Source organism: Ctenopharyngodon idella, chromosome 18 (genome assembly GCF_019924925.1).
Source record: "Ctenopharyngodon idella isolate HZGC_01 chromosome 18, HZGC01, whole genome shotgun sequence".
In the NCBI taxonomy this organism is placed as follows: Eukaryota; Metazoa; Chordata; class Actinopteri; order Cypriniformes; family Xenocyprididae; genus Ctenopharyngodon; species Ctenopharyngodon idella.
Window position 1 is genome coordinate 36,087,179 of NC_067237.1, and position 72,089 is coordinate 36,159,267.

The window sequence follows — 72,089 nt, forward strand, 5'->3', positions numbered from 1 at the left end:
TTTTACTATCCCATGAGGTCATGGGAGATGATTTATGAATGGCAGAGTCACATGATAATGACAACATGGCGAATGTACGTCCGGTGTCATGAGAAATCGAGCCCCCCCCAGGAATCGGGTCTCCTTTAGGACCCAGGTGGTAATGCCTGATCAGTTTTTATTGTGATGTTTTGACTAATTATAACCTATTTCAATATTGTATGATGTTTATTACATTAAGTGCACAAACAACATGCTTGAAATATAAAATGAATGCCTACTGCATAATAAAACAAACTGGGAACAGATATTTAAAGCAAAAAACATATCTAATATTATAAGCTAAGCTAGCAGGCTAATCGGGTAGATGTATGCTATGCTAATACATAAGCTAGCTAAAAAACAGTAAGAACAAGAAATGCTTGATTTCACAATCTATCGCTTCAGTTAAATGCTACAATACTAGTATATGAACCATGTAATTTAAAAGACATTAAGTAAGCAATAAGGTACGAGAGTGACTTATTCACGATACAGCACTAGCCTCGAGTACCGTATTGCTTTTATAAAATGGTTACCACACAATACAAATATTAAAGCCAAAAATATGTATCAATGCAACTTTCATGAAGTAAAGTAAAATCACGAAAAGCCTTCCTTCCGCCAGAAAAATAGTCCCTGACCGTGAACAGCAACAGAAGTTACATTATTATGCCATTAGATGGCGGCAAAGACTGTCTTTATGAGTGAGTCAGTCTGTAGCAAAGACTTTTAGATTGAAAAGACTGAATTGTTGTGAACAAAACGCAACTGACAAATGCTTTGACTAGTGCTGTCAGTCATGGGAAAAACCCCTTAACTGTTAAAAGGACAAGATATCGCAGCGGACATTTAAACAGATTTTTTATTATGAACATAGGACTGACCTGAAGGAAAATGCTAAATCTGAATGCAGGTAATAAATTCGCTCATTATCGGTCTCTTTCTCACAATACTCTTCTACATAATGCAGTAAGCTTCAAAGAACAATATCAATTGGGAACAAACAAGAGTGGTTGCTAAGGGTGTTGTGATACACAGAACCGTTGGGTGAAGCGGTCATAGCCATGTTTTATCATGAATAAAACACAGTTATTGACCAATCAGAATCAAGGACAGAACTAACCATTTTATAATGGCCATTATAACACATTTTAATGATATAAATCATAATGTCATTTTGCAGGAATTATAATCAGCCGCTAAAAATACTACCATTAAAAGTCAGTTGAACCAATGGGATCACTCGGTGTCCTAAAGGAGACCTGATTCCTGGGGGAGGACTCGATTTCACACCACATCGGATTACATTCATACTATATAGAACATAATTTTTTAGTGGCTGTGAAGTAATTACTTATTCAAATAAGTACCTACTCAAGAGAGTATGCGATTTCAGACGCAGCCTTGGAAATGGAAAGTTGAGCACATTGCATTGTGGGATACAGTATCCATTGCAGTGTGCATTTACATTATGGATTGGCAAATTCTTATATCCAGAGTGACTTAGATTGCATTCAATGTTGCATTCATGCTAGTGTTAATACTATTTACTGCTCAAATAGTGCTAGATTTATGACAATATTCTATCTGAATCATAGCCAAAGTCACAGAAATTGTGCAAAGTGATTTATTTTGGAAAAAAAGATTCCCACTTGTGGTGAAAACAGAAACTTTCATGAAGTATAAACTGGTGCTTCAAACAAGTTTGTGTAAAACAAAGATGGTAATGTCTCTGATTTATCATTTTTTTTATAATGATAAATTAACACAATACTGCCTATTTATGGTTATACAATAATGGTTTAATTGTCTGTTAAAAATACACCGCATTATAGTTTCAAAATGTTTTTAAAATCTAATTAAAAATGTTTTTTGAGTTTTTTGAGGCAACCCTCAGTTTTCAGCCTTGTTTTTTGGGCCGTGTGCTTTCAGAAGGGTGCTGTGGTTTTGGGGTGCAGCAGGGGATTCTGGGAAAAGGTGAAGCTTCTCTTCATGGTTCATTCAAGCGAAGTTCTTCTTGAGGAAGTTGATGAGGCCGTTCGTGGACGAATCGTGAGAACTGACTTCAGCAGAATCCTGAAGCTCAGGTTCGATCTTCTTTGCCAGCTGTTTCCCGAGCTCCACGCTGAGTTTAGAGAGAAGACAGACAGTCATTATATGTAAAATATATAAAAAGTCTGGAATAGGGTTATTATAGTTAACTAAATCTAAAACCATAAGAAAACATTTTTGTTACTTGAAACAAAATAAACAGCTAAAAAACAAACTTATTTTAATTTATCATTGTCACGTTCAGTTGTTGTTTTAGTTTCGTTGTTTTTCGTTTGTTTCTCATTATTTCCTGTGTTTTCATTGGTTGTCATGGTTACTCATTGTTTCATTGATTCTCACACCTGTTCCTTGTTTAGATCATTATTCTCTGTATAAATTGCCCTCAGTTTAGTTTGTCTTTGTCTGGTGTTGAATGTGTTGACACTGTGGCACTTTTGGTTTTATAAAATAGTTACGCCTCGTCTTCTTCCTCATCCTGGCCGTGACAATTATACATCTGGGTGCTAAGAAAACGTTTTTCATTTTCATTTAGTTTAACTTGATGTACTACACAATAGTGATAGGAGAAACTAAGCTTTCTGAAACTCTGAGTCAATTGAATCAATTGCTTCGCAAAATGATTCACTGTTTCAAAGCGCTTGAAACGGCACACGCTGGTGACCCCCTGCTGGTCAGAACAGTGTAAATGCAATGAAAACCCAAACATGCATAAAAACACCTTTTACAAACCAATTTCAAATGTTTTCTTAAAAAAGGTTAATCTATTAAATGGATTCTACAAATCATCAAACACCATTAAAAATGATGTGTCTGTATAATATGTGCTCTTTTATTAATTTGTTGGGCTTGTTTTGTGTGTTTAATGGAGGATGTGGCTAATCAGGCCAATAAGAGATGATTAACTATACTCATTTTATTATACAAATGTGTTATTACAAATGTCTACAACTTCATAAAACTGATCAAGTAAAAACCATATAGACACTGGTTTATGGGTTCACTGAGATGATCGCCCCCTAATGGTGAGTCATTGAAATGTCATAACTTTTCAAAACAGTATGATGAAAGGAAGCCTCATTTACTGAAATCACATGACTTTGGCAGTTGATCCACGCTCCAAACCACTGATTCGAAACAAAAGATTCACGAAGCCTCACAAAGCGTGTTTAGAAAACACCCATCACTACTAAACAAACTAAAACTGAAAAAAATAATAATAATAATAAAAAAAATAAATAAATAAATAATAAAAACTATATAGGCATACTAAAACTAAAAGACAACTAAAAATTACTAGAATTTTGACAAATGAAAATGAAAACAGAAATTACAAAAAAAAAAAAATCTAAATATTAAAACAAACTATAATAGTATTTCAATTATACCAAAATAACACTGGCCTGCTTTAGCTACTTAACACATCAAAACTACATTCATTTCATCAGATTCATGCATTTGTTGACTCACCCCCACTGATCAAAACTGTTAATTTCCCACATGACGCCCTGAATGAAGATCTTGTGTTCATACATGGCTGTTAAGAGAGGTCAGAGGTCAGGAACCTGCACATCAGATGATATCTAATACTGTACAGCATCACTAAAACATTTAAAATAGCTTTCAACCCACCAATCAGCACGCCCAGAGTATACGGAGACAACTTTTTGAAGATGATGGAATTCGTTGGCTTGTTTCCTTGGAATACCTGGACAGAAACGAATGGATGATGTTACCAGGAAAGAGCTTTGACTGCAGTACTGTGATTTGCACATTTAATAACTGTTAAGTGAACAGTGAAAGTAACAATAGAAATTTTAAACGGATAAAAAATGAGTGTTTTTAATTATAATTTTGCATAAAAAAAATCTATGATAATCCACATACTGTGCACATTATACATGCTGCAGAAATATTAATAGTATGGTAGTGATTATGGGGTGTAGTGTGATTGTGTCCTGTAGGGGTCAGTATAAGCCAGTGGTTGACTTTATATTCTCACTTTGTGTGGTAGAATTTTCTCAAGTTTCTCTCCGCTCAGTCCTCCAGCTTCTAGCTCTTTCTTCGCCTCTTCTGTCGTCTTTCCCTTCATCAGGGCCTCCGTCTGTGCCAGGAAGTTCGCCACCAGGATCTACAAGTAACATTTATTTTTATAGCGTTTGCTTCAAAGCAGCTTCACATTCCAGTGATAAAACAGTCTTAATAATAGTGACAATTCTTGTTTTTTCAATGGAATTATTGCAGTTTTATTTTTTTTATTATTTATGTGGTTTGTAATCTTGAATCAAAATATCTTCCTTCCTTCCTCAAAATAACCCTTCCTCTGCGGGGCAACTTGTCACTCAAATGATATCCACCAATAACAAACCACAACCATCCAATCAATTCCACACGAACAAAATCAAGCCCCGCCCTACATTTGTTCTTGTTCCAGAAACCATTTCACTTGGTTATTCATTACAATAGGGAAGAAAAGACGAATGTAACTTCCATTTCATGCCGACTTTAATGTTATTAATTATGAAACAAATTCAATTTCAGCTATAAAGCAGCTCTACAGAAGACAATAGTCATTATTCAGCTTAAGTTCATTCAATGTTGATTCAGTTCAATAATAGAGTCAGAGTTAAGAAAAACATCATGCTAAAATCATAATTATGACATAAAAAGTCGAAATTATTACACACTAAGTCATTTATGAGATTAAATTAAACTATTATGTTATAAAATTATTACATAATGACATAAAAAGTAAAAGTCATAATTACGACAAAATTTTGACTTTTATCTCATAATTATAACTTTTTATGTCATAATATTTTTAATGTCATAATTATGACAAATTATTGACTTTTTAATCTCATAATTATGAATTAGCATGTCATAAATTATGACTTAGTATATCAAAACTAGACCTAATTATGACTTAGTCTTAGTACATTATAATTTTTTAATGTCATATTTATGACTTAAACTCCTAATTTCAATTTTTAATCTCATTATTATGACTTAGTATGTCAAAACTAGACCTAATTATGACTTAGTCTTAGTATATCATAATTATGACTTAGTACATCATAATTTTTTAATGTCATATTTATGATTTAAACTCTTAATTTCAACTTTTTAATCTCATTATTATGACTTAGTATGTCAAAACACACTAATTATGACTTCAACTTTTTAAAGCCATGATTTCGAATTTTTGTCATAATTTCGACTTTTTAATCTCATAATTATGACTTAGTATGTCAAAACTTGCAAAAGTCTTGCACTTTTAAAGTCATGATTTCAACTTAGTATGGCATAATTTTGACTTTTTATGTCATAATTATGATTTTTGAAGTCATAATTTCAACTTTTCACCTTATAAATATATATAATATATAAACTTTTTATGTCATAATTATGATTTACCAAAGCCTGATTTGTTTTTATGACATGGCTGTAATGAGCTTGGCAACCCTGCAACTCTGTACCTTGTGGTGAAGGCTGTTTCTGATTGGATGTTGAGTCTGGGCAGGAATGAGGAAGTCAGCAGGAACCATACGAGTTCCTGTTGAGGAGACAGAAGGGTCAGACAGATGCTTCTCATACCAAAACACACATATTCTGTATGGCAGCAGGTGAACCTTGGTGAATAAGCTGGTAGAAAGCGTGCTGTCCGTTAGTTCCCGGTTCACCCCATACGATCGGCCCGGTGTGATAGTTCACCTGGCTACCCTTAGTAGTGATGTACTTTCCATTAGACTCCATGTCACCCTGTAAAAATCACAGCATTAGATTCTCATACCATTTATATTTTTGAGTTTTACTGTCATTAGGAGTGTGTAGCTCTACACCTGTTGGAAGTACGCAGCGAAGCGGTGCATGTACTGATCGTACGGCAGCAGGCAGTGCGTCTCCGCCTGGAAGAAATTGATGTACCAGATGCCCAACAGAGCAAGCAGCATGGGTGCGTTCTGATCCACAGGGGCCGTACGGAAATGAGTGTCCTGCCAGAGAGTTTATGCGAGCTTTTAAAAGATATAAGGATGCTTTAAATTGATCAAAAGTGACAGTAAAGATTTTTATAACGTTACACAAGATTTCTATTTTCAACTTTCTAATCATGAAAGAATCCTAAAAAAGTATGAAAAAAATATGAAGCTGTTTTCAACATTGATAATAATCAGAAAGCATCAAATCAGCATATTAGAATGATTTCTGAAGGATCATGTGACACTGAAGACTGGAGTAATGATGCTGAAAATTCAGCTTTGCATCACAGTAATAAATTACTTTTTAATATATATTCACTTAGAAAACCACTATTTTAAATTGTAAAAATATTTTACATTTTTACTGCTTTTTATGATCAAATAAATACAGTCTTGGTGAGACTTCCTTCAAAAATATAACAAAATCTTATCGGCTCCAAACTTTTGAATGGCAGTGTATCTGCTGGTCATTATACAAAAAATTTTTATATTTTAATGAAGGTCAAATACTGATAATGTCCTTCTTCAGTAATAAAACCCACCATCCAATGAGCTCCAGCCAACAGCTTCTCAAAGTTCTCGTATCCTAAAACAGAAGAGGTCAGACAGACGCTTGAGAATCTCTCACACTCATTGGCTGTCTTCATGAGAGTCACATGATAACTCACCGATATGCAGTGCGATAGACAGTCCAATTGCAGACCATAAGGAATATCGTCCACCGACCCACTGGAAATCAAAAAAATGAATCAAATGTTTCACTGCATGTGTGATTTTTGTACTATTAGATGTTCATTTAAGTTTTGTAAACATACAAAAGCATGAATTCAACTCCACATCAAGCTTTTCTTTACTTGAGCAAACATACAGTATGCTGAAGAGCTTATAGTGTCCATAATAAACAGGATAGTAAGGAACCTTGCCCTTTAAATATCAACAATGTGAGTAAAAGTAGCCTGTCGGCCTTTACAGTGAACCAGCCTTTGTGTGACCTCTGCTCGGATAAGGTCAGGATCACGAATAACCCTGAGGCGTGCGGCCGCGAGTCAGTCGAGAGACTCTGGTTACCAGCAGCTGCTGCTGCGAGCGTCCAGACACCTACTTCACAGGTCAAACCACTACGGCAAAAATAGCTCAGGCCCTCGACAGACAGACACTCACGTCCCAAAACTCAAACATGTTCTCCGGGTCGATGCCGAAGTCCTTCACTTTAGGCTGAAACACAGAATGGAATAAAGTTGGCCTGAGAAATTCAAAAAATCTGATGTAATATTTTCAAATGTCTGCTTTTAATTGATTTAATAGTACAATGAACTGTGTTATGGAAAATGTAATTCCTGATGATATGAGCCCTTTACATGTAAACTAGAATGAACTTACTCCATTGGTGGAGAGTGCCACGAAATGCTTGGCAACTGCAGATTTCTGTGAGAATGATAAAAACAACAACAAACACATAAATGCATGACACAGGCGTCTCATACGCGTCACTGTAAGAGATGTGACTCACGTCTTTGGCGGCCTGCAGGAACCATTCCTTCGCTGACTCAGCGTTTGTGATAGTTTCCTGAGTCGTGAATGTCTGAGGAAGACAAGCGGACAACAAACTATTCAACAACATTATCAGTGGCGTCGTTTTTTCACAAAAACTTCATTATGATACATATTATCAAATTGATGTTATTAGCAAAACAACCTTTAAAGAGGACCTACAGTATTGTTGCTGTTTGAGCATTAAAAAGCTCTACAAAGTTCCAGTTCTTCTCTATATCAGTGTTTCTGAACTCTCTGAAACACCTCCATTGGAGTCTTGAGTTTTCTTCACAATATTCCTCATTATAATAATTCATGCACAGAATAAAGGGGCGGGGCCTTGTTGAATTAGTTAGTAGTGTGTTGAAACTGGCAGTAATGGTAAGGGGCGGGACATTTCCCAAACACACTGCTCCAGCCGACCAATCAGAGCACATTGTGCTTTTCAGAAGGAGGGGCTTCATAGAGACAGGAACTAAACAGAGCGTTACTGACAGACTGGGAAGAGAGGAGCTGCAACAATTGAGAATATGAGGAAAATAATGAACATTCAAGCAGAAAAACCTGTTCTAGTAGAACACAAAAACAACATCAAGACTTTGTATAAGGGCATAATGGGTCCTCTTTAAAAAGTCACAGTTTGTATAGAGATATTTTATGATGTTTATTTTCTCTACTTGCTTGTGTATCTCTGCAAGTGCTGTATAATATGTTCAGTTTCTGAATACCTTCGATGCGACGATGAAGAGTGTGGTCTCAGCGTTGAGTTCAGCCAGAGTCTTAGCGATGTGCGTTCCATCGATGTTCGACACAAACCAGACCCGAGGTCCGCCTTTAGAGTAGGGCTTCAGAGCCTCTGTCACCATTAATGGACCCTGAAACACACACAAAAACAGTGCAAAAGTGCTAGAGAGTCCATGGAAAAGTTTAGAGAAATACAGTGTAAAAAAAATAAAATAAATTATTAAATATGTTTATAAAATATATAAAAATATTAAATATATAAAATAAAAATATTATTAAAATAAATTGATTAAAACAAATAGATAAAAAAATTATTAAAATTAATAAGTAATAAATTAGTATATATATATATATATATATATATATATAAAACAGTGTAACAAACTATATACTTAATAATATTTATAGTATATTTATAGTATTCATTTTTCACATATAAAAAACTATTGATGCCTGTTAAATTTTAGGATGGGGGTTCTTGGCATCTAAAAGACTGAAAACCCTTGATCTAGAGCATCAAAGCAGGAAGAAAAGAATAAAATCATGTAAAATATGGTTTTGATTTCACAAACCAGATCAGATCCACCGATGCCGACATTGACCACATCAGTGATGGATTTCCCGGTGTAACCCTTCCACTCGCCACTGCGGACTTTCTGTGGTGGGAAGAAAAACCTGTGAGTTCATCCTGGTGTCATGATTTCAAAGTTTAGTTTTCATGGACTTTTACTTCCCTATACTATATAGTATGTGTAAAACAGTATGCCAAAAGAGTAGTATGTCTGAACATATTGTATTCAAAAAACACTAGGCGAAAAGTCCCCGGATGACTTACTACTTTTGGCAAGACTCTGAAGTGTGCATACGATGGACACTTTACTATCCCATGAGGCCACGGGAGAGGATCTATGAATGGAAGTGAAGCGACACAACTGACGCTGATAGGTCACATGATAATGACAACATGGCTGATGTAGTATGTCCGTGTTTCATTCATACTACACACACACATACTATATAGAACATACTTTTTTAAACGGTCGTGAAGTAAATTCAAATTCAAATGTAGTCCGAATTAAAAGAAAGTCCCACACACTATCAATGTTTTCAAAAGTATCAAAATTTCTCTATTTATCGCAACATTTCGGTCCCATGACCTTCATCAGGCATATCCAGACAAACTCAAAGCTCAAAAATATATAAAATCAACTCATGACCAATCAATCACCGCAAAAAAACATCAATTATCAATCACAATCAGTGACTTAATGCATCATTACATCCTCATCATCATCAAACAAATGGGCCACTATGAAAAATTAACATATAACCCTGAAAAAAACAAAAACATATAACATTGAAAATAAGGAAAAAATATCAAATTTTTCTTATAATTTGTTTCCTTCCTTTTTTCAATATTATATTTCTTATGATTTTGACTACATTTGAATTTGAATACTTCACGACTGTTTAAAAAAGTATGTTCTATATACTATGAATGTGTGTAGTATGAATGAAATACAGACGTACTACATCCGACATGTTGTCATTGTCATGTGACCTACGGCGTCAGTTGCATTGCTCCATCAAATCCTGTCACGTGGCCTCATGGGATAGTAAAGCGCCCATCGTATACACACTTTAGAATCTCGCCAACAAGCTTCTTCCCGGGTTAGTGACATCACAAAACCCCAAAATGTACATAAACCCCGCCCCCAAGATCACACAACAAAGGGGGTGAGGCCATGTTGGGCTGCTTTAGAGAAGAGCAAGAGTTGTTGTAGTAGAGTGTTGTTGACATGCCGTCATTTTACGCCGGACTGCTTCAAAAACAAACGCTGGATTTGCACAAAAGATTAACATGACGGCACATGCTAGTCGATGAGTTGAATCAACTCCACAGCAACTACATAAATTTATCCACTAACCATTCAGAAACGTCCAGTTTCATTCTAAAAGTTGTAACTTCTTCCTGAGTCTCTCCATCAGACTCCGGTTTGAACAATGTAAGGCTGAAAACTTTCGTCATTTTGGCTGCGTGAGATTCTCCAGTTTTGTTGTTGTTGAGCGACCGAAGCGCGAGCTGTTAAAGCTCCGCCCTCTTCTGGAAAGGGGGCCGGGAGCAGCAGCTCATTTGCATTTAAAGGGACACACACTAAAACGGCGTGTTTTTGCTCACACCCAAATAGGGGCAAATTTGACAAGCTATAATAAATGATCTGTGGGGTATTTTGAGCTGAAACTTCACAGACACATTCTGGGGACACCAGAGACTTATATTACATCTTGTAAAATGGGCATTATAGGACCCCTTTAAATCTGCTACGCTCGCCTTGTCTTCTTCCTCAGCCCAAACATGAAACCTTGTCCCTGCCAAAACACTTTTTACAGTCTCCATATCCACAGATAGACACTCACATGACAGAAGCCCTTCATCTTCTCCAGAACCTTGTTAACCTCTGGCATCACGTCTTTCCCATCCACGTTTATGGGTGTGTTTGAGCGGTTCCTCAGGGCCACGTGGAGAACAGCACGACCCTGTAGACGACACAATCATCATACAATGCTTACATTTATGATTTATGCGTTTGCCAGACACTAATCCAATGCAACTTACATTGCATTAAAAATATACAGTTCAGTCAAACTCTGTTGTTGCTAGTGCAGTGCTCTACAAGTGCATCTTACATTTAAAAATGTCAGATAAATAAAGAAGAATTTATAGCGTATATACTAAGTTTCCTTCAATAAACATGTGTATGTCCAAACAGAGCTAAATTAATGCAACAAACGGGGTGTGTATTTGGGCATGTGTTGATTTAAACCTAGACACACAAACATATTAAATACCTCAGTGAAATTAATCTTTTCCCCTGAAAACATCTTGTCTCTGGAGGCTTCCACACCACGAGACTTTGCCTAGGATAAACCGAATCATATTTACAAAGTACCATGGTACATCACATGTGAGGATAACCCTGTTTAATTCTGATCAAAACTTTACCAGCTCCACGAGCATCTTCATAACCTCTTCATTTATAAGGTTCTTGGAGTAATCCAGCAAAATGTCTCCTTCATCTGTTTTTAAAGTTAAGCTGTTAAAAGAATACAAACATCTGGCTTCTTCAGATGAACTCAGATAAAATGAAGCTAAACTAATGTGAGACCAGATAATTGTTTACTATCAATATATACATATAGAAAACACACACAGTTCATAAATAAACACTTACAAGCACAATCAAAGTATAGCATTAGCATATTTTATGCCATTTTAAAAGTTGTGAATTTGAATGTGGGCGGGGTTTAATAAAGATTGACAGGGCAGCTTTGCATTTCTGACCCCGCCCACTAAATTTACTGCATGATCTGTGAAGGTCAATTACTATTTATTTAATGAAATAAAATGACTTTAAACTAATAACCCGCTTCATGCAGAATAGTTAAATAAATAAATGAAGTACCTGAACTTTTGAAACCGGTTTTTATCAGCCTCGAACATCTGCCTCATTTTGAGATTCGCGGCGTTCGATTTGTACCATTTCTCCAGATTCTGGAAGTTTGGGTCGCTTGTCAGTCCCATAGTCACGTTTATCGGACCGAACCTGTGTGTGTTTGTGTAAGAACCTCCGGCTGAACTGAACCCAAATGTCACAGATCCGCCTTATGAAGGGCGAAGAAAGCAGCTGACATGCAGCTCAACACACCCCCTCACACACACACACATACACACACGCACACACACACACACTCGACCCCACTGTACATACCAGTGCACTGAGGTGGTGTCCAAAAACCTGAGACCACACTGCAAATCTGAGATTTATGTACCATTTTTATCATAAAGTTATGGATCTCACTGTAAGCATATCTTATATAGAGTATTATGTACATAATATATTGTGTTTATTTTTAAAAAATGTCCTAAAAGCACACGCACACTGTATATGTAAATTTTAGTTTACATTTGTCACTGGAAACAGTCGGCAAATAGCAACATGCTCCCCTGAGTGATTGTGGCGCCATCTGTCTATCTATCATGTGAAAGACAGTGAATACTGTGCTTGTTTGAACACTAGAGGACACAGGAGTCCATCACATCAATCACACTCTGTGGCTGCGTTCATTAAATTAAAATAAAATAAAATAAAATAAAATAAAATAAAATATATATATATATAAAATAAAATGTAAAAATAAAATGTAAAAAAATAAAATATAACAAAATATAAAATAAAAAATAAAATAAAATGTAAAAATAAAATAAAATATAAAATATAATATAAAATAAAGTAAAAAATAAAATAATAATATAAAAAAAAATAACAAAATATAAAAATCAAATAAAATATAACAAATTAAAAAATAAAATAAAATATAACAAAATAAAATAAAATAAAAAATAAAATAAATCTAAAAATAAAATAAAATCTAAAAATCAAACAAAATAAATATCAAATAAAATATAAAATAAAATAAAAATAAAATATAAAATAAAATATAAAAAAAATCAAATCAAAAATCAAATCAAATAAAAAAAAATAAAAATGATCACCACTGTCATGAAATAAATACAAGTAAACATGAATGACAGATAACCTGACAATGCATTCTTTATTTAACTAAAATTCTACTTTAATTCATATTAATTTCATTTTTAAAGTGCACGCGCTCTATGGTATGATCGGTCGCGCACATCGCCTGGCGTGCTCGCTCGTGCTTGTGCTTTGTGGACGCGCGCTCGGAAGCCGCGCTCCGTCATTTCCTCTCTCCACAGACAGGAGGGTGGGGACAAACAGCTGGTAAGTGATGCCGTGATCCGACCGCCGATCGGGCTGTTTTTCACACCAATAAACGCCTTTCCCGGAGCCACTACAGGTAGGACTTGTGACCGTTAATTTCAGCCGCCCCGGAGCGGCCGCGAGCGCTTGTGTTTTGACGTGTTTGAGGTGTTTTTCAATCCGTGTCAGCGAGAGGTGCTAACGGCTAACTGAGATTAGCTCCATAAATTCTGATGATTTTTTGTGAAATCGTTTGAAACGTCAATTCGGTGCTGTTAAAAGAGTGAAACGGCAGCAGGACAACACTAAAGTGATATTTCAGCGATATCAGGCGTGTATGCGGGTCGTTAAGGGGTTTTGGTTCATCTGTATCAGCGTTTAAAACCATCAAATCTGCTGCAGTCGGATTGTCTGATCCTAATTACTCCAATTAACGACGTGATTAACTGCCCCCGGTGTCTCTAAATTACATTGGGGCTGGAGACCCTTCAACGCCCTGAAAAGGCACTGATACGCTTCACTGCAGCCTTTTAACACCCTAATGACAGCCGACGGGTGACATACACACCCAAACCCCATTGGCGATGGCTTAGTGATTTTCGGGGTGTTTAAGTGTCAGACACTGTTGGATTTGGGTTGCACTGGACCATCCTGAAGATCAGATCAATGCATGATCCTGTCATCAGTAATCAGACATCATAATCAGGCCATCTCCAGCTCTAGTGGTAGTTTAACTCTGGGTAAGCAGTGTTAGTTTTGGTTGGACTATGTTTTGTTTTTTTCTGGAATGAGTATTCAAGGCATCACGGTCTGGTTTGTTGAAATTAATTTAAAGTGTCAGTCAGAGGATCCGTCCGAGTGTCAGGAGGATCCAGATTCCTGTAGTGGTTCAGCTCAGAATATTTCAGGATATTTATACTCAACTGCACACCAGTGTAACCCTGTAAGTAGATTAAATTACACTTTGCAGTGTGAAGTTAAATGTATTTGTCGCCTCATAAGTGAAAATATTTCTGCTTTATTTTCATTGGATTTTATTTAGTTGATTTTAATGTTTCAGAACCCAAATTTTACATTGCGTGCAAGTAGGGACCCAACACAGGATCAATTGTTGACATTTATAATTATTTATGCTATTTATTAAGCCAGTGATGCACTGTGGTCTGTGCAAACTATATTTATCTTCTTTTTTGCATGTGAACTTGCTCATGTTGGCTTTGGTGATTTCATGAAGAATCCGTGGAACCTCCGAAGGTTCTTTATAGTGGAACAAAGTTCTTTAACCCTCTGAGCCCTTTCATTTTTGGGTCACACTTAGTACTTTCGCAATCAAAAGTGACCAAAGCCAAGGGCTGCGCAATTAATCGAATTTCTAATCGTGATTACAATTACGGATGCCACAATTACGTAATTGTTCAAAGGTGCTATTACACACAAAAAATGTCTACTTGCATCATTCTGCGTGCTTAAGATGTTTTTTTCTTTCTACAGGTTATCCTAAGGGTTTTTTCATTTTAGTTTTAGTATAACATTATAATACCAAGCATATTTTTGTGATCGTCGTAATTAATAATCGCAATTACAATTTCAAGAGAATAATCGGCAATTATGACTTTTGTCATAATCGTGCAGCCCTACCTTGAAATGTCATTTTTTTTCCCTCCAGGAAAATCAATGTGATACATTTTTGTTCAATAATATTTTTTGGTTATTATTCATAATTTTGAGGGGATTTTATGATACTGTGCAATATTTATGGTCTTTATGAGCTATTTCTTTCCATTAAAATCAATATAATTTGTTTTTTCGAAAAATTTAAAATTATTTTTCAATAAATGCAATATTTCAGATTAAAATAGAGTGAAGGCCTTTAACATTTCCGAATCATATCCATGATTTTTTTTTTTTTTTTTTTTTTTGTGTGTGTTCACATAGCTAATGCGACAAAAGTCATCCCATTCCGATGAAGCAAAAATTTAAAAAAAAATTTGAAAATGTAAAATTTTCTTTTAGTCCGTTTTGACCCAAGAGGGTTAAAAAATGTTCTTTACACTAAGAAAAAAATATTTTTTTTAAGAACTGTTGACCGAAAGTTTCTTTCAGGTACTAAAAATGGGTCTTCTATGACACTGCAGCGAAAACCTTTATTTTTAAGTGTAGTCTGGTTTCTTTTACCATGTGTAGTGTTGTTTATGGTTTTTGAGGATGAGGGCATGTCACACAATCTGTCAATGTTGACTTTCTAATTTGACTAGCTTCTACCAAGTGACAGACGAGTTTTTGTCTCAAAATACTGAGTTTGATTAGATGTACGTTTGACATCAATAAATAAAAATATGGAAAGTATTTCTCCTCCTTGTTACTTGATTAACATTTATATAGGAAAAGTCGCATTATTTGTATTTATCATGTTTTTTCCTGTTCTCTGTGACCAGTGAGAATAGACATGTGACCCACTAATGGAAACCACTGACGTACACTATTCACAGACTAAAAAAACAGCATTTTTACACTGTGATTGTGATCCTAATGGTTAGTTTCCACATTCCTCACCCTGGATTCCACAGAAGCCTGTGATTAGTTTGTTAGATGTCTGTGAGTAGGTCAATTACGCTCTATTCTGTGTGAACCTCATTGTGTTTTGCAACCAGGGTTTTCGTTAAGCCCTCTTTTGAAAAGCGCTGCGAGCAGACGGCCAGCCCCTCTGAGCTATTGTAGCCCGACTCTGGCAGTGGCTTCTCTGAGTTCATGTGGAATGTATTTCCTGTTTGGGTCCCTTCAGTTTGGGAATGAAAGAAAAAGCATGACTCGCTGCTTAATGGATGCTGCAGCAGCAGTACTAGTTATTTAAAGAAGTGTTTTCTCATGATCGCCCAGAACTTTTCTTTTTTTTCCCGACCGGTTGACAATGCAGGAATACTTTTATAGTCTGGGAGATTTTGCACTATGCATAACATGGATTTGACCTATTTATGTGTGTCCGATAAATACTTTAAAGGGAACCTATAATGCCCCTTTCACAAGATGTAATATAAGTCTCTGGTGTCTTTGAAGTTTCAGCTCAAAATACCCCACAGACCATTTATTATAGCTTGTCAAATTTGCCCCTATTTGGGTGTGAGCAAAAACACTCCGCTTTTGTGTGTGTCCCTTTAAATGCAGAAGAGGGCGGGGCTTTAACAGCTCACGCTTCGGTCGCTCAACAACAACAAAGCTGGAGAATCTCACGCAGCCAAAATGAGGATTGTCAGTAACGGTGTTCAGCCTTACATTGTTCAAACCGGAGTCGACACTGATGGAGAGACTCAGGAAGAAGTTACAACTTTAAGAATGAAACTGGATGTATCTGAATGGTTAGTGGATAAATTTATGTAGTTGCTGTGGAGTTGATTCAGCTCATCAACTAGCGTGTGTCATCATGTTAATCTTTTGTGCAAATCCAGCGTTGAATTGACCCTCGTTTGTGAAGCAGCCCGGTGTAAAATGACGGCATGTCAACAACACTCTACTACAACAACTCTTCCTCTTCTCTAAAGAAGCCCAACATGGCCTCGCCCCCTTTGTTGCGTGTTCTCGAGGACGGGGTTTATGTAAATTTTAGGGTTAGTGATGTCACCAACCCAGGAAGAAGATCGTTATAGTCCTTACCAGCTGTTTGTTGTAGTCCTTAAACAGTGAATTCTTTAAAAGAAAATATCTCCCTTTGCATTAAACTTTGAGCGTCGTAACTTTGCAGATGTTGTTTATGCTCAAATAGCAACATTACACAATAACTAAAGTTAAAAAAGTGAAATCATAATCAACCACCCCTTTAAAGGTGCAGCAAGCGATTTCTGATTTTTGAAATCACCAAAACAAATATGCCCCTATGCAAAAGGATCGCATAATCTTGATAGCTCCACTCCCAAATTCACAAACATTCTATGTAACACAGACACCTCCCCCTGATGAGTGGACACGCCTCTTACTGCTGATTGGCTGAAGTGTTTTGTCGCTCGGTCTGATCCACTTTCAACAGTGTTTCTCAGAAATCGCTTACTGCACCTTTAACCAAGTTTAGTGTTTTGTTCTTCCCTCTTATTTAAAATATTTTGATGGTTTAATCAAATTTTAGTGTCATTACAAGCAAATATCCCCTCCGGACATCACTTTTGGTCACCACTTAGAATCAAACCTGTGAGAATGATGCTTCAAGCATATGAATTGTTTTGCATTTGTTCCCAGATGCTTTGAAATGCATTTCTTGGTATTTCTGTATATATGTTACGCATCATGCACAAGATGTATGGTGCATAATTGCGTCTTGTGAAACACAATCACGTCTGTTTCTTTATTTGACCAGCGTTTGGAATATGAGCAGTGGTGTTGGCTAATACTGTTGCTATGGCAATAATGCTCAGGTCAGCTGTGAGCCAGTGGCCAAACATGCTGTTTTCATGAAGTTTCAGTTCTCTTAAACTGAAGCCTGGCTCTTTGAGCAACTCTTGCTGTGAATGTAAAATTGGTTTTTCTTAGACTTCTAGTTCAGTTGAGAGGGACGTTTCAAGGTTGCATGCATTTAGGTTTGGATACATCGAGAGCCAGAGGTCTGTGTGTGTGCGCTGCTGGCCGGGCCGGCGGGCTGAAAGATATCCCACTAACAAAGCATTCCAGTGTTGTTTCGGAATATGCTGCATTCTCTTGCTGACTGCTATTGCAGTTTAGAATGTCACAATGGAATCTTTTCATGGGGGAAGGGCGTGTGTGTGTTTCTAACAAAGTCAGATTAGCAGTTCTCACTCTTTATGGATTATTTTTAAGTACTAACTTTTGTCTGAAGCCGAACTTAAGTAGCCTAATCTTTTTAGGTGACGTTTATCTAAAAGTTTGCACTTTTTTTTTTTTAAAGTAGCGTTAAAGAAGTATTGAGCTTTCAACTTTTCAAGTTTTTGTTGTTTTGGGTGCTTTTCTTTTTTAGTGGCTTCAGCACTTTGAATTCTCAGTCTTTACTGAATGAATCACCTTAAGTCACTGTAAAACAATGCATTTGCTAAGGCTGGGTATTAACACACATTTCAAGAATCGGTTTGATTCAATTCATGAGCTCTTGATTAGATTCTATTGTTTGTTTTAATTTGTTTGGGGGGGTGGGGGTGTCATGAAAAAAAAGTTTATGATAGATTTATTCAAACATAAAATAAATGAGACCACTAACAGGTTAAGTAAAAATATAATGAATATATAATAATGAATCAGAATCAAATTTATTGTCAAGCATGCTTACACACGGATTTTGTCTTCTGTGACAGAGCTCCAGTGCACAGAGAGAATGACAATAATAAGATGATAAATACAGATAATAAAAATAAGTACACAATAGACAAAATAGACACATGTATCTGTTATAATACACAGATTTCAAGAATTGATTTGATTTGATTCACAAGCTTTTGATTAAGCCCAAAGTATACTTCGGCCATCCGCGTGATGTAATTTTCATCATCAGGAGGGTCTGCAGATGTCTGCATGCCCTGTCCACGTGCAGCCCAATTTTTGAGACCGTGCTGATGGTCTGCGTACAACAGTGCATGCGCGAGTGACTTGAGCGCTTGAAAACAATCCACTAGATACTTCGGCGCGTGCGCACTAAAATCATTGAACTAAAACTATAAACTATACAGGGAACCCTGTTAGTTGGTACATTACTACAATATTAAAGGTTAAAATAAAAAATAACACACCAAATTATATTACTATTTATTTAGAGCTGCACATTTTTTGGATAAATTTAGAATCGTGAACTTTTATTTATTTATTTATTTATTTATTTATTTTTCTTCTTCAAACTGAGATGATTCTCCCACTATTTTGAACCGACAACTAAAGGTGATGATACACGGGGCAAATTTGAGCAATTTTGCCGAGCGATGTTGCTTGGGCACTTTCTCCATTGAGAATGGGCAACAAATTTCTATCTGGATACTTTAGATCGAAATTTGTTTCCCATTCTCAATTGGAAAGTGCTCAAGCATCATTGCTTGGCGACATTGCCCAGCAACATTGCTCAAAAAGTTGCCCTGTATATCATCACCTTAAGGGTACATTTACATGACAACGATGTACTAAAAACGGAAAAGTTGATAAACTCCAAACACGCATGCGTGAAGACTAAACACATAATACGCATGTGCATGCCATCAGCGTTTTCACAGATTCATGTTTTTTGTAATTTACACAGAGATGGTATTGTTTTTTAAAAATTTGCACTTTGAAACCCATTTTCAAGAGTTTGCGTTGTTAGGCCCTCCAAAACGCTGTTAATGTGTAAATGAATGGCCAAAACACAAAGTTTTTCGTTTTTAGTTAAAAAAGGTGTTACGTAAACAGCCCCTTCCAGGCTGGTTCAGGTACAAGTCAATGCAAAGACTTTTTCTTTGTTCAATTTGCACACTGAACATGGGTTGAAGCTCTTAGTTTTGAACTCTCAAAGTGCACCAGATTAATGAATTTATTTTTAAAATGTACAAAATTTTCTTAAGGGGGGGCATGACCTTGGACCCCCATAGACAGACTAAGGTCCGTCTGCCGCAGTCTCACAAAATCCTATGGGAAACACTTTGTATGATGGTGTTCTCAAAATAATCTCTTATTATTAAAATACCTACAATGTGTGCTTGTAAAAAATAGTTTTCTTCAGACGTTTTACGACCGCAGTACACTTGCATGTGTGCACATGATCAGGATTTTACCACCTCCACCTCATTTTGAGCCAGGAAAAACCCTGTATCCGAACTACAAACTTTTATCCTAGTACTCCTGTGATTAATATGAATATTTGTAACACAGAAATAACGATACAGCAGCACCAACACAGATCTGAATGTTCCACTCTAATTTTGTCAAAGGTTTAATAGACACAGGAAAATCGTTGTCATTTAGGAATAATATCGCATAGGTGTTTGAATCGAGATCGCAATCTTTTTAGGATTAATCGTGCAGCTCTATATTTATTTTTCGATATAATAATCAACACTCAAAGTTGTGTACAAACGTGCATGTATTTGTGCATATATTTAACAAAACGCTCCTTTTCTGAGGTAAATGTGACGTTATGTGACATTTTACTGGCATTACGTGACATTTTACTGACGTCTTTCCACGGTTGAAACACTGATTGAGTGATTACATGAGATATGATTAATTTCTGTATCTGTCAACATTCCTTCTGATGTTCATTCATGTTTATTATGTGATATAATTAGTAGTAAGAGGAAGAGATGATTGGTTCACATGCCTTTTGAACTGAGGCCCTACAGCGATCTGTCACGCCACATTAAAGAGCAACAAAACCACATTCATTGTTTGAAATTTGTGATAAAATTGACAGGCTTTGAAATCTGAGACTTAACAACAAAGCTTATTATATTATCATTTTACCATCCAAAAAAATGTAGGGTGAGACTTTTTCATCTATTGGGATTTGATTGAATCATAAAAAGTGGGTGTTACTTTGTGTTATGTACCAGAATGGTGTCAGGTGGATGGAGAAGAGAAGGGATCTGTTACAGCAACTAAAAAATAGTTGTTTCAAAGGTGGAGCAAGTTTTGATTCCAATTTATAAACCCAAAATTATTCTCTTCTGAATAATGTGGACTGATAAATCATTCAAAATGAGACCATAAACATGTATTAAAAATTAGAGTCCATTTTGATTGCATGTTGACTTAAGTATTAAAATAGAATATTGCAGGTTATTGCAATAGAAAATAACCCACTAATATTCCAATCAACACAGTTATTTAAACTTAGTTGTACAGTTTTGGCACATGTATTACCTCAGATTTGTAGGGATTTTTTCCCCCCCTCAAATAAAAAAAATCAGCCGTCCGTCAGCTCCCCAATGATGTCATCTGAAAAACAGGTGTTGCAGGAAGGACTCTCAGTTTCAGCGAGTTTCACAGAGGGTTCAGTTTCACCCTCCGCAAACATGTCCTCGCGGGAAGCAGGGCTTTCCTCGATGTGCGCCGTGGGCTGTGCTGTTTTTTTTCATTAGCCAAAGCCAAAGATTTTGAGGAACAAAGAGCACATTCTAAACTCAAAACAAATGACTTCTCTCACTGTTACGAGTTTATCCACGGCAGAATCGGAGCCATCAGGACTGCTTTTAGTAAGCAATGAGGTCATTCAGCATGAATGCAAGACTCTTTTGTTTTAATCTTTGTGTTCGCAGAGGTCACGTTGTTCCAAGTTTGCCAAAGGGCGCGAGAGGAAAGTCTTCCCTCAAACGTTTTTGTTTAAATGTTACATTGTTGTTTAGTGATGGATCTGGGATTTCTTTTGGGTCTCCATTTAATGTAAAAGTGTAGGAGGAACTGCATTTGGCCTCTATCAATTAGTTGTCATTTGAGTCATAATGGTGTTTCAGATATTGTTTGGGACGCCTGCAGGTAGCCATGTCATTCTCAAACATTCAAACGCATCTTATTGTGATCATGAACTTTGAATTTGCGCCAGCACAAACAAGATTTGAAAGCTGCGACATGAGAGTGAGCAAATTAATTTTTATTTTTGGATCACTTTAAACGTTGTGTGCATTCCTGTACAAATTGTCCCAAATCGTTGTGATCGTACAGATTTAGATGCTTGGTTTGGCCTGATATCTGGAAGTGTGATGGAGTTGGGGAAGTTTTTGTTTGGTTTCTGAGGTAACCAGCCTAAACTCGTTTGCTTGTCTACTTTCTCCCGTGTCTAATTTCCTGAGGGGAAGAAAACTCAAGCAGTCTTGTCTTCATTAATATTTCTGACTTCTGCTAAAATTGTGAGAATTTTCCATTTTAAAGTGTAGTATCTTCCTAACTCAGTATATACCAGAATGTACTATGGTATTATGTTTTTGGATGTTACCAATGGTTTCAAGTCATGTACTTCCATGGTACACCAAGGTACTTGAAAGTATATCATGTAAATGCCTTGGTATGTGAATCTTAATCATTCCGTGCCATAGTATCGCCATCTGATAGCATCACTGTACCATGGTACCACCATAAAACTCTGCATTGTTTCATGTTGTTTAATAGCTCTGTCCTAATCGGTCAGAAGTCCTACTGTTAATGGCTCATGGGAATAATTTAGTTTAGGAATAGGTTTAGTTTATGAGCTTGCGTTTTCAGAATCAGCTGTTATCTGTAAAATTAATGAGTTTTGTCCATCCATAGCAAAAACAATACAAGTGTTCAGTGAGAGAATTTCATATTTGTAGTAATTTGTATTTTGGCCAGTGATGTTATTGAGGTGCTTCAGTGTCCCAGTATAACTGGGAGAATTATATTACTGGAATAATTATTAATAGTTCAAACGCTTGACCTAATGATCTGTTTCATTCCATTGTTGCATAAAGACTACATGTTATTTTGAATATTGCTGTAATATTAAAGTACTTTTTTAAATGTTCTTGAATGTTTCCACTTGGCAAATAATGGTGTTTCCTACTACTTTTATATTGGTATATGTGAAATATGTTAAAGGGGACCTATAATGCCCCCTTTCACAAGATGTAATATAAGTCTCTGGTGTCTCCAGAATGTGTCTGTGAAGTTTCAGCTCAAAATACCCCACAGATCATTTATTATAGCTTGTCAAATTTGTCCTTATTTGGGTGTGAGCAAAAACACGCTGTTTTTGTGTGACCCTTTAAATGCAAATGAGCTGCTGCTCCCGGCCCCCTTTCCAGAAGAGGGCGGAGCTTTAACAGCTCGCGCTTCGGTTGCTCAACAACAACAAAGCTGGAGAATCTCACGCAGCCAAAATTAGGATTGTCAGTAACGGTGTTCAGCCTTACATTGTTCAAACCGGAGTCGACACTGATGGACAGACTCAGGAAGAAGTTACAACTTTTAGAATGAAACTGGACGTTTCTGAATGGTTAGTGGATAAATTTATGTAGTTGCTGTGGAGTTGATTCAACTCATCGACTAGCATGTGCCGTCATGTTAATCTTTTGTGCAAAACATGTATGGACGCCCACTATACATAGTGTACCTGTTTACTAAACAGAGCCATACACACCAGGCTAATGTTTATGATTGCTATCAAATGCTGTGGTCTAATATTTTTTCCAAAATATTGCTCGGACAGAAACGCTCCTTTTTTTTTTTTTTAGCAATCGAGCTTGCCGGGGTCAGCTTGTAGGCTATCCAAGCTAACAAGACTCTAAATACTGTTCAGTGCTCGTCTGTGAAGCCAACGACAGAACAGTTAACATGCTTTACTCGAACTTTTGCCATGGTGTTAGAACTGGTACAAAATGGTGTGCCGTGGGTGAAAACATGCAGATTAAGGAGCGGTAATATTATAATAAGATTCCCTTCCTACGTCACTAGGGGAGCGAAATCTGAGCGGCTGAGAAAGGCTTACCAAAACAAAGTTACTGGATTGTCCTTTTTCACATTTTCTGGGTTGGTAGATGCACCGGGGACCTGATCATAACACTTAAACAAGGTGCCTAAACTTACTTATTTCAGTTAGTTGCTAAAGCAACATTACTAATTTTAAGTTTTTATACAGTATTTTATTTCAACTTTATTTAAATGAACAAAAGTGGTTTTTAATAGTTTTCTTAAATGATAACAACACTAGTTCAAACAGAGAGTTGTGCATTAATATGGCCTGAGCTCAAAGTCGTGGGTTATTTTTATGGTGTCCGGTCCAGTTCTGTTGGGTATCAAGGAATGTAAAATGTTTCACTTTTGGAAAAGAACAGGAAAAAGCCAGTTGAACTGGAGAGCAGGGAAATGTTTTAATTTATAATCAAGCTTGCTCTTTAACACGCCTGTCGTCTTTACAGTTTTTCATCTGAATGCTGCATTTAGAAACCATCACAGCCGCAGAAACCATTTCTATCACAAAAATCACAGAGTCCTCAGACACCCAGTAGAGTTTTTATCCACGTCAGGCCTGCTACTGAGCCAAGTAGCAGAGATGGCCATCATTCCCACAATGCACCACGAGCGTGTGAAACCCGACCCGTGCTCTCTTTTGGCGTACGGCTGAAATGGAGTCATGAGTTGGAGCAGGGGTCTGAATTCAGGGGGTCATGCGCTGTTACCAGGCCTGAGACGCATGTAAAACAGGAATTCTGGAGAGATACTGTACGTGACTGATATGGAACGGAGCCTTTTGTTTGTCAGGGAAACTTTGTGAGGATCTATAAAGGTATTGTTAGTTCTGGTATTGTTGCTGTACTGCTGTCAGATCCAGTTTCATGTTGGGATTCTTGTGTTTTCTTTTGCTTCTCTTGTTTTTGTTTAACTGGGTTGTGTAAAAGCGTACGGTACTGATATATGTTGACGATTATAGGCGTTATGCGCTGACATAAGCACATATGACAGCTGCACGCAGCACGTGTCGATATGGGGGTCTCGGCTGTGTGTAACACTTGTGTTGTGTTCGCCTGTTGTCTGTCTTCTGAATGGGATACTCCAGAAATAATCCCACAGACGCTCTGGAGTCAGTGAACCGCTTAAAGGTGCATAAATAGATCCATAGAATGATATGTTATATACTGATCCTTGAGAAGAAATGACAAGGCAGCTTTCTGGAGCAGAGTGACATGATAAATGCAATAAAGCCACTTTACAGTGATTTTACCACCGTTAGGAGGTGTTCTTAGGCACAACATGAAGTGTGGGAAAATCACTGTAATGCATTGGGTTATGCTTCAATAAAATGGTGAAAATAGTTGTTTGACAAGATCGTAAATTATATATTTTATATTTCTTTAGCCTAATAGGCTGACATAAGAAACGTAATGATCAAAGATAGAGGAATGTGCATTGCATTTTATTTTTGTTTTATTTTAGCATGGTAAAACCCTCTCCAGAATTTGAATCTCTGAATTAATTCCCTTCAAACTATGAATAAATCAACATAATTATTTAGGGCTTCTTAAGATAGACTAGTTGAGTTTTTTTTAATATGGCAAATCAATTTTTTGTCAGCCAAACCCATTGGACCAAAGATTTTAAGTTAATATTTTAATAATTAATTAATTTAATAATAATTATAATGACATAAAGGGACAACAAATAAAATATATAATCTGTTTTAGATTTTTATGATTTAATAAATTTAATAGGTTTTCATCAACTCACAAACCCTCTGCCGTTCCCTCAGGCAGGGCCCTATGAAATACGTTTTATTTTTTTTCAAATTCTGTTTTATCCATTTTAATTTTTCTGGACTCTGTTTTAATAGTTAAAATAAATGTTATTAATCAGAAAGCATATCTAAATAATTGAAGTCATGAAACTTATACAATTCAACAGCAATTTAGTTTAACAAAAATGACATTTTTAGGTCTTTATGAAATACTTTTTTTTTTTTTTTTTTTACCAAATTCTGTTTTAATTTTTCTAGATTCCATTTTAATGATTTAATCAAAAACATGTCTATTTAATTGAATTAATAAAAAGGCAATGTATTAATTTGTTTACAATAATAGGGCCCTATAAAATTCTTTGTGTATTTTTAATTTTTCTGGTAATCAAATAAAGGCATAAAATATTCATTTATATTTAATCAAAAATTGAATGAAATTTAAATAAACCCCTTCAAACTGTGGAAAAATTGTGATTAATACTTTAAAAATAAAATTTTAATAATTGTAGTAGTAGTAGTAGTAGTAGTAGTATGTTAAGACATACACCTACATTATACTGTACAATAGTAATATTTTTCTGTCACAAGTTAAACTTAACTTTTATTTTGGCGGGTTGCCATGAAGAGCTTGACGTTTCTGTGTATAAACGATATATGACAATAGTTTTTCTCAAATTATTAAACGGTAAAATGCTCATAGTCATGAAGTGACTCTCAGATCAGCTCTGAAGATGAAGTTTGTGTGTTTGTCGTCATATCGTCAGATGGCGGATGCTGGAAAAAAACACCACGAGTGTCATGAATGAAGCACATGCTTCACAATGTGTAGTAAACGTTTTTGCACGTGTGCCATTCATTCACACAGAGACATGCAGGATTAAGGATTCATATTCAAATGGTCTTCTTGCAGTTTAATATTCACAGACACTAGTCCATATCGTGATTTGACACACCTAATTTTAATTTATTCATCCAAAAGTTGACAAATTATGACATTCTGCGTTATACAGTAAATTCAGTTTTTATGAGTGGATTTCACGATTCTGTCCGTTTTTTTTCTGCGTCGTGGAAATCATAGGGCCCTACTCACGTACCCCAGATAAAACCCTCTCTATGGATTTATAGATTAATACTGTTAAACAAGAGAAATCTAGTAGGCAGTTGTTGAACATCTAGTTTATCATAACTCATCCCCAGTATTGGATGTTTTACAGCAGCTTCAAGCTGGGCTTGTCTAATCAGATTTCCTCAAGAACTATAGCTTTTGAAGTGTGACCGTTTCTGGAGATTTTGTTAAACATGTTTGCTCGGATCAGACAACAGACCAGAACCTGTCTGGAAAACATTTGTGGAATTTAGCTGAACGTGTGCTGCCGGTTTGTCACTTTTGTTGAGTTTCCCAAACTAGCTGGATTTTACTGCAGGTATGATTGTCTGAAGGGCTCATCTGCATTATAAATGACGTCCTGATCTTCCTTTGACGTTCAACAAGACGAAAGCCATCCTCTCTGTGTCTTTGGACTGATAATGATCCACCTTTCTGTGTGGAGGGGAACATTCCTGCGCTTCATTAGTAACAGATGTGAAGGACGATTTCAAAGTGTGTCCTGTGAGCGGAAAGCAGCGCTGTGCTGTGATGGGGTGGACAGTTGTGTTTTGGTGTTTTATTATTCGTGTGTGGGGTCAGTTGTTTTGCCCGACAGGAACTGCACAGCGGCTGGTGGATCATGGACAACAGCTGCCCGCGGCTCGATCAACAGTTCTTCCGTTCCTGCACAGCCCTGAAATGCAACACAGCAGCCGTTTGGTTTAATATAGCGGGAACCTGTAGTCAGAAAATATCTATTTACCTGGTGTATAATATATACACTTCCATTCAAACGTTTGGGGTTGGTAAGATTTTAAAATGTTTGTAAATGAAGTCTCTTCTGCTCACTAAGGCTGCATTTATTTGATTAAAAATACTGTAAAAACAGTGAAATATTATTACAATTTCAAATAACTTTTTTCTATGTGAAAATAGTGTAAAATGTAATTTACTCCCATCTTCAGTGTCACATGATCCTTCAGAAATCATTCTAATATGCTGATTTGCTGCTCAAGAAACATTTATGATTATTATCAGTTGAAAACAGTTGTGCTGCTTCAGATTTGTTTGGGAACTGTGACGTAAATTTATTTTTCAGGATTCTTTGATGAATAGAAGGTTCAAAAGAACAGCATTTTTTAAAAAATGGATATCCTAATTTGTTACATTATAAATGTCTTTACTGTCACTTTTGATCAATTTACTGCATCCTTGCCCAAAAAAAAAAAAAAAGAAGGTATTATTTTCCTAAAAATATAAATCTTACTGATCCCAAACTTTTGAACTGTAGTGTATTGGTTTATCTAAATCAGCTTGCAGTGAGACTTTAATTTATAATATACATTTAAATAACATAAAATCATAAAAATGCTATAGCCTTTAGAATTCAATGAACAATCCCTTTAACTGCTGTGTATCAGTGTACATCTCTGGATAAATGTGTTTGGCAATTGACTTGTTGCGTTTGTGTACCTTATTCTGTTAGTTTAGGATCGTTGTGGTATGGAAGCTTGTTTCCGCCGTAAAATAAATAAGGTAATTGCGACTTTTTATCTCACAATTCTTTTTATTTTTTTCTCAGAATTGCATGATATAAAGTCAGAATTGTGAGATATAAACTCGCAGGGGAAAAAAGACTGCCATTTTTTTTTTTTTTTTTTTTTTCTCTCTCAGAATTCATAAAAACTCGCAATTGTGAGAAATAATATAAAGTTGCAATTCTGACTTTATATCATGCAATTCTGATTTTATAACTCAATTCTGACTTTATATCACGCAATTCTGATTTTATATCACGCAATTCTGATTTTATATCACGCAATTCTGATTTTATATCACGCAATTCTGACTTTATATCACTCAATTCTTACTTTATAACATGCAATTCTGACTGTATAATTCTGAAGAAAAGTCAGAATTGTGAGATAAAGTCACAATTAACTTTATTTTATTTTTTTTATTTAGTGGCGGAAACAAGCTTCCATATTGTGTACTGAAACAAGCCTGCATCCATACCATCTGGTTGATTGTTTGTCGAAGGCTCGTCTGTGTACTGCGGTCTGATACTAGTATTTCACTTTTGTAACACAATAAGAAGCTGCACTGACAGAGGAAGCTCTGAACTTTATTTAGCACAAGACCTTCAGCACAGATGATCCATCATCACAAGACTTCCTTTTCATCTTTTCTCTGGGCTGTGGCACTTCCCATCCGTCTCCCATTCGGCTAGTGTCTGAAGGGTGTTTTGTATGAGGTGCCATGCATGCCACCCTGTTTCCACTGTTGTGTGTTATTGAGCAGGTAAAGCAGCGAACTCTCTGACCCGGTTGGCACTGAAAACACACTTTAATCCACAGGGTTTACAGACAGGAACTGCACTTGCCTATTCCTTGTCATACGCTCAAAGGCTGGGCTTTCACAGGAGACAGACGTCTGCTCTTCTCTTTCTGAAAGACACCAGATGCTCGCACGCGGCGACTGTCTCTGTTGTCTAAAGGTGACACGAATGTTTGTGCTGCGATTGGCCCTGTTGTGCAAGTGAGCAAGTGTTTTCCTAGATAGCTGCTTGTTGTTTGCCAAAGGAAGTGAGATTTTGAGGTCACTGGAACACGGCAGATAAACAGAAGGGACTTCTGGATTGTTTTATGCTGGTTTAACGGCACAAGAAGTTACTTTAGTACAATGACAGTGGAAAAAAAAGACACTTTTTCATCTGCTGAAGTGTGAACTAGAGCAAAATCTATTCCTTAAAAAATAAAATCTAATCATAATAATAATAATAATAATAATAATAATAATAATAATAATTCAATGTTTTAATAGTTTTTATTTTTTTTAAGGAATCTCACACAATCAAGATATTTTTTTTCATCTATATTTTAATATATACAGTATACAGTATTATATCGTGCAGCACCTAATTAGAAAAAATAAAAAAATGCTGTTCTGATATTATTTTCATGCGATTACATTTTAAAAGATTGATTAAATTGTCAGATTTATGAATTAATTTCATTAATATACAGATTTTTTTTGATGATATATTTGAATTAAATAAAACAAATAAACAAAACACAATATAGAAAAGGTAAAACAGAAAACTGAATTTGGGTGGAAAAATGTAGGTAGGTAAATGTAATCGCATCCAAAAGTTTGTGTTTACATAATGTGTGTGTACTGCATATTTATGTATATATAAATACACACACATGCATCTATATATTTAACAAAAATATATTATTTATATATAAAGTATTTATATTTATATATTATATAAATTTCATATATATATATATATATATATATATATATATATATATATATATTTATATATATATATATATAATATGTGTGTGTATGTATACATGTAAATATTTATTAAATATATACATGTGTGTATTTTTATATATATGTGCAAAATATTGTTTTTCTTCTAGTCCATGGGTTGTCTTTTATAATGTTGCACGTTTCACGCAGGACACGTTTTTGTGTTCAATAAAACACCCTCCGGCACCTGTGTCTGGCACCTGAAACATGACAACTTTAGCTGTTAAAATGAGTGAAATTGTGCAGCAGCATTTTTTTTGTTCAGCTCATGCAAATCTGACGGGACTCTTTGCATAATGACAGACTGAAACACGTCTCTCATGGGTTTTTCCTGATGGTTTTGAATTGCAGATATTGTGACGGGCTACGGGCCCTGTCCTGTTCTTCAGACAGTAGGATGCTGTGCTTTTTCTGAACCTGTTGTGTTCTGTCAGGTTTGAATAATGAGGGTCAGACATTGCTTTTTCATGACAAGGCCTATTGTGATTTGTTGTTTCAGTGTGTTGTTATAGAAGTGTTTACTCATGCATTACTTACTGTTGTTAATAGTTGGTTACGGCAATTTAAAGGAACCTGTAATACTAAATAAATAAACTTTAAGCACCTAAACATGCTCCATTTGACAAGAATGATTCTTCCAATCACGTGTCTTGTTGATGAGGTGTGCTGCATCATTATTTAAATATTATTTATAGAGTTTATTAATATTTTTAGCTTTTATTTTTATATTTTTATTTGGTTTAGTATTTTTTTATTCTTTTGTCATCTTTATTGTCTCTATTTAGCTTTTTCAGTTTTAATTATTTTAGTACTTCAACAACATACACTTTTTTAGTTTTATTGGTTTTTCATCTAAATATATATTTTTTTTAAATTTCTGCTTTATTTCAATAACCGAATGATTTCAGACACTGGTTCTGTGCTGTTACTTTACTAAGTGATCAGACACACACTTTTCACCTGGTGAACTTAGTGAAAATAATTGATTCGTTTGCACACAAATGCAACAACATAATAATTTAGGCTGCATGCAGTTGATTTAATGACCACTAGAGAAACTGTACTGCAATCAGTGTGCTGTTTGAAAACAAACTTCTGATCAAATCAGCATGAAATGTTTGGAAACAAATGTCAAAACACATCCTCCTTGTGATATCTCACTGACATTCTCTTTGTCTCTTTCGCAGGAAATGACCGAGAGGCCTTACAGATAATTTGTGCTTTTGTTGCTGCAGTCCGCATTTGCCGAGAGACCCCTATCTGGAAGCACATTTGTTTCCGTTGTGAGTATTAACTACCTCAGGCTCTGGAAACTGATCAAGAGGGAGCCCGGCGATCTCTCCCGGCAGCTGCGTCTGTTCTACCAGCCCTCTGCTTGAACCCTGACCCGCTGTACGGCCCTCCGAAACCCTCTGACTGACTGGATCCGTCAGAGCGGTGCAGGCCACATCACCCTGTAGCTCACGCCAATCCTCCGTGCTTGCTGTTGAACGGTGTCACTGTTTTTCCTCTTCTGAAAATTCATTGTTTTTTGCTGACAGATTTTTAAGATTTTTCTATTTTTATTAGAGGCCTACGGAAAGAGTTCGGAAAGAAGGGTTTTTCACTTCCATTTGAAGGATTGATTATGCACTTTGGATTTTCGGCCAGGATTGAAGCTGTGCTTGGTGTGTAAGTGATGTGTAGATAATTTTTTTCCCTCCTGAGGCACCTGTGAACCAGTTCTAAGGGAAAATACCTGAAGCTAATTGGAGTTGGTGTGCCGTTTTACTGGGATATAAACGCAAACGTTTTTGATGCGAGCAGAGTTGCAGCTGGGCTGCAAGATTTCCTCAAACCTTGCTTTGCACCGCTGTCCATCTCTCCGGAGCGGAATACTGTCATGACTTCCCCTCTGATGGGATCTTTAAGCTATCTATTTACTTGATTCCAAGAAGACCCAAATTAGGCATCAAGTACTTGTGCACATTGAAAAGTCAAGAGTTGTCCACTTCGTGAGGACCGACACTCCCTGGGCGCATTGAACACTTATGTATTGTTGCAGTGCGCAAGAAAGTAAAATGGACTACAAGCTGCGCTTTTTGCTTGGCGGGTCCAAGCACAAAGTGCAGCAGCACCAGCAGTACCAGTTGCCCGAGCTCAGCCGGACCCTCAGTGCCCCGTTGGGCTCTTCTTGCTCCACCCCTTCTCCCATGGCGACCATTGGCTCCTCCCCTTCCGGCTGTCACGCTCCGCCCCCGGGCACCACCACAGCGATTGCGGACATCCAACAGGGCATCTCCAAATACCTGGACGCGTTGAACGCGTTCTGCCGTGCGAGCGCGTTCCTGACAGAGCTCTTTGGCAGCGTGTTCCGGGACTCCCGTTACTCCAAAGCGGCTATGCAACTGAAGGACGTGCAGGAACATGTCATGGAAACGACCAGCCGGCTCACCACAGCAATAAAGCCCGAGATCGGCAAAATGCTGATGGAGCTCAGCGCAGGCGCGGCTAACTTCAAAGACCAGAACGACTTCAGCCTGCAGGACGTTGAGGTAGGCCGCCCGAAAACAACCTACCCAGATTACATGTTGTTGATATTTCTGCTGTGGTATTGAGAATTTGTGAGATTTCACTGCTATCTGTTTTGATATCACAGCAACCTTATTTCCAGCAAAATATACTTGATATATATCGCTATTGGGTCATACTTGATAATAGTGGTCATTAACTACTATGTACTTGCATCAAAAATAAGTAAAATGTACTTTTTGTGTTCATATTGTATTGCAAAACACTTGTGCTGCTATTCAGGTGGGATACGCGTAAGGTTAGGGACAGGTTTGCTGGTATGGGTAGGTTTAAGGGTGGGTAAAGGGGTAAGGGAAGGCTCAACAGTGTAATTATAGATATAATTACAGAAATTAAAGGATTAGTTCACTTTAAAATGAAAATTACCCCATGATTTACTCACCCTCAAGCCATCCTAGGTGTATATAACTTTCTTCTTTCAGATGAACACAATCTGAGATATATCAATAATCACTGTGATGCTCCTAACTTGTTTGAAACTCAAAAAAAGTGCATCCATCCATCATAAACATACTCCACACGGTTAGTAAAGGCTTTCTGAAGCGAAGCGATGCATTTGTGTAAGAAAAATATCCATATTTAACAAGTTATAAAATAATTAGCTTCCGCCAGACTGTCTTTCGTATTTAACTTAGGAAGAAAGTGTAAAACTCTCGCAGTTCAAAACGCTAACACTAAGTCCTACGCCTTCCGTGTTCAACTTACGGAAAAAGTGTGACTGACGTCGCGTCCAACAATCGGTATCAGCCGATAAAAGCTATTATCACTATCGACCATTGGCCTATTGTATAAAAACAGCCGATGATCAGAGCCGATTATATCCTGTCAATCAAAAAGGGTGCAGAAATATGTTTTCAGACTGCAACTCATACTGTGTGCGAAGAAAATCTCTTTAGTTAATGCAACAATAACGCATTGACAGTTAAAAAATAGCAACGTTAAAGCAGGCTCTTTTGACCTTATGAATCACCCGTAGTTTAAGCCAAGGTTGCCATGTCTGCAATCCTTTTTTTTTTTTTTTTTTTTTTTTTTTTTTTTTTTTTTGCTAAATCAAACATTATTTGTAGCGCCTACCCTCCAATAATCACAAAGAGCTTTGTTCTTTGTTAAAAAAAAAAAAATAAAAATTTTTTTTGTCTGATTAAAAAAAAAAAAAAACAAAGTTTCAGTTTTCAAATTCTGTCCATTTTTATCATGACATTCAAACAAATGCCGTTTTGGCTCTCTTAAATGTGACGTGTCAGATCGCTGTAGCGCCTCAGCTCAAGCGGCAGTGCGGAGTGCAAGTCTTTTCTTTCACATTAATATAAGTTATATCTCGAAAAACATGCATGAACATCAGAAGGTATGTTGAAAGATACAGTACTACTTACTGTAATGTATCATGTCTCATGTGATCACTTAATCTGTGTTTCAACCACGGAAAGACGTCAGTAAATCAGCTTGTGAACAGTATGTCACATAACGTCACAAATTTTTTAAAAATTAGACTATTGATATCTGCATCGGCCGATATCATTCTAAATAATCGTCTGTCGGTACCGGCAGAGAAATTTAGTATTGGTGCCTCTCTAATATATATGTATAAAATATATATTATGTGTGTGTATATATAGCAGGAATGACGGCTGTAATCGTATGTGTGTCTCGACAGTTACAAATAAAGCCACAATAAGCTCGCAGAGTGAACTCGTCAATCATCTTGATGGATGACGCAGAGGAAACTCAAACCAATAAGAGGACAGCTTTACTCACATGTGACTTGACGCTTCAAAATGTTCCCTTGTGAAAGCAAACCAAAACGAGAAGAAAATGCAACTTTGTAACAAATAAAATCCCTGTTTCGGAACAAAAAAAACAAAACAATCTACAGGTATGAAAACAGATCAGATTAGAGCCTGTGGATTTTGGAAAGCTCTCGCCCCTCTTTGTGCAACACTCATCAGACAGCCCCAGTCTGTGGGCGAGACTAGCAACTAAGGGGTTAAGTGTCTCGCTCAAAGCACAATTTTCGAAGGACAGGAATTCTTATAAATCCAGCCCTACCTGAGATCAAACCTGTGACATTTGTGCTAATAATCTTGATGTTTACTATCAGCCTGTTGTTGTTCCAGACACTGATTATTTTTCAAAGGCGAGGAGAGGCCTCCAGATCTTTTATAGAGGAATTCCTCTGTTCCGAGATATTTTCGGAAACCAGATGCGCGCTCTCTCTCTCTCTCTCTCTCGCTCGCGCTCTCTCTCTCTCTCTCTGTCTCTCTGTCTCTCTCTGTCTCTCTCTCTCTGAACATACTTTTTAGTTTGTGTGGTTGGCCGTGTGAGTTGAGCTGTGCTGGTCAGTCTCCATGTCTCTGCTCGAGAGACACATATGAGCTGAAATGATGCCTTTATGAGCGAGGGTTTGCGCCCTGGTGGATGTGGTCATGGTTCGAGCAGGAAGGCTTCACACCGCAGGCCTTTAAAACGGGCACGCTGTGGCAGGGACCCGGGCCAGACCTGCAGCTATAGATCCCAACTTTACAAAGTGCCAACGGAACCACGTGCCAAACACAAAAGTTTTCTAAGTATGAAACGGAATATTCTGGCAATTCCAAATTCTTTCCCCCTGAACGTGTTTGCTGTGGAATGTTTTCAAATATTGAAAGTGTTTTATTATGTTTGCAGAAGCAAAAATGTCCTGAATACTCAAACAGAAACTTGTACAGCTCGTCCGAAACAACCACTCCGGAAAGTTCCGGCTCTGTTTTCAAGCGTTTAACTTTTTTTTTTTTTTTTTTTTTTTTGTCTTGTCTTGTGAAAGAGGGCTTCTGGTATGCAGTGCCGTCTTTTTTTTAACATGAAGAACATATAAAACTCACCAGTTTTGCTGCTTTAAAAACAGACCTGGTGTGTTTTATCAGACCATTTCAGCTGCCAGAAGTGCATGAAAGTGTCACTGTTTATTACTGAACTTGTGAACAAAACCAGAGGAAATATTTCTCAAGTGCACACATATTAGCAGTGCACACGCGCTCTCTCTCTGTAAACACAGGGCAGACTTTACCGGCGGCAGCTAGTTGTCTATTCAGCGTCTTGTATTTGCTAATGAGCGTTTTTGTTTGCAAGTGGCCCTTCCTGCCTCGCGGGAATCTGCCTGTTGTGTGTGCGAAGGGGCGAGTTCATTCTCCTGTTTACATTAGGCTGGCAGGGCGACAGCAGGGTATTCCCGTCCCCGGGGTGTTACCTGACACCATGATTGTCTCAATGAAGCGCCGCTACTGAAATACACCCGCTGCATCGCTGGGCCAATCAGCAGCGCTCTTTTTGGGTCTCAGCATGCCCTCAATAAGAATACTGACCCTAGATCGGATTTCCAAACTGTGATGTGATTTGTTTGATTGTGAACAGTTGAACACTGATTCTGAGATGTTTTATTTGGATGACACCATGTTTACAGTTCTCTTTGCTTTCACAGTGTTCTTGGTCTTGAAAATGCACTCTTTTCAGTCGCTTTAGTTTCTATTTTTTATTTGCACATTTCAATATTGTTGTCTTTTTTATTATTATTATTATTATTAATAATAATGCTAGTAAACATTGTATTATTTACAATAATTAATAATATATTATTAGTGACAGTGGTAGTAACAATGATAATACAATTAATGCAAGTAAATATTATTATATATTAATATTTATAATCTATAATAATTATAATCATCATCATCATCATCATTTATTATTAATAGTACTATAATAATAATATTATTATTATTAATAATAATAATAATAATAAAAATAATAATAATAAATTATTAATAATAATAATAATAATAATAATATTATTAATTATCAGCGGTAGTAGCAATAACAATAAAATTAATGCAAGTAAATATTATATATTAATAGTTATAATAACAATAATAATAATAATAATAATATTAATTAGTAGTAGTAGTAATAATAATAATTTATTAATAATAATAATAATGTTAGTAAAGATTGTATTATTTACATTAATTGTTAATAATAATAATAAATTATTATTAGTGGTAGTAGCAAATAATAATAAAATGAATGCAAGTAAATATTATATTTATAATAATCGTTAATAATAGCAATAATAATTTATTATTAGTAGTAGTACTAGTAGTAGCTGTTATATTAATAATAATTTGAATAGTGTTATTGTTATCATTATTAAAGATGAATTACAATATACAGTAATTTTTTTTTTTTTTTTTTTTACAACATTTCAAGGTTGTTTTAAAAGCTTTTTATTTACTTTTAAAAAAGCATTTAAAGTCCTTCATTTATGTTTATGTATATATAGATTATTTGTACATGTATGCATATAAATAAAGTAAAAGTAGCAAATGGGATGAATATTAATCCATGCCATTTCATGACAATCACTGTGTTTTGTTTTCTGTCACTGTGCGTGAGAATCAAGAAACAACTTTGAATGCTTTTTCTCTGATTGCAATTATATTTGTTACTTTTTTTTCTTTCTTTTTTTTCTTTTCTTTTCTGGATCTTAATTTAGTTTCTGGATTTTGTTGAACTTTGTTCCAAGTTTCACTTGTCCAGCTCTTTCCTGCAACAAGAGAACAAGAGTTAATGTTGAGCCCTGAAACCATTAAACTGGTTTTGAATAAAGAAGTCTAAGTAGTAACTTCACAGTTAGTTTATTTATGTCCCTATTAGTCCAAATCTGTCTTTAGCTAACATTTAAGACAGGTTTCTATATATGCTGTCGGCTCTCAGGTGTTCCTGCGTGAGGGGTGAAAAACTGAAACTGGCGCCACCTTGTTTTTCATGTCTCCTGTTGCACAAGACGACATATTTCTGTCTTTACAACTTGGCCTGTAGATATTTTCAGGAGATACCTGTAAAAGAAACCCTTCTGCTATGGGTGGGGGTGACAGGCCTGTCTCCTGCCTTCTTTATGAACAGAAGCAATTCATGCATTACAATTCTGTCTCATTCTGTGAATCTTACTCATAATTCTGTTTATCGAAAACACACGCAGGGCAAACAGGACAAAGAACAGACTCGTGGTCTGAGCGGATAATGATCCAATGTCTATATTTCATTATTTTTACGAGCTTGTCTCCACGTTCTCATGCTGATGAGTAAGACGTGAGTCAGGAAAGACTCCCTATTTAGGAAGCGATACGACAGTAACCCTGTAAATCTGCTCAGAATGCTTCTGTGTCTGGGAATGTTCCGAACAGGCTCGTTACAATCGGGATCGACCGCCGTTTCCTGGAACTTCAAGCGTGGTCTGGTGCATTGAGTTGACCTTGATGGTTTTGGTTCTGCATATTAATAAAACATCAGCACCAGATGTACATGTCTGTTTATAGCCTGAATGATGTTTTTGAAGTCTGTTGTGAAGACTGCTTTTAAAGAACATTTCACATAAAGAAAGGTTAAAGCATCTAATTTTCATTTTTCTGTGCAATATTTTCCACATATTTCTTTTGTGTTTACATAAAATCATCACCTGGAGTGACCTCTTTTGGTGAAAGCTGACTTTTTTTTTTTTTTTTTTTTTTATCTTCAGAGTAATATGCATTGAGGAATCATTCACAATAAGTGAACAATTTTGTTTTTCATATTGTGGTTAAAGGTGTGATGTAACTCTCTTTTTCAGGTGCTGGGCCGCTGCTTCCTGACGGTGATGCAGGTGCATTTTCAGTTCCTGTCACAGGCATTGCAGAAAGTCCAGCCGGTGGCGCAGTCCTGCCTGGCGGAGGCGCTGGCGCAGGTTCAGGAGAGACGTGGAAATGCCCACACACAGAACACAAGTCCCGGACCCCTGACGGAGCTGGAGGAAGCCATCCGCTCATGGAAAGGAGCGTCAGAGGTAAACTGCTCCACCAATCAATTCTCGACCAACCAGCCTGGAGTGAACAATCCCTGATGAAGTTATTTTAAAATGACATTTTATATTTGCTATATATTCTTATGTTTTTTTTTTTTTTTTTTTTTTTGTGAGATTCACCCATTTATTGTCCTAATATTATTTTCCAATGTCCAGTTTGTCAAGCTATTCAGTACAACCTGCATGCTACCTCAAATACATACCTAAAGTACTTTAAAAAATAAATAAAAAAACAAACACAGATATATTTCAGTCAACAAGCCCTGAAAAAATTATTTTAAAATGTTTTAATTATATTCATTTTATTTAATTATATTTATATTTATTTATTTTGTAATATATTTAATATTTAATTATATATTTTTTTATATTATATTATATTTTATAAAATATAATATAAAATATTAATTTATATTAAAATATAAATATCATTTTTTGAGATTTACCCATTTGTTGTCTTAATATTATTTTTTTTAACGTCCAGTCTGCCATCCTTTTCAGACTGTATACTACCTCAAAAATGATGCATTTGAGCAACAAACTCTAGCAAAATTAATTTAATGTTTTAATGCACAGTATGCTTTAATACAAAATTCACATAACATTTTATATTAATTATATTTTATAATATATTTAGGAATATTTTATTTTAATTTAGATAACATATTATATTTATATTTACAAAGATAATAGCACTTTTAGCAAAAAAAATATACATGTATATGTGACCCTGGACCACAAAACCAGTCATAAGGGTCAATTTTTTAAAACTGATATTTATCTGAATAAAAAGCGGAATAAATAAGCTTTCCATTGATGTATGGTTTGTTAGGATAGGACAATATTTGTCTGAGATACAACTGTTTGAAAATCTGGAATCTGAGGGTGCAAAAAAATCAAAATTTTGAGAAAATCACCTTTTAAAGTTGTCCAAATTAAATCCTTAGCAATGCATATCCACTCACTAAACTTTTGACATATTTACTGTAGGAAATTTACAAAATATCTTCATGGAACATGATCTTTACTTAATATCCTAATGATTTTTGGCATAAAAGAAAAATCAATAATTTGGACCCATACAATGTATTGTTGGCTATTGCTACAAATATACCCATGTGACTTACGACTGGTTTTGTGGTCCAGAGTCATATATTTATATACTTTCTTTTGTGTAGACAATTTGTGTAAACAATCTGCAAACCTACCTCAAATACCTACCTAAACTACTTAGAATGAATGAATGTTTGCAGTGTGGCAGGAAACACTGTTTTTGTATGTTTAAATAGGTGAGTGTGTGTGTGTTTCAGGTGACTGCGTGTCTCAGGGAGAGAGGGAGAGACGGCTGTCTGTCTGGCATTCAGGTACAGCAGCTCTTCTGCTCTCAGAACACCTCCATACCTGAACACCAGCTCAAAGAGCTCAACGCCAAGATCGACAACGCTCTACAGGTGAACACACACACACTGATAACACTCACAACACTTTGCCATGTTAACAGTAGTTTCTACTAGAACATTATAGTTATTACAGTTACTGTTAATGCTGTAAAATCACAATAAATTAAAGTGGATCTCCTTCAAACACTGCAAGATCCTTCTCAGTATCTATTTGTCATTGTAAGTTTTATTTTTGTGATAACAGTGGTGGGTGATATCATGTTATCGCAGTTTAAACGTGATAATTGTTTGCTATTATCTACTATTTACATTTATGCATTTGGCAGAATGCAAAGCGACATTGCGTTTAAGTTATACATTTTTATCAGTTCATGCGTTCCCTGGGAATCGAAGCAATGACCTTGGCGTTACTAGAGCCATGCTTTACTGTTTGAGCTATTTAATGTGTATGACATGCTATAACTACTATTTTAAACAATAGTTATATCAGAGCTCATATTAACTGAGCACATTCAATATTTTTCCTTTAAGAATGTAATGGTCACTTTGTAAGTGAAGTGCAAAAAATCATGATGGTGCCAAACTTAAAATAAATAGTGAACAGTAACAGGATTGAATATAGAAATAGAGATGAGTTAATTTTGTATTCTGTTAATGAGGCTTATTTTGAGCCTCAGACTGACCCACTGACATTGTTCATGTGTGTTGCAGGCGTATAAAGCAGCGTTAGACTCTTTGGGTCACAGTGAATATGCGCTGAAGGCCGGATTTCATCTTAATCCCAAATCAGTGGAAGCAGCTTTGCAGGTATGTTTGCCGTGTGTGGAATTACAGCTTATTGCAGATTATAGCCTCTTTCAGGATGTTCATGTGTTCAGCAGTTGCACACAGACAGACACGTGAATGTATGTGTGAAGCGTGCTACACATATTCAAAGTCCCTTTCAAGGCCATATTTGCAACACCTCCAGACAACTATTTCGGGCATCCAAGAACAAGTCCTGTCTACTTGAATGGGGGTATCCTGAAATCTCAAACTGCTTGTCAAGCTCACAATCAAATCAGCAACTTCCTCAGAAGTTCTCAAGCTGTTACTTGTAAACATGACTGCGGTTTCGTCTTCAACAGCACGTGCATTTGTGTGATGTCATTTATTTGGTTTTATTGTGTGCGCATACGAACAGTGTTTGATTATTATGTGTGTATGTGTGCAGGGCTGCTGCAGTGATGCCGAAGCCCAGCAGGCCGGACGGTTTCACACCACGTCTCAGCCCATCCAGTGTGAATTACCCACAATCCCTGTCCAGATCGGCTCTCATCTCCTCCGAGGAGTTTCCTTCAACGAAAGCGCATCAGATAACCTCAAGCTTAAAACGGTATTTTGTCCTCTCTCACAACACGATATTATGAGTGATGACTAGAGATAAGATCCAGCTGGATATGTAGTCCATGATAACAAGTACAAGAATAAGAAATGATAAAATTAGTTGGAACATGCACGTCTCAGATGGTTTTAAACACTGGTATGTTTATCTCACAAAACCTGTGATATTTCACATCCAAAACAAAAAGGCATTAAGAAAATTAGGCTTTTTAAAAACCATTTAGTTGTTTTTTTTTTTTTATTATTATTTTTGTGACAGTTTTCACTGTAAATGTGATGCACAGTTTGGGGTCAGTAAGGTTATTTAATACTTTTATTCAGCAATGATGCCTTAAATGGATTAAAAGTGACAGTAAAGAGATCTATAATGATGCAAAATATTTCTATTTCAAGTAAATGCTGTTCTTTTCAACTTTTTAACTGTTTTCAACGTTGATAATAATCAGCATTTTAGTATAATTTCTTAAGGATCATGTGACACTGAAGACTGGAGTAATGATGCTGAAAATTCAGCTTTGATCACAGGAATAAATTACATTTTACATTATATTCACATAGAAACAGTTATATTAAATAGTAATAATATTTCACAATTTTTACTGTATTTTGGTCAAATAAATGCAGCCTTGGTGAGCAGAAGAGACTTCAAACTTTCAAACAGTAGTGTCTTATATTTAAATTGTTGTATTTTTATGCATTACAGTAAGGAAAATCATCTAATTTCATCGATTGTAATCTCTTCCCAGCATGCCGTGCTGCAGCTGATCAAAGATGCGGTGGATCAGAACGGCATGGCCGTGCGGGACGACTCCCCCGTCACAGAGGTGCTGAACCAGGTGTGTCCCTCCAGCTGGAGAGGAGCCTGTAAGACTGCCGTACAGCTGCTGTTTGGACAGGCTGGACTGGTGAGTTTCACATCTTTGACTAACGCCATAAAGTCTGGTCCACAATGCAGCTTATTCCGGAAAGAAACAGGACAGGAAACACCACCATTCACTTTTTAAATGTGGTGTTTTTATTTATGCATTTAGCAGATGATTTTTTCCAAAGTGACTTACATTGGATTAATGCATTGTAAACGTTCTTTCAAGTTATCAATGATGTTTAGAAGTGGGTACATATAAAATCAATGATGCCTCTGTAGTAGAATGGACTCGTATGTCATCATATGATACTTGCTTTACTACTGCCTCAGAGAAAACTATGAATTATCAAATTTATTAGATTTGATTTCATAAACCTCACAAATGTTAGCAGTAATTAATCCTTCCTGAGAAGTGTTTGTAGCAGCCTGGAAACTTTTTGTTGGTTTCTATAATTTCATTATTTTTATAAAAAAAATAAGAACTTTCTATCAACTGATATATTAACCAGCATAGTTTTATTGGTTCATTGTCAGCAACATTCACACGGAAGAAGGAAAGAAAGAAAGTCTAAACTCAAGGTTTTGGAAAAGGCCACCGGCTACAGGAAAATGATTTATGAAAAATCATAAAGCCATTTCCATGATGCTGTTTCTGTCCTTGCTCTGTGTGTGGTCAGAGTGGCTGTGACCTTTGGGCGTGTCTGTGTGTTTTCTGTGTAGAGTCCCCATCATTTGAGTCACATTGAGGATACACCTGCGCTATTAATAACAATAGCCCACTTCCTGTTTGATAGGAAACGCCCTCCCTGTTTCAAATGGCTTCACAGAACTCTTTTCAAGAACTGTGGGAAATATTTCATTCGTGTTTTTGGGTGGAAACGCCCTCTCTAACAGTGATAAAGTCGGTTCACTGGGGCCCTCGAGTGTTGTTAGTTTGACAGAAATGATTGATGATCACAGGATGAGTGACATTTATATACTGGCAGAGCTTCATGACACTGTGTACAGTTATTAAACCTGATGATGATGATGTGTTTGTGCAGGTTGTGGTTGACACGGCACAGATTGAGAATAAGGAAGCTTACGCCCCTCAAATCTGTCTTGAAGGATCTAAAGTTGTGATCCAGGTTCCCTCCACATGGTGAGTAACTATACAGTAAAATTTATGGTAATTATAGCAATAGTTTATTAAATCTCAGTATCGCAGACAGCAGTTGGTAGATCCACATCCTCTGCTAGAGTTCAAGCTGCTTTACGTACCATTTATTCAAAGTCTAATGTTGTTGAATGAATATGTATGAATAAAATCATTATGCTCTTAACTCTTTCCCCGCCATCCATGTTTTCACTGTTATACGGTAGGGGGGCACTATTACGCATCTTCTGAAAGAGTACAGAACCTCCAGGTCAAAACACGGACAAAAAAGGAGCAGAAATAAGTGATTAAAAGCATTGCTTATGCACATGATTTTCTCAGCTTATTGTTCAAAATGCTGCTTTTTTATTAAATTTACCCACATTCAAGTTTTGATAAAAATAGAATGCATGAAGCTAGAATAAAACAATTTCTTTTGATATATTGTATGTTCAGATACTCATACAACAAAATATTCTGGGGGCCATGAAGTTTTTGTGAAAATGATCAAAAGTGGTGGCTGGCAACTTTTAAAAAAAAAAAAAAAAAAAAATGCTGGTGGGGAAAAAATTAAGACATTTAACCCCTGTTAATTTGGGCCAGTTTGAGTCAATTTAGCTAAAAGCATCTTCTTATCTATCAAATATCAAACTGGAGGTCATTAATTGCTATATTTTGTTATTTTTGCAGAAAAAAATATTGTTACTTTTTTTTTTTTTTTTTTTTTTTTTTTTGGTGTTAAGATTTTAATTTAATTTCTCTACTCTAAGTTTAGCCTTTGCTGATGATAAGATATAAAATAAAATAAATAATAAAATAAAAATAAAATATAATAAACTTCTAAATCTAATCTTCTTATCTCCTAACTCTACTTTTTTTGTCTTGCAGGTGTCTGAAGGAGGATCCAGCCACTATGTCTCTGCTGCAGCGCAGTCTGGATCCAGAGAAGACCCTCGGCCTGGTGGACGTGCTCTACACGGCTGTGTTTGACCTCCACCGCTGGAAGGAGCGCAAGTCAGTGGACACCACATTAGTGCTGCAATCATGTGTTCACCTCAGTTCACTCAGTGCTGAATTAGAACAGGAATTTGACATTTTTTTGTTAGATCTAGATGAGGAGTTAATTGGTATTATTCGGGGATCCAGATTCATTGTATCGATTGAGGATCGATGTATTATCCCAGCCCTAATAAATACATACACAAACTTTATGCATGTGTGCTAAAATAACTGAAAATAAAAATCAAAAAATATATAGACATTTAAAAAAAAAAAAACTAATAAAAATGACAAAAACAACAGAATACATAAAACTAAAATGAAAAAGGAAAATATAAAAATCAAAATATTAATCTCAATGATGCTAAAATAACACTGATTAGAGCTAAGTTGTAATTGTCTGCTTGTGTGTGTGCAGGGAACAAACTTTGCCCACCATTCAGATCCAGCTGCAACGGGACACGACTGATTATGGCGGCCCCATCGATCTTCCTCCTGGGAACAGCACCAAATCCTCTAGCGGCCTCCCGAAAACCATCTCCAAGCTCACCTCACGCTTCACCAAGAAAACCTCGTCCAACTCCAGTGCAGGGGGCAGTTACTCCATCCCCAGCACCCCGTCTCGCAGCAGCGGCAACTCAGACGACAAAACCGGACGCCTGCACAGCATCCTGCAGATGAGCAGCATGCCGTGCACACCCGACCCCAGCCACGCGCAGATCGCCAACGGTGCGTCCTCGGACGAGCAAGGCATGAACCTGCCCACCGACCAGGAGATGCAAGACGTCATCGACTTCCTGTCGGGGTTTAACATGGGAAAATCCCAGCAGGCATCTCCGCTGGTGAAGAGAAGGAACTCGGTCGCGTCCACAAACGCGGCCGACTTGAAACCGCCGGCTCCGCCAACCTCGCAGTCTCAAGTGTCTCATGCTGTGCAGACGTTGGCGCAAACCTTGCAGCAACCGACACAACAACAACAGCAGCAACTTCCTTCAACACCAAAACAGCAGCAAACACAGCCGCAGACGCAGCCGACCTCACAGGCCCTGCCGTTCTACCAGCATCTCTTGCAGCCGATCGGTCAGCCGCCACAGCAGCAGCAGGCGGCCCCAGTTTCGCCCCAGCTTTCTTCCCAGCAGCCTCCGCAGCCGAGAGCTCCCAGCAAGTGGCCCCAGGGTCCTTTGGGGGGCCTGTCACCGATCGGGCCCTTGACGCAGTGGCCTGCCCCGGGTCTGCCGGACCTCAGCTCTGACCTCTACAGTCTGGGGCTGGTCAGCACGTACATGGACAGCGTCATGTCTGAGATGCTCGGCCACAAGCCCCCGCAGGGACCACGCAACAACACCTGGCCCAACCGAGACCAAAGTGAGCAGAGTCTGTTTGGGGTGTTGGGAGACTCCATGCCCTTTGACCCTGCAGGTGAGCAGAGACCGGTCAGCTCAGATGTGTTCATCTCAGGTTTTGTAGTGGTAGAGGATCATTGGTTGAGAAAAACTGATCCCTTTTACTAAAGAGTATGAATGCATTTGTATATATAGTGAGTAATTAATCAATTAATTAATAATCATTACTCCAGTCTTCAGTGTCACATGATCCTTCAAAAATCATTCTAATATGCTGACTTATTATCAATATTTTTTTATAACCTGTGATACTTTTTCAGGATTCTTTGATGAATAAAAAGTAAAAAAAAAACAAAAAAAAAACCCCAGCATTTATTTAAAATAGAAATCTTTTGTAACAAACTCTACCATTCTAAAGTTTGGGGTCAGTCATTTTTTGTGAAAGCAATTAATACTTTTATTCAGCAAATATGTGTTAAATTGATAAAAAGTCATAGTAAAGATTTCTATTTTGAATAAATGCTGTTCTTTTTAACTTTTTATTGATCAAAGAATCCTGAAAAAAGTATCACAGGTTATGAAAAACAGCAGCACAACTGTTTCCAACATAGATTAACTTAAATATGATATTAACTGAGTATAAAATCATCATATTAGAATGATTTCTGAAGGATCATGTGACACTGAAGACTGGAGTAATGATGCTAAAAATTCAGCTTTGATCACAGGAATAAATTCTATTTTTAAAGTATAATAAAATAGAAAACCATTATTTTAAATTGTAATATTTCACAATATTACTTCTGTGTGTGTGTATATGTGTGTGTGTATATATATATATATATATATATATATATATATATATATATATATATATATATATATATATATAATTATTATTGTACTCTTACTACTTTTTTTTTTTTATTGCAGTCTTTTACTTTATAATTAATTGCTCTGAAAGAATGCATCAGATTGACAGTTCAATTTTAATGTAATGAATTTAGAATTTATTTGAATGTAATAATTGTCACATTTAATTATTTAATAATTGTTATTTTCTCATTAGAACAAAGTAAAATATGCCATGGTTTTTATACTGTGCGACCGCGAGTATGTTGTGGATAATGTGGTGCACCATGTCTCTTTAATGTGTGTGTGTGTGTGTGTGTGTGTGTGTGTGTGTGTGTGTGTGCGTTGGACTCTATTGTGTGTTTCTGCTGTGCTGGACAGTTTAAACAAAGAGCAGAACAAAACGCCTCACATCTCTGTCTCTCCATCAGTGGGCTCGGATCCAGAGTTTGCGCGTTATGTTGCCGGGGTCAATCAGGCCATGCAGCAGAAACGACAGTCGCAACATGTTCGTCGCCCCAGCAATACCCGCAGTAATTGGCCCCACCCTGACGAGCAGCACAGGGGCTGGCCACACCCAGAATACTACAGTGAGGGGTGAGTGACGCGCTGACCAATCACATTTCTGCTTGCCATGAATTATTTCATTTGTTCTATAGTGTAAATATTGACCTTAACAGTTTTGAATGCTGATAGAGAGTTTTTGTTTGAGCAGGGAGGCGGTAAACAGCGGCTGGTCAGCCAATCAGGGGGATTCAGCCAGCTCGAGTGACGAGACCTCCTCGGCCAATGGGGACAGTCTGTTCTCCATGTTCTCTGGGCCTGACCTGGTGGCGGCTGTTAAACAAAGACGGTAACAAACATTTGATTTGTTCATCAAAAACTTCTGAAACTATTCATTTGCGACAGTGTTTTAGATGAGTGTCGCTCATTTTGAGTGTGTTTTTTAGGAAACACAGCTGTGGTGAACAGGAAGTGTGCACTCTGCCCTCTCCTCCACTGCACCACACCAGTGACGACAGTAACCAGGTAAAAATGAAATGTTTATTCCATGATGATATGAGATGGAATTTCACAGTAGGTGCTTTCTCATGTGCAGCTGTTGCTGTAAATAGTTTTTGTTTATAGAATGTTTAAATAATTAAAGTTTGGATTAAGAAAGTTGTGATGGAGTTAATCCAGTTATAAACAACTTTGTGTGCGTAGTGGTTTCTGCTCCAAAATTAGTGCATTTTTTTTCTTCAGTTGGTTGTAATATACTATATTTTTGACTTAGCCAGTTAAACATGATTTCTGACAAATGATGTCACGCCAAATTCAGTGTGGCGTATCATGCAGGATGCCAGGAAATGACATCACAGAGAAGACTCTTACAATATCCGATAATTTGATTCTGATTACTTATGAGGCTGTTGAATGCTTGAATCGGATTGGTTGACAAACGTTCTAAGGTGTGCAGTTATTTTCAGGGAAACGCACGGCTAAAGTTGTTCCATTACTGCATTACATGTCCATATCACTTCGCCAAATGATTTCAGTTATTTCCTCACAGACAACAACAGTAAAAGAACCAAAACCCACAATGACACCAACCAGGCAAATAAATATAGTAAACAATAGGATTAAAAAGACAAATTATTTCAATGTTTTTTGCCACAAAATTACGTTTTATTATGTACAGACAGCACATATTCTTTCTCTCACTCTCTCCCACTCAAACGCGCACACATACAGTACAGACACACACTCTCACAGAAACGTGTTGTCAGCGCTGCTAGGACGACTTTATCAGTAAAATAGTTGAGCAACTTAAAAGATACATGACATGTCTCACTAGCGAGGTAATAACGGCACTGTTCTTGAAGCAGATAAACTTACAGTTTTGCTATTAATAGAGACGCTGCTGCCGAACACGAGAGACGCACAGACTTGGGTAATTCACACGCTTAATCTCTGTCTCTCTCTCTCTCTCTGTCTCTAATAACTGCATTATTATCAGCATTAGTCTGTTATTAATGGCTCAAGCCTCCGTCACTATCTCTAAAATGACGTTTTTGAATTGGCAACGGAGGTTTGGGATGAGATGCATAAGAAATTAGTCCTACACACAAGTGTTTTAAGGACAAAAACCTGACAAATGTCTTGAAATATAACATCTGAATGTCTTGAGGTGTGGTAACCATAATATAAGCGGAATAATTCACTCCAGACAATTGAATTATTAGAAAATAATGCACACCTGAGGTGTAAATCTGCTTCTCTGCCTTTAGTGTGCATTATTTTCTAATAATTCAACAAATCGGAGTCAATTATTCCTTACATAGTTACTTCAGATGTTGTCAAATGATAAAACCCCAAGAAAACTTCATATTTGTAAATATACTTGGAAAAAATTAGCTGTCGGTACCGTAATAAAAACAACTTTTTGTCAAAATAAACTTAATTTTGAAATGTTTTTTAATTTTCTTAATTTGACAATGTCTGTGGAAAGGAGGAGCAGATAAACTTTGTAGGAAAGAAAAAGTGCTTCACATCTTGGTTTTAAAAAGCCTATATTTTATGCTAGCTTATACAGTAATGGTATAATATGTAAGAAAATACAAAAATCAGATTAAAGGCCCGTTCACACCAAGAACGATAACTATAAAGATAACAATAAAGATATAGTTCTAAAAATCGTTCTAAATATAAAAGAATAGCACTGTCCACACCACAGCTATAACGATAACGATATAGAGAAACAATATCGCTGGGATCAGTTTCAGAACGAATTTTTTTTTTATCAGTTGTTGAACACTGACAGCCAATCAGAATCCATTTTAGTTCAAGGGCTCGCGCATTTAAAATGGCAGGCGACATTGTGGAGAAGGTAATCACTGAGGTCCAGAAAAAGCCACCACTGTTTGACAAGTAAACCCCCCTTTTCAGAGATACTTTAAAGAAAATGGATATATAGAAAACATTCGGTCATAGCCTCGGAATAAATGGTGAGAAGTATTAACCATGAGATCATTATGCCAGGCTAGCAAACAGTGTGACATAAAATTACCTCAGATATCCAGCGCTAGTTTCAACAACATTGTCTTGCTTCTTTTGAAGCTGCATTGAAAAAGACTAGGCGTTGTTTTTATTCCTCTATATTGACTTTGTCAGCTTAATTCACTGTTAGATTAGATCGATTACACTAGCTATTCACTCCAAACATAGCAAGCTGAGGACACCTGCTGGTTAAAGCCACGTAAATGCAACAAGAACAGCAAAAACATGTACAAATTTTTTTTTTTTTTTTACTAGTCACTTGATATATTTTTTTTTTTTTTTTTTTTTTTAATGTTGTAAAATATTTTTAACTATTCAGACCACCATGAATACAGCAATTACATTTCTGAGAAACTTTGAAACTAAAAACATAGTTTTTAGAAACTTTAAAATGCAGATGCAAACTTTTTAAATACTTTAAACAGTGTTCATGAATGTTTGTCATTGGCCCTTCTGTTACTGTTTTTCCTGCACACTGCCATTGTTTTGTTCTATATATGTTGTGTTCTTTGTGTTACAGGACAGCAAAACTAAAACATGGCCTCCTAAAGCCCCCTGGCAGCACTCCTCACACACCAACACCATGCCCAATCCCAGCTCTTCCCTCTACCAGATGACCATCCCCTCCAGCCAATGGGGCGACTCCATGCAAATGTTGCAGTCTCCAGTGTGGTCGACGGCCAATGACTGCCCTCCATCCTCCGGGATCTCCTCCGGCTTCCCGTTCACACAACAACAACAACAACAACAACAGCAACAGCAACAGCAGCAGCAGGTTTCCCAGCACAAGATCCTGAGCAAAGGCTTCAAAACCTTCCCGCTCAAACCCGAGCATCGACCCTCATACCTACACCAGTACTGAGCTGGACCCGTGCTGGGAGAGGTCGCCCTTCCCTCCGCTCAGATGTGAACCCATAAAAGGTCATGTCGGGCAGCGGAAGGATGCTATTTTATAATCAGAACACGGCCGTCATCCGGAGCTTCGTAGAACCTAGCTGGGATTGTTCATCTTGTGGTGAAGTGTGCCGTAAACCCACGTGAACCTGGTCTAGACTCCAACCTTGTGAACTAGAAGTGTTTTTATAGGGAAATTTGCATTTAACATAGTGGTTAATAACATTTTTGTACACAGATGCGTGTTAAACATCCCCAAACAGAAACGTAACTGCCTTCCACGCTGTCCAAACGATGCATGATTCATGTTAACAAACAAACAGCAGCTAGTCGGACCATTTCACTGGCGGCCGCATCCGCACGACTGAAGACGGAGCGCGCTTCGGTCTCGCGGTGGCGGCTTTCGGCTTTGAGTTTACACGCCGCGTCTCCCGATATGCATGGCCACCGTGCTCACTCACAGCGCACTATTGCAGCCGCATAACGAAGATTCGGGGGTCCTGGTTCGCTAACCGGACGTCCCATATAACGATACTGTGTTTAAATAGCTGTAACTGCCAAATGTCATGTGGGACGACCCAGACTGCAGCTCTCAGCTACTGTTCCATAGCTTGTAAATGACTCGGAAAAAAGACACAAAAAAGAACTATAAATAATTTACTTTTTATGAAGAGGCTTTGAGCAGGCTCGGCAGAAATATAATAATCATAGCAGAGGTGTAATTTGAAAGAAATACACTACTTTTTCAACGTCTGACAGATTAAAAAATAAAAAATAAAAAAGATGTTAGCAGTAAGTAACTTTGTGCCATGTTGTTTTGAATAGCACTTGCAGATATTTTTCTCTAACCAAAGTATTGTTTAGAGGGGGGAAATGGTGCTTGAAATTAAAAAAAAAAAAGATATGCCGTTTGGGAGTCGTAGTAGTAGTTATATCTAGAAAGAGAGAGAGAGAAAAAATCCTTTTATGAAAAACACACAACCCCTTCATTGCGTTTGTTTTCCCATTGGCTTTCTTCAGAACGACACTAACACTTCCCATAAATATAACATTTTATTCCTTTCAAATACAATATATTTCTTGTACAAATATTGACAGTATTAATCTTATTTTTGTATTTTCTTACACATTATACCATTACTCTATAAGTTAGCATAATATAGGCTTAATAAAAATAAGTAAAACGTTATTTTCCCAAGATGTGAAGCACATTTTTTTCTTTCCTACAGAGTTTAACTGTACCTTCTTTCTACAGAGGTTACCAAATACGCCATTATAAACACTAATAAATGGTTATGGTCGGATTGGGGTGGATTTTGTTTTTTTGGTTATTTTTGAGCCCAGATTCCGTTGGTTTCTGAGGTTTCGGGCTGCATCTTAAAAGCCCAGAATGTTCATTTCGTGACGTTTGCCGATGCCAATGTTGCCTGTATTTATGATATGACCATGTTTTCTGAAAACTAACATACTTACCATGTTTACAGAGAATCGTTTGCTGTATATAAATATATCTTTTTATAGTTCTGTGCTTTGCACAATCAAAAATGTAGGTTCGTTGCTTCGTCCGTGTTTTTCCTCCCAAACTGTTTCGGCTTTTTTTTCTTTTAAAAGATAAAACATCTTCAATGACCTTGGACTGTAATGCTCAACATTTCTCAGCTGTGTCAAAATGGTTTACTAGTGGCTTCAAAAAAATTAAAAGGAGTTTAAAAAAAGAAAAAAAAAGAGAAAGAAATGATGTTGCCCTGACAGAAGACGTGAGGGGCGACTGCTTGGCTTATGTTGCTTATTGTTCACTAGAGCTGGCAACTGATTATTTCCAAGTGTACCAGCAATGCAAAAAATAAATATATAACATAACATCTGCTTTCATTTCGTCTGTGACTCATTTTGCATATAAATTTTGTGTTTGTTAATCCATGTTCTCAATGATTCTCATTGCAGTTAAAAGTCAGGAGAAGGCCAGTACAACAATACCACCATGATGTTTAATTACTTTAACCCTAATTGGATGTTTGTGGTCAACATGACCCCATTTGAACTTCCTTCAGTTAAAAAACATGTTTCATCTGAGTGGTTTAAGATTTTGACTTTTTTTTTTACATTATCTATACATACAAAAAAAGGCTGGGCTTGATTCGGTTGTTCTGAAGGTATGTAAAAAGAAAAAAAAAAAGGGCCACAAAAAGGGTGTTTGGGGTCAAAATCACCCCACTTTGAAAATGAATGGGTAAGGCAAAAAATACATTTGTTCTTTTGTCAAAAAAAAAATAAATCCAGCACAAATCTGATAATTTGCACACATATATGGAGGCCTGTTACTAGACTTTTTTTAATTTTTTTTATACAATTTCTCTCTAAATGTTTGGGGTCATTGAAATGAACAACTTCCATAACGAACTGGAAATGAACATATGTGAAGATTCAAAACGAATCTGATTTGCATTTTGTTCAGAATGGATTCAGACGTGGTAAATTGAGCTTTTATTAGTAACAAAGCAAAATTAGACTACATTTTTAGTAAATTAACATGCAAATAGTGGAAAAGTTCTGCTGTACTTGTTTATATAAAAGTCCAAAGTGTTGACTGTTTCAAATATTTATTATACAAAGTATTCAAATATTAACATTATGAAAGTATGTACATAAAAACAATGTTCCCCAGCAGGGACATCAGGAGCATCTTTCGGCCAATGTGATTTTATTTTCATACACATAATACACAAAATAAAATACTCATGGTTCAGAGTGGGGCAAACATTTTTGCAATTAGGTTTGGTGCCTAAATTTGGCACATAAATGACTTATATTCACTCATATTTGAATGTACACAAACAACTGAGCAATACAATTAATAACTTACATTTATTATAATGTTTACAATATTCCTGTAAACAGAAAATCTAACTGACTGAGTCATTTGCAGCAGTTGGAGTCTGCGTCTCCTCCGGAAGGATCTCTGTGCCGGCATCAGCTATGGTTCCCAAATACACAATGTTCCGGTGTAAAATCTGCTGGTATCTGTGAAGGAGATGAAGTACATACTTCATTAAAAGCACTAAAGCATCTGAAGAGAACAGAAGAATGAAACGCACGTACTGGACGCACTCGGTGGCTCGGCCCTTCTGCAGATACTCAGTGATGCATCTCACCAGCTGATCGTTCTCATTCAGCAGCTGCAAAACAGTGTCAGTGAGTTATAGCATAACTTCAGTACACACTTTAAAATAATCTACACTTTTGTAGGTTATTTAATTCTTTATAACCATTTCAAAGCATATTTAGACTTCAACCTGGGCTTTTTGTGCAACTGTATATGTGAATGAGCTCTTATAACTCACTAACCTGTGTACAACTGGTTAACACTATTCGTCATTATTTGCTGATTAAGTACTGATATGTAAATATGGAGGCTGAATGTTAATGAGCTCATGACTTTAATATAATTGTGATGACTTCTGAACAAGTGGTTATTACAGTTGTATAAAATGGTAAAACTTTGTGGCAACTCAAAGTGTGATTTAAACTTTTCACTGAAAGATATTTATTTTTTCTGGAATTCTTATTTTGTTTTGCATAGAAAATGTTTTTATTCACAAGAACAAATGTCTCAACACTGTCTAGATTTGAAGTCTTTCATGTTAAAATTTCCCATACTGTAAAATCCCTTAAACTCATAAATAACACATTTATTACTAATTGAAGCTTTCTTTGTTTACCTATTTGTATATTTTTTCCTTTTTAATTATTTTTATTTCAAATGCAGTGTTTTTTACAGTAAAAAGTCCTTATCTAGCTCAATTTGGTAGCTTAATTGCAGATTTTTTATAGAACAAAATTAATAAGGATTTCAGTACAAACACTGTTTACATTAGTTTAATTGTGATTGTTTTAAACAGAGTGAGTTTGTGTATTTTTACTCGCTTTGAATTTTGATCGTAAATTACATTCGAAAAGTTGAGTTCATTTTTACTCTTTGAATTGATCAGAAAATATAATTATTTAAGAAAATATAAATAATTATTTTGCCTATATTAAATATGCAATGTTCACACTTATTTAATAACAGGTGCGACTCCCGAAATGTCGCGTTCACACTGCAGCAAACAGAAGTGGCGCGAATTCATCATTCAAATCTCTTAACGAACAGCCGTTAATACCTGCGCGCGCTCGCGGAGACCTCCAACGGCAAACTGACTAGAGCAGCTCCGGTGAAATACACTGACTGGAATCTGAATCTACAATCTTCATACGACATTCAGCTCATATCTTCATCTCCGTAAGTTACCGAAAACACTCAACGCATGCGAGAGTCGCGCACTCGCGTAACTGAAGTAACTAGTTGTCCAGGGGTGCGTTTCCCAAAAGCATCGTTAGCCAACTAAACATCTCAAGCTCCGTCGTTACTAACATAGTTCAATGAATTGGTGTTTCCCGAAACCATCATTAAAACGAACGTTTTTGTTTGTTTGTTTTTATGACATGTGGACTTAATAAATCGTTATTTTGAGTAAAATAAGCAAGCTGACATTAAGTACAATGTATATCTTTTATTTCGAATATATACAAATGTCATTTACATATTTTAGTTTGTCAGATTTCAAGCACCGTTTTTGAAGAGTGCGCATGTGCGTACGTGCTCTAGTACGTAAGAACGAGCCTATAAATTACGTACATGGCATCTGAGGACTAATTCTCAGTTATTTTGCTTTATTTCCAGATTAAATCATAGGCTCGTTCTTACGTTCAGCATTAATTCGATCTCAAACGGATTCATTTAAAGAAGTTATTACTCCACCACCTGCGTGAATTCATTAAAAAACGTGTCTGAGCGACAGGTTCGCGACGTTTCGGGAAACAGTCGTGACTAGCTAGTTGATTTGTTCAACGATGCATCGTACTATGGTAATTAAGCATGTCGTTGTACGGGAAACGCACCCCAGTACGGTTCCGTCACTTCCGTGAGTCCTGAAAACCTGAGATCGTTTAAATAACCGAACTGTGTGTGTATGTGAACGAATTAAGCGCTGAAATGTTAAACTCACTCTTTGAATTGTCTCCTGGTTGATTTGCGCTTTTCCGCGCTGCCGTTTGGGAACAAAAACAACAGACATTTTCACGGGCTCCGACGCGCCTCACGCTGATTCAGCTTAACAGACGTCTGCAGATGAGAAACCGCTTCAGAAATCCCAAACCTCCAGCAACAAATCGATAAATATCAGCATTTTATTATGTGATCAACAGTCTCCATCAGAGCGACTCGTTTCTTCTGTGCTGTTCGGATCTTTTAGTGACGCGTCTCATTACTGACACCTGCAGGTCATTGCGGAACTGACGCTTTTCTCTTGGAAATCAGTGCAGTGTTGTTTACTCAATATGCAATAGATTCATACCGACATTAAATGTAAAACAAGCTCACCAAGTTGAAACAAGATACTATACATATGTGGCTAAAATAGTCTACAATATGTGAACGGACATCATATTACTTAAGCTGACCCCCTTTATATCACAAACTTAAATTTAAATCACAAAAATTTAAATCACAAAATTTAACTATATTTAACAATTAAAATGCTAAAAAATCTAAAATGCCAATATTAAGCTTAAAATATGTAAACTAACATTATATTTTTTAGTTTAACCCCTCAACAACTGTTTTTGAAACAGCGTATTTATTTTAAATATTTTTAAAAAACAATCTAACAATAAAAATGCTATTAAACACTAAAAGATCATTAAACGGACGATAGTCATGAGAAAAATAATGCAGAACCGGCTGAGAGAGCACTTCTCCTCCAAATGTTATCCGTAATTCGGTCTTTGGATCTCTGAAACACAAATTAAAAATATGAAGCACACCAAAAACAACAATTACTCCCATCTAACAGTGCAGGAACGAGTGCTTCAGTGACATTCAAAGAGGAGAGATGGGATCGCTGGGTAAACAAACTTCATTAACAGAGCAATAGACAGCTGGTACCTGAAATAACACTATTGTGAATAATACCTGAACTATTCACAATAGAGGGGTTTATGGACTTATTATGCACACTTATTTCAGGTGACACTCACTTCCTATTCAGACTAAATGCATCTGTCCTTTTATCCCGTTTATTAGTATATGAATTGATGCTGAAATACTGTAAATGGGTGCGTCCCAATTGACACACATCTGTCCACCTAAAATATTCCACCACAGTTTCATCTGGTATACAAGCATTATAAAATGAAATCAAATTTAGCCTTTGCATCATGTGTCCCATACATGACTTAGTTTAGAAGCATTGTTTGTCTTTAAAGTGTGTATGAAAGCAATTTCAAGACATTCAATCTGATTCTCAAAGGGTTACCGGATCTTTCCAGAAGATCTCGATGTTAAACAGTGATGGGGTTAGGTCAAATACATGCCCTAGAATGATTTCATAAACTGTCATTTCTGTTGCACCATTGAAATGAATCTCAGGGGAAACAGGTGACTTTTAATAAAGATTTAGTTTTACAACAGAGTGAAGAGTGATTTTTCTCTTTTTTAATGCCCTTAAATGATACAATTCATATAGCAGTTAAATGTGATTGACAGAGTTCATGTGATACACTAGCAGCTCAGATTGTGAGTTGAAACCTTTTGTGGTCTCGATTATTTACATCTGTGTAGTTTGATCTGATAGACAAACTTTAACAGTAGGCCTACTCATTATTATTTCTGCCATGTTTCTACTCATAGCCACTAGGTGGAGCTCCAAGAGTGTAATTTGTTTTAGGAGAAACTTGAACTGGATTTCCTGAAACCTTTTTAACTCTTCATTGTAGCAAATTAGCTCAAAAGAAATATGAATAATTAATCATAACTCGTTATAATTAATTATAAATATTTGAATCGGTTAATCAAATTAACTTAATGTAGCTGAATTAATATTACAATCAATTAATCGGTTCGGCCGGCGAACACTCAGTATTGATTGTCTATCAACCTCTGAACAGAAATGCCCTAATTCTTAACTTACACACAACTGGCTGAATTCAGGTAAGTATCTCAGGTAACATTAAACAACTCAGGTGAGTATTTCAGGTAAGTGATACATGAGTAAACTTTTGTGACAAAAGTGTCTTAATTATTAATAAAATAAATAATCAATTGAAACTAATTATTTAGAAATTAAAACGTAAATTACAGTTTGGTATGGAATTTAATTAATTTAACCAAGTAAATGAGAGAGAGACAAGAGTTAGTTGTTTTGTTTGCTCTTTGTTAACTGAGGGTGCACTGCAGTCGTCACGGTAACTCTACTCTCATGTAGCTGAACTGTTCAGTGTAAACTCATTATCATATATTTAAGTAGTAATTTAAATAAAACTTATATACACATGTACATAGAAATTATAAAAATGTTGATAAAAAAATATACTGTATACTGTAGCCTATATATATACAAAACACGAAATCACACTATAGACAAAGAGTATAGAACCCAAGAGGAGACACTCTGATACTTTTTGGGTAACAGCCACTAGATGGCGCTCCGGTAGAGCGGCCGCCATTATGGGGTGAAAACACTAACTGGACCATAGAATCATTCACATCTTACGCACCCAAAATCGGCGAATTTCACTGCCAAATCAGAATCGCAATAGAACAGTTTTTTAGATTAAGCCATCAGTAAATTGTATGGATCCTACAGTAAATGTTGTATTGTCTTATATATGTTTTATTTTGCCAGTTGTGGAACCGAACCAGTCAACCATCTGAGGTAACGTAGTTAGCCTACTTTATTGAGTATTTCCATTTTATGCAACTTTACACATTTATTAATAGTAAATTAATTTCATTGTGCGCTTTCACCACAAAATGGCGGAAACGCAGGGCTGCTGCTGGGCGCCGGTGTTGCAATGGAACGTTCTATTGAGTGTCGCTTCTTGTTCGTGTACATTCTTTGCTATAGACCTGCAACGTATACCTTCTTGCAGAAGAACATATCCTGTTTTTGTTTGTCAACGTCTGGGACAAATTCAAATTTATACCATTACAACAACAGAGTTCTGCCGTTTTCACTTAAGGATATTTAAAATAATAATAATAATAGATTTTATTAACTAATTTATATTAAATCAAATTAATAACCTATGTGATCACCCCTTGCCTTTAAAACAGCTTTTCTCATAATGCCATTACAGTAGGCTAGTCTATACCAGTAGATTTGAGAATGAGAATTTCAAAAAGTCACGTGACAGGCAGTATGAGGAGCAAAGAAATGAAACCGAAAGTGTTAAAAAAAAAAATCCACTCATTACCGACAGTAAAGAAAAAGATTAAAAAAAGTTTCTTCGTGTTGCGAGTTCATAAAACCTAATGCGTTTATGCTAATAAAGATAATCTGGAGTATAGCTGACAGGGTGCGAATTACAGGGGGCGGGTAAAAAAAAATCGTTATCTTGATTAAAAACACCAACGCGATATTATTCCTAAATGACAACGACTGTGTCTGTTAAACCTTTGACGAAATCATACCAGGACATTCACACGTGCGTTGGCGCTGCCGCTGACCCAAAGAGAGTTGTCATTGTAACGCAGAGTTGAAATGTTGTTGCCCAGAAAAACAAATGTGTAGAGCTCGAGGAAATGATGCACGTGAGGCGAGAGCTGGCGTGTATTTTCCCCGGGTTTAATAAAATGACTTGTACATCGTCACACTCGTCCGCATACATGGGGATGAGTGAGAGAAAAGGATCCAAATAAACATTCAACTTAGGTCACAAATAGAAAAAGGAAAATAAAAGGGAAAAGTCGATAGAGCGGTTATCTCTTCTCCTGCTCACCGTTCACGTTCTCTTACAGACGCACACACTCAATGCACATGCGCAGTTCACAATCTACCACAAATTATTGTAAATGCTCTAAGTGACCGTTACATCATGTTTAGGTAGGCTGCATGTGAAAGCTTTACAAACAGTATTTTCAACCACACCGTATCATTATTTCTGGTGCTCTGGGGCAAGTTCGGTGACCACCTGTCATGAGCCTGACTGGCATCTGGTAAATCTCAGCCTATCTTTATTGCTGTCTAATGTGCCATAAAAAAAGAAGCTGTTTTTTATTTATTTTTTATTTTATTTTATAATTCACATGGACTTGTCTGAATATGTATAGGCCTACCTCTGGAATACTTTGTGTGTTTGTGTATGCATGTTATAATGAAAGGAGCCAAATATGGATCTCGGCTGACGTGATATCATTACAAATATTTAAATGATCACAGAAGTACCGGGATAAAGGTTTATTTGCATATAAACACTGATGTCTATGTATACTAATATTTTTAGCGATAAACTAATAATCTCTTAACAGTGTTTCTAGACGTTTTCATGAAGCGTTAGTAGTGTTTTTGACGGTCTTGACTACTGCGCGCCATTCCTCCACTACTCCAATAATGTGTTCTGTTGCAAGTATAGATTGTTGACCTCTCAAGTTGTCTGTGTTGAAATCAGTTCCCGCTCGATTCATGTGTCCTTGAAGCGCTTCATGCTTTTTTGTGTTCCAAATGACGTGTGCTCATGTCTGAGGACTAGAGAGAGCGAGTGCAGATGCACACTTTAACATCCTGTAGTAGCTAAATCACATTTTCTCTCTGAAGTTGGCAACACTACATGAATGTGTTCGCGCGTCACAGATAACTCCACAATAGCAGATAGCCTAAATGTGTTCATGGTAGTTTTATGGAAAAGAAGGATGTCATATTGAGCAATCCACGCCATTAATCGTTAACAAAGTTTACAGACAGGTGAGAAATCTTTTCCACCAGATACTGGACTTTGATTTGGACTCGTACCATGCGACAAGCGAACATTGTGTATGGCAGAAAAGAAATTAAAGTCTAAATTCTCTTCAGACTTCAAGTAAGTTTTAACTTTCTTGATTACAGTTATTTTGGGAAATATAGGCTAGTATTGGTTTTGTACTGTTTATGTAACCGTAATTTAAAACTTGAAGTTAAACTATACCTGTTTTATTCCGGAAGTATTATAGGCCTGCTAACGTAGAAGCTGCTAGAAATTAACTTGGACGAATATATATTTTAGAGGCGATGAAAGTTAAAACATGAAGTTTATTCGAAAGGGTTATTGTAAACGAATAATACGTTTCAGAAGGGTTTTCCTTTTTCATTTTGGGCGGTTGTTTTTTGATAATGCGAAATCGAAAGTATTTTTAATCAGACCTTCAGAGATAAAGATAAACTCCATAGTGAATGTTAGTTTATGTCAAACATAATTAATATTAATAATAATTATCTGTTGTATATAATATTTTGGTTCACACAGAAATAAATTATATTCGATGTAGGCTATGTTTATTTTTCTCAATGTACAAATTAATCGTGACATCGCAGCCTTATCAGCATTATCAAAATATAGTACAGTCAAATAAACATTTAAAAATTTACACTGCTCAATTTAAATTGTCCTAGTAGGCCTACAGTCCGTACCGTTATGTGTGAGCACCGCTCCAATGTGGCGTTGACAAGCGCATTTTTGCTCATGAGGAGGATGATTTGTTTTCTATCGATATTGGAACGCGCGTTAAGTATAAAGTAAAGTTTAAATAATAAATAACAGTTTAGCATCAAACAACAAACATTTAGATTCGTGCCGGATGAGAGAGGTAGGAGAACACGTTACTTTCACTTTCGCTTGGCTTGTTTAGCCATTTATAAGCCTGTTTTTCATTCTTGTTCTGTTCTGAATACCATTAAATTTAAAAGATTTGTTGTGGAGTGAGGTGAACTAAAATAGCCAATAGCTATGTTTATAGAGTTTAATGTTAACACCATGTTAGAGGGTATGCATCGACGTCACTTTCCCGCCGGAACGCGCTCCCTCAGCTGGACTGAGTGGCAAAAGAAGCTGCTGCATGACTGGATTTAATAGAGGAAACTGCGAAAACGCGAGTAAAACAAACGATTACACTAAAGGTTGGGCTCGAATGTGTTTCTTACAACTTGTCAAAGAAACCTAATCCATGGATATTGGCATGCAGCCAGGAATCATGTTTCCTGACATTTATATGTGCCTGATTTCGACGCCGGGGAAATACATAAAGCAAATCTGCCTGTGAATATTTTATGTAACTACAATATAGGTAGGTCTAAATCCGAGTAGATAATTTTATCAATGTTATACATCGTCATATCATCCAGCCTTCAAACTTGTAGTTTTTGTCAGTGTTTATTTAAAAACACCCAATTATGCAGAATATAAGATGGTAAATGTTTAATTGATGATTTGTTAACACAATATATAACAATACAATATATAAGGTATGATTTTACCTCAAAATCCAACATTTTGACACAAAATGATAACTGCAAATCCACACTGTAAAAAAAATTCCGTAGTTTTTACAAAATAATTTTGGCAGCTGTGGTTGCCAGAATAATTTTTTAAAAAATACAAAAAAACTGTAAACACATTTACAGAACAAACTGTAAATTTTACAGTATAAAACTGTAATTTACAAACAAGAAAATTTGAATGTAAACCAGTAAATTCAATGCAATAAAACAATGCACGCTACTATTAAAATCTGTTTTGTAGCTTTAACATATACTGACAACCACCATTATAATGCAGGTGGTAAATGACAAAGCCACATGAAGAATCAGAGTTCATCACAAATAGCTTTTACACGAGCTGAAGTATATACTAATATAAAGAAGGTGCACAGAGTGATTCACGCAAACGCAAAACACAATCATGGTAACCCACAACACTTAAGTAATGCAATAAACATTCATTAAACAACAGAAGAAGTAACATAAAACTCTAATGTACATAACTGATAACAAAAACTATTAAGAAACATGATTATTTAAACAAAATACTTTCAAATGTGGAGTGTCACACAGGGAATTGTGGGAATATCAGTTTACAGTTTTTGACTGTAAATTATACATTGATTTGTTCTTTTTTACTTCTAAAAATTGTAAAATTTACAGCATTTTACTGTGAAAATTACATAAAATGTCTGGTAATAGCTTTTACAGTTTTTCCCCGTATATAGTACTGGAACTTACTGTTAACCCATTTACAATTTTTTTCCATAGCGTTTTTACAATATTTTACCGTAAAAATCACATTCATTTTTTACAGTGCATGTTTCTTTGCCTGGAGTCCAGCTGTTTCTGTGAATTGCAATAATCCATTTACTTTTTTTCTGTATCTTTCAGCAGTCTGTTAAAATATACCTCAGATTTTGTGTCAAAGCTATTTGTACAGTCAGTCGCAAAGCTCTTTTACGTTTTGGATGTGTTTTGTGTGTTTTTCGCGGCATTCACGCTGAAAACCAATGCTGCCACTCAGTCTTTTGCCACTCAGTGGGCGTAACCGCAGTCATATCGGTCGACTGTGACGTCACGTGCATGTGTTAACGCTTCGTTTTATTTACCGGTATTATTTCTGAATGTAATAATACGTAATAACGACTTATAGGGTAAGTCAAGTGATTCTAAAAATAAATTTATTTCCTGTGAGCTGGTTGTATTTGGTTCCTTATAGATTTGTATAGTAATTTTCAAAAATCCTGTGAATATCCCATGTGGTTCTTTGCCTCCACGTTGTGCTTTAAAATCATTTAATGCACAGCTGGTCGTGAATTATCCCTTATATAAAACACCATTTTGATGCACTACATGGCAGTATATTTGTTTGTAACATCTCTGTAACATATTGTCATCTCCAGGTCATGTTGAGCTGACTGTTTTCACAAACCAGTGCTGATATGTCTGCACTGGTTGTTTAGCTGCAGTAATGTCAGAGGAGCGAGGAAAGGACTCTCTCTCTAAGATGAGTCTCTCAGAGAAACAGAGGTAAGACTGCAGCTGTTTTCACACAATCATTTTAAACACTACTGGAGTTTCAGGTTTTTCCTGTGAGGAACAAAACCTTAACAAAGAGTGCTTCTCTCACTATTGTTGTGTGCAAAACTTTAGTTTAGAACTTCCTAATGTTTTACACTAATTCTAGAACAAACAGCCTGTTTCAATCCAATTGAATCTCTGTGGAGTGAAAAAATTATGAACTTTTGGTGAATCAAATGTCAAACACAGCAAAAGATAACTAGTGTGTCCAAAGTTAATGTCTGTGGTTAAGATAGAAATAATAATTCATATAGTTTTAGTTAAACTCTATTTAATTACCATTTGGAACATCAAATGTCTTCATTGAGGCAGAGGATCCTCCTGTAGTAAAGTGTTTTTTCCTTCTGCTCTTTGTCCTTAGTGAAAGCTCAGACTCCGTGTCTGTGACGAGTGACCACTCAAAAGGTGGTGGACCAAACTTCAGTGAAGAAACACCATCAGCTATTGAAAGGTATGTCATGTGTTTTTCCAACATTAGTAGTTAGTGAAAGGTAGTACTATACAGTAATACTTGTTTCCAATAGTTGAGACCAGATATACAGTGGAGTCCAAATTCAAAATCGTTTTAGACCATTTTAAACTGTTTTAGAACAATTGTAATGACAAAGAAATATTGCACTATTTCTATCGTCCCCATCTCTCCCCAGTGCACATGTCATCAGAGAAGAGATGTCATTGAGGGGAAGGGAGGTTATTTTGATTAAAGATTATGAGGGCACTTTCTTTTAAAAAAAAATGTGTACGGATAAATCATTTATAATAAACTGCATTATTCCCTAAAAAAGCAGTGACTACAAGACCTAAAGAAAGAGAGAGAGAGAGAGAGAGAGAGTGATGAATGGCATTGAAGTTCTTTCCTTGTGTTGTTTGCTCATCTGGTAAACTTAATACCATTCACTTAAAGTAATTATAAAAAAAATAAAATCAAATTAATTTTTTTTAAATTAAAGTGATACTCTCATTTATTATTCAGAACTGTATGATTGATTACTGCAGCCAACAACATCTCTACCATTAGGTCTTCTAGAGTGTGTGTGTGTAAGAGAGAGGGAGAGAGGTTAAACCAGTTAAACCACCTTCATCGTAATTCATCATAAGAAATATACTGGCACTCAAAAGTTATTTTTTAATTTTTTTTTAAGCAAACAATACTTTTATTTAGCAAGGATGCATTAAATTAATCAGAAAATGTTACACAAAATTTCTGTTTAAAGTAAATGCTGTTCTTTTGATGTTTTTGATCTATTTAGCAAAGAATCCTGAAAAAAAAAAAACTACCTCCACACTTCATTAAGCAGCACAACCATTTTAACTAGTAATATCATAGGAATAAATTACATTTCAAAACATATTCAAATAGAAAACAGATATATTAAATTGTAATAATATATTAAAATATATACCACTTTTATGTTATTTTTGTTAAAACAAATGCAGCCTTGGTGAGCAGAAGAAACTTTTCCAAAAACATTGAAAAAATCTTACTGAAACCAAACTTCTGAGCAGTATGCCTAGTGTATGAAAGTAAACGATAATAAGGTAGCTAGCGACATAACAGCAACATGGACTACTTACAGAGTGAACGTGAACCTAGTTGCTCCAACTTGTTGCAACACACCTTCAGATAAACCCATGAATCCCAAGAGTCTCTCTGTTCTGAGTGTTTAAATTCTAGATGCAGCCGCACTGAACCTCATCACTGAGTGTGTATCCCTTTAAAAAATGAATCTTCAGTCTAAAAATTTTTATTAAAAAAATTAAGGTGATAATGAAAAATAGTGTGTATATTTTATTAATAAAATTGTGGTTCAGTGTTGTATAGAAAATATTGAGAATATTTAACTAATAAAATCGAGATACATTTTTTCTAATTTATTTTAAGGAAACTTACACAGTTTTGCAGATAAACACTTGAACATCCTGTAGTAAAGCATATTTTCTCTCTGCTCTTTGTGTTATTAGTGAAAGATCAGACTTGTCCAGCTCTGTGTCTGTGAAGAGTGATCGTTCAAAAGGCGGGGGACCAAACTTCAGTGAAGAAACACCATCAGCTACTGAAAGGTATTTCATGTATTTTTTTGTAACAGTGTTTCATTTGTTAATTTCTCAGATGCAGTATATGTGATAAATGACTAAAAAAAATGAAAAATCACAGATGATGATGTATCTCGTAAGATGCTTCTGCTGGTTGTTGTCTCTCTTTCACCCTCTACACTTACTGGCTGCAGACCTTATGTAGCTTCGCCCCTTTTCAGCGCTGCACTCGTTGTCTTTTTTTCTTCTGGTTTGTATTTCCTCAAAGATCTTATGGTTTTATGAATGAACTGCTCATTTTAAAATCTCCCCGGTCTACTGACGTTTACTGAAGTTATCTGCTTTAAACATTACAATGCTCATGATAGCTTTAATTAACAATACAACAAGTAAATCCATTTCACCAGCTAATTATTCTTTTAAAATGATGCCATAGAAAGAAAAAATTCTAAAGAAGGCTGTGTGCTTGTTTATCGGGAGAATAATGTCTATACTGGATTTAATTACAAAAAAAAAAACTTACTAAAGAGCCTACTGTAGTAAAATTATTTTTTCTCTTTAAGGTCCTTGCACAGAGTCCGAAATTTGTGTTTGTGTTTTTTCATATTCATCATCCTAAAAATTAGTCACGCACAGCAATCACCTTGCAAACCGAATCTGATGCCTATCAATTAATTTGTTGCAAAAAACTCACAAAACAATACAAAACGTAGTCTTAAAGCAGTGGGAATGATTTTGTTATTCTCTCTTTTCTTAAAAAGAGAAAAAGGAAATATTTGGGTCCATCCAATCCGGAGATTGCATAGAGAGGAAGGAGAGTTTCACCTCCTTATCAAGAAGCTGTGGGATAATCCCAAGCAATTCAAAGTTTACTTCAGGATGTCAGTGGCTCAGTTTGATTCTTTGCTTTTCTGCCACAATCTGTCTATATATTCCACACTTTGTTTGTCATACAGTGCTTTGTGCTGCAAGACGAAGTGGATCAACTTGTCAGACGCCGTTCTGGATTTTGGCGTTCGCTTGTACGGTGGCTCTGAACTGTGAAACACCTCAATGTTTGTTGCTGATGCAAAAAATGCAGAAAATTGAACCCGAATTTTTTTATGACAGACGAAAATTTCAGAGGCAGTGTGTAAATGTGATTGACACAACGTGAGGTCATATTTATTTTTTAACGTGTGAAAACTTCAGACGAGAATTTTGGACTGAGTGTGCAAGGTTCTTTACTCTGTCGTTTGTGTCGTTTGTGTCATTAGTGTAAGATCAGACTCAGATGTGTCCAGCTCCGTTTCTGTGAAGAGTAACCGTTCAAAAGATGGGGAAGGACCAAACTTCAGGGAAGAAACACCATCAGCTACTGAAAGGCATTTCATCAGGTATTTTACATCACAGCATTGTGTTAGCTAATTTCTTTACTGTGGTACATATAGTAACTTGGTTAATATGAATCAAAGAAAAATGTCTTATAAGCTGCTTCTCTCTCTAATGCACTGTCTGTAGCTTAAAGGGTCATGACCCCCCCTCCCCCCCCCACCTCAGAGCTTAAAAACTCTGTGAAAATGGGCGTGTAAAGCTCTGGAAAAATGGGAGTGTAGAGGGGGGGAAGAGAGGAGAGAACAACCAATGAAGCACAGACCTACATCACACTCATTATACAGAATAATGAAAATTAATATATGAGCAGGGAGAAAAAAGACAACAAACTCCAAAGCACACAGGAGAAATGCGAAAGAATATTTAAAAGGCTAATAATACTTTCATTACGTTTACAAGCAGTACAGTCTCATGATAAACGACATGTAGTTTAACACAGAAAGAATAAAGACATAGTTTATTTTTTGTCCATTTTTCAATCTAAATCAGTCTTTTGTCTATTAGAATAATCGTGTCATCGTGTTCAGATAGGCTACACCACTGTATCAGTGTCCAGTTTGCACATAAATTTCATTTGAAGAAGACTTGATGAAATATGTGTGCATACACCGTGCTGGTTCATGTTTGGTGCAGGAGAATATGTGAAATATGTCTATAAAAACTTTAAACACTGATACTTTGTTCTGTATATGAGCTATGATCCATGTGGCTAGTGTTGTTAAACTCATTGTGGAGCTCCACGCTGAAACGGATCATATGCGTGCTCCGCGTGTAACAATTGTATTTTTAATGTGTTCGTATTCAAACTCCAGTTGTGACCGCATCACATGTTCGAACGCAGAGGTGAATGAACAGCACTTTTGTGACATTTGAATTCTCCGCTGTAATGCGATCTCATGCGAACATATTTTCCATTTGCGCTGTGGTAGATTACAGCAAAACAATCCAAACGCACCCAAACTTCTGCTCTGGTCGCATCGCAGGAAAACGCATTTTTGTGTTGTAGCACTGAAGAAACGAGCACCTACTACGACCCATGTCTCTGAATGACAACAATAGAGACAGAGGCAAGAGAAGTGATACTTCCTCATGCATAATACCGCAATTATAATCTTATGCATACTACAGTGCAGTGATTGGATTGAATGAGCTTTATGTCATGAATAAATGCAGAAATTGTTCAGAAACGTCAGCATGTTCGACCAGCCCATACTGGAGCCAACCAGCACTCCAGATCTTGCCGGTAGTACACGATGACGTCAGATTTTGTGATGTTGCTCCGACTTTGCTTTTCAAACCGGAAGACAGAAATCGCTTTGAAAAATGCAAAAAATGAGTACCTTTATTGTTTTCAATGATGTGCAGCCTATACATATCTGTTCACAGCTCAAAAAAAAAAAAAAAAGCGTTCTGGGGTTTCATGACCCTTTAATTCAGCTTTGAAAAGGCATCAGGCAAACTAACACATTTACTTTAAATCCATCCATAGTTGTGAGAAGGAAAAATCCACAGATATATTTTTTTTTTACAATAGAACATAAAAATGAGATAAACCTCCTGTAGTTCAGTGTTGTTTTTTTTCCTCTTTGCTCTTTGTGTCATAAGTGAAAGATCAGACTCACGGGAGTCAGACTCTGAGAAGAGTAAATCAGAATGAGCTTTAATGCTGTGTTGTAACAAATTCCAACTGAAGGTAAGCTTGAAGAACACATGTGCAGTTTATTGGAACAAAGTGAACAAAAAAAAAAAAACTAAACTTAACAATAAACAACATAACTGTGAATATGAGCTTGGCTAGAAACATGAAACTCGCCAAAAGAAGGTTACACAAACAAAGCTAGACAAGATAAAATGGAGACATGAGGGCTATTTATACACAAGGACTAATGACCAAACAAGGAACACCTGAGAACAATCAGGACAGAACCAATGAGAAAACAGAACTGAGGAACACATGACTAAAACAGCCAATTAAAACATGACACATTAGGCTTGTTCGACTTCATGCAGCGCTGTGCAGACCAATCGGCGGCTGACTTGAAACAGTGCATGCTGGTTAGAAAGAAATTTTGCCCAAGGCCACGTGACTGTGACGTATGGCTTCAAAGTACCGTGAGAGCGATTCGAGGGCTGTCGGCTGAGTCATCCAGCGCAGCTTATAAAGAGTGGCTGTACGAGGTAGTGATGGGCAAATGAATGGCTTTCCCCTCATTGACTGGGGAAAAGGTTCAAAGCTTCAAAAGTGTCGAAAACAGTGGCATCTGGTGTTTAGTAAAAATAAAGCAGCCAAAAATCTGTGAAACAAGCTTCGTCGGATGAAGCAGCCACCACAGTTTCATGTTAGGTGCTCAAATAAAAGCCTAGTGCGTGTGTGTTGAATTTATCTCTGTGATAAATTAATTTACCCATTACACTGTGGCATTTAATGCCAGTATCGATATGATGTAACAGAAGAATAATTGTACACATATAGGAATTGCATATGGCAAATATTTTATTTTCCTGTAATAATTTGTATTCTTCATATTACTTGTATGACTGGGTTTTTAAAAAAATGTAACTGAATATGTCTGAATGAAAACCTACTCATAAAGTGAGATTTGGAGGTTCGAACATTCCGATACGCAAAGTGAATCACGCACGTGATTGAACAGAAAGAGTAGGTGTGTTCGACATCGGCTGCGGCTGGAAGCAACCAAAGAATATACACCAAAGACTATAGAATAACTTTGATATACACTAACAAGAAGCGACACTCAATAGAACGTTCCATTTAGGGGTGTAACGATTCACTCGTTTTCTCGATGCATCGATTACAAATCCTGATCGGTCACTACTATTCACATGAGCAGATGACAGCTCTCTTTTAAGACCGCAATAGTTCTGAGTCAAACAGCTCAAGCCATTGATAAAGCTGCCAAGTCATTGCGTGGTCACTACAGTTGAAATAAAACGCTTTTATTGCGTGAAAACGTCGCCGTTATTTTCGATAAGATAAAATACTTTAGTTTTAAGGAAATGGGTCATTCATTACCAGAGCAATTTCAAGGCGCGCATTTATTGCATGGACGGAGCAAACACATAATGTAAGTGTCTAAATGCATACTCACAGTTCAATGAACGATAAATGAAATTATGAACTTAATGCCGTTAAACTGAATGCACGAAGGAAACTGCTGAAATAACTACAACATTAACAACACTGACATAAGAGCGCGAGGTTTATCAATCATATGCGCATTAAAGTTGTGTTCGTTACTATAGCAACAGTAGAAACCCAGCGTGTTTTCTTTCAGAATCATCGTAAGGAAAATGCTCCGTATATAAAGGACAAAGAGGGCTTTTCTTACTATTCCGTGAAGAAAAGTTCGTTTAGGATTAGTTGGGAAAGTGCATGATATTCTAGGGTGGTCTCTCCATTTAAGCATTAGAATGTTTAATGTACCTGGAACACTTTAATAAGGTTGTGTAGCCTTTAACACTATCCTCCACTAGTGAACTATATATGAACTAGGCCTAACAATAGTTTTAAAGCCCTTTTAAAGTTTTGGCTTATGTAGATTTCCACAAATGCCAATATTTATAGGCTATTAAAATAAAGTTATGTAGCCTCATTAAGAACTAACATGAACTAACATTAACAATGGACAAAAGGTTTTGTTTGTTTGTTTGTTTTTTGCCCTTAATCTCTGACCACCTGAAGACCGCTGTGTAATTCACACCCTGACTAAGACACATTGAGGGAAACATTTCAATAACCCTATGAATGCATATTAAAATGCAGAATCAAATCAAATTTATCGAATTGCATCAAATTTTAATGTGAATCGTCTCGTATCGAATCGTTCTGAATCGTTCAAAAATCGTTCAAAAATCGAATCGAATACCTATGAATCGTGAATTGAATTGAGTCACTGTCTACCCAAAGATTCACAGCCCTAGTTCCATTGCAACACCGGCGCCCAGCAGCCGCCCTGCGTTTCCGCCATTTTGCGGTGAAAGCGAGTCGGCGGTCCACTAGTTTCTATGGCAATATCAGCTGCTTTGTTAAAAAAAACGTACATTAAAGCTGAAATCCAACCTGAATGATGAAAACACAGAATAAAATACATACACATAATAAAATCACTAGTGATCATCAAATCCTTTTAACAGTTTATTTTACAGACTTTGTGTTTAAGTCTTCCACTTTGTTCACAAAACCTTTGCTCTCTACAAACCCAGTCAGTTTGGGTTAAAATTCTTTAAAAGATCTAGTATTAGCATTATAAACACTGAATTAATACCAACATATGAAATTAAATTAAGGTCATGCATCAGAAAAATTGGGAATGTTGAACAATATAACAAAATATAACAGCTTGTTTTTGCAGTGTTGTATGTTAAAGCAAAAGTGTCCAAAAGTAGGAATTATGCAATAACGGACACAGCAATGCATCATGTGTGATCATTATGTTTGTAGCATGATCCATTAAAACGTACAATATATATATTTCAATTCAGATAGTGTAATACTATTATTATTATTCCATTAGGTCTGATCTATATTGTTCGCTGCAAACATGATGATCTTAAATGTATTAATTATTAATTTACTATTAATAAATGTGTAAAGTTGCATAAAATGGAAATACTCAATAAAGTGGCTTTGCTCCGAAGCCTCGGTTCAAATGTCACATCACCGCATTCACCGCATGACAATGATCACGTGTGTTTTGGATTTATTCTAACGCCTTAGGTTCCACTAATTCTCACAAATCTATTTTTATAACAATTAAAGCTCATTTCATGTAGTCACAATGTTATATATTGTCATGTTTATCAAAATAAAACTGATAAAAAACGTACTGGTACGGTGGCTCTGAGTTGTCAAAACACCTCTCAAAATGCTTGCTACAGATTCGAAAAACGCAGAAAATCGAACCCGATCCGAGTTTTTTTATGAGAAACAAAAGTTTTAGAGGAAGTTTGTAAACGTGATTAACACAACGTGAGGTTGTATTTATTTTTTTAACCTGCTAAAACTTCAGACGTGTACGAGGACCTTTACTCTCTGTTCTTTGTGTCATTAGTGTAAGATCAGACTCAGATGTGTCCAGCTCTGTGTCTGTGAAGAGTAACCATTCAAAAGATGGGGAAGGACCAAACTTCAGAGAGGAAACACCATCAGCTACTGAAAGGTATTATACATGTTTTACATGCCAAGGTTATTTTAGCTAATTTCTCACATGTGGTTTATGTGTTAGAACTTTATAAATAAAACAATAAAGTAGACAATGTCTTATACAATTTGAAGCTTCTTCCCAGCAAAACAGTTTTACACAGACAATAGGGAGCATAAAATCATCATGGAAAGACATTAGGCAACTGAACAAACATGAATACATCTATCCATCTTTAGTCTTAAGAAGGACAAATGCAGAGCAATTCTGTATTTAATTAATAATATAAATAATTAGGGCTGGGCGATTATGGCCCAAAATCAAAACCTCGATTAATTGAACATTTTACCTCGATTACGATTAATGAACGATTATTTTGTTTCTGTGTTTTTGCCCTCATAGTTCACTGACAAGGTTTGTACTGTAAATATGATTGACTATTTAAGGTGGGATATTTTTTCCTATTGAAAGAGTGATCTGACATAACAGCTCACTATCAGCAGTTATTTTATCTATGGTTCATAACACTGTAAATCAGATAAAGATAAATTAGCATAGTATACCAGTATGTAATGAGAGCGATTGCGTGTGTGAATTAGT

At 36.3% G+C, this 72,089-nt stretch overlaps 4 protein-coding genes across 7 annotated transcripts in view; 2 read left to right on the forward strand and 2 right to left on the reverse strand.

The window, feature by feature from the left end:
* Positions 1 to 1,634: 1,634 nt before the first annotated feature.
* Positions 1,635 to 11,977, reverse strand: LOC127500228 (glucose-6-phosphate isomerase-like). Its single transcript, XM_051871216.1, has 18 exons — positions 11,792 to 11,977; positions 11,332 to 11,422; positions 11,178 to 11,246; positions 10,746 to 10,865; positions 8,900 to 8,983; positions 8,312 to 8,458; positions 7,561 to 7,632; positions 7,431 to 7,475; positions 7,212 to 7,265; positions 6,719 to 6,779; positions 6,593 to 6,636; positions 5,913 to 6,065; positions 5,703 to 5,832; positions 5,550 to 5,626; positions 4,073 to 4,201; positions 3,703 to 3,778; positions 3,541 to 3,607; positions 1,635 to 2,146 (listed from the first exon to the last, which is right to left on the reverse strand). The coding sequence occupies exons 1-18, from the start codon at positions 11,908 to 11,910 to the stop codon at positions 2,023 to 2,025; spliced, it is 1,662 nt and encodes a 553-aa protein (XP_051727176.1). The 5' UTR covers positions 11,911 to 11,977; the 3' UTR covers positions 1,635 to 2,022.
* A 1,024-nt stretch (positions 11,978 to 13,001) lies between these two features.
* On the forward strand, positions 13,002 to 51,870 carry LOC127499669 (granule associated Rac and RHOG effector protein 1-like). 4 transcript variants are annotated; one of them, XM_051870127.1, is made up of 14 exons: positions 13,002 to 13,129; positions 30,846 to 32,192; positions 37,868 to 38,080; positions 39,409 to 39,549; positions 40,210 to 40,305; positions 40,712 to 40,873; positions 41,628 to 41,786; positions 42,790 to 42,887; positions 43,770 to 43,895; positions 44,299 to 45,299; positions 46,507 to 46,672; positions 46,791 to 46,928; positions 47,026 to 47,104; positions 49,635 to 51,870. In XM_051870127.1, exons 2-14 carry the CDS (start codon positions 31,689 to 31,691, stop codon positions 49,974 to 49,976), a joined length of 3,225 nt encoding a protein of 1,074 aa, XP_051726087.1. In that variant the 5' UTR covers positions 13,002 to 13,129; positions 30,846 to 31,688; the 3' UTR covers positions 49,977 to 51,870. The 4 variants fall into 4 exon arrangements, with proteins under 4 accessions (XP_051726087.1, XP_051726086.1, XP_051726089.1 ...); XM_051870126.1 differs by having other exon boundaries at positions 13,071 to 13,205; XM_051870128.1 differs by lacking the exon at positions 13,002 to 13,129 and adding an exon at positions 13,662 to 13,848.
* A 607-nt stretch (positions 51,871 to 52,477) lies between these two features.
* Positions 52,478 to 55,320, reverse strand: LOC127499670 (SS18-like protein 2). Its single transcript, XM_051870130.1, has 3 exons — positions 55,054 to 55,320; positions 53,108 to 53,184; positions 52,478 to 53,029 (listed from the first exon to the last, which is right to left on the reverse strand). The coding sequence occupies exons 1-3, from the start codon at positions 55,120 to 55,122 to the stop codon at positions 52,912 to 52,914; spliced, it is 264 nt and encodes an 87-aa protein (XP_051726090.1). The 5' UTR covers positions 55,123 to 55,320; the 3' UTR covers positions 52,478 to 52,911.
* A 4,304-nt stretch (positions 55,321 to 59,624) lies between these two features.
* The window catches only part of LOC127499620 (uncharacterized), a 259,187-nt gene continuing 246,722 nt past the window's right edge, over positions 59,625 to 72,089 (forward strand). The window contains exons 1-6 of the mRNA XM_051870016.1: positions 59,625 to 59,902; positions 62,742 to 62,868; positions 63,281 to 63,370; positions 64,882 to 64,980; positions 66,210 to 66,329; positions 71,400 to 71,507. Of these exons, the coding sequence (XP_051725976.1) occupies positions 62,810 to 62,868; positions 63,281 to 63,370; positions 64,882 to 64,980; positions 66,210 to 66,329; positions 71,400 to 71,507 (476 nt within the window). The 5' untranslated portion in view covers positions 59,625 to 59,902; positions 62,742 to 62,809. The remainder of the gene's footprint in view (positions 59,903 to 62,741; positions 62,869 to 63,280; positions 63,371 to 64,881; positions 64,981 to 66,209; positions 66,330 to 71,399; positions 71,508 to 72,089) is intronic.

What these genes read in the sequence shown, in the direction of transcription:
- LOC127500228 (XM_051871216.1), bottom strand. Translation starts at nt 11,910, where the DNA reads ATGGGACTGACAAGCGACCCAAACTTCCAGAATCTGGAGAAATGGTAC. An exon ending in ACATGTTTGAGTTTTGGGAC is followed by an intron (nt 6,780 to 7,211) that starts GTGAGTGTCTGT and finishes TTTGATTTCCAG; the next exon opens with TGGGTCGGTGGACGATATTC. An exon ending in AACAGTTTTGATCAGTGGGG is followed by an intron (nt 2,147 to 3,540) that starts GTGAGTCAACAA and finishes CTCTAAACTCAG; the next exon opens with CGTGGAGCTCGGGAAACAGC.
- LOC127499670 (XM_051870130.1), bottom strand. Translation starts at nt 55,122, where the DNA reads ATGTCTGTTGTTTTTGTTCCCAAACGGCAGCGCGGAAAAGCGCAAATC. An exon ending in ACCAGGAGACAATTCAAAGA is followed by an intron (nt 53,185 to 55,053) that starts GTGAGTTTAACA and finishes ACTGTTTTGCAG; the next exon opens with CTGCTGAATGAGAACGATCA. An exon ending in CGAGCCACCGAGTGCGTCCA is followed by an intron (nt 53,030 to 53,107) that starts GTACGTGCGTTT and finishes TCTCCTTCACAG; the next exon opens with ATACCAGCAGATTTTACACC.
- LOC127499669 (XM_051870127.1), top strand. Translation starts at nt 31,689, where the DNA reads ATGTATTGTTGCAGTGCGCAAGAAAGTAAAATGGACTACAAGCTGCGC. An exon ending in TGTTTGGACAGGCTGGACTG is followed by an intron (nt 41,787 to 42,789) that starts GTGAGTTTCACA and finishes GTGTTTGTGCAG; the next exon opens with GTTGTGGTTGACACGGCACA. An exon ending in CCAGAATACTACAGTGAGGG is followed by an intron (nt 46,673 to 46,790) that starts GTGAGTGACGCG and finishes TTGTTTGAGCAG; the next exon opens with GGAGGCGGTAAACAGCGGCT.